The sequence below is a fragment of the Hyaena hyaena genome, unplaced genomic scaffold (genome assembly GCF_003009895.1).
Source record: "Hyaena hyaena isolate Hyena2069 unplaced genomic scaffold, ASM300989v1 scaffold_144, whole genome shotgun sequence".
Lineage (NCBI taxonomy): Eukaryota > Metazoa > Chordata > Mammalia > Carnivora > Hyaenidae > Hyaena > Hyaena hyaena.
The window spans coordinates 2,302,604-2,369,120 of record NW_024080776.1 but is presented as its reverse complement, the minus strand read 5'-3'; the positions used below and the strand labels follow the sequence as shown (position 1 = coordinate 2,369,120).

Sequence of the window (66,517 nt, the reverse complement as noted above, 5' to 3'; positions counted from 1 at the left end):
AACAAGTTCTTAATTTGATACACTTGTGCTGCAGTGTGAAGGTGAATGTAGCACTAGCTAACACTTCTATTGAGTCATATGATTAACATTTCTTCTAATGATGAGAACAATGAAGATCAAGTTTCTTAGCAATTTTAAGATTTATAATACAATTTTGTTGGTTTTGTTTTCAAAATAAAACTCCAATTCGGTGGTTCTCAAACTTTTTGGTTACAGGACCTCTTGAGAGGACACCTGGGTAGCTCAGTTAGTTAAGCCTCTGAGTCTTGATTTCCACTCAGTTCATGATCTTGTGGTTCATGCGTTCGAGCTCCACGTTGGACTCTGCATTGACTGCATGGAGTCTGCTTGGGATTCTTTCTCACCCTCTCTCTCTGCCCCTGCCCTGCTCATGCTCTCTCTCTCTCCCAAAATAAACTTAAAAAATAAAAATAACTGTGGGCCCAAAAAAGTGTAATTTAAGTGGGTTTTATCTATGGATATTCACTGTATTCAAAGTTAAAACTGAGAGAAATTTAAAATACATATTCAAAATAACAATATAAATGTATTAGAAGTTGACAGAAAAAATATGTCTATGAAAAATAGCTATGTTTTTTTTTTGTTTTGTTTTTTTGTTTTTGTTTTGTTTTGTTTTTCCAAAACAAACACTTTAGTGAGAACAGTGACATTGTTTTACATCTTTGCAAATCTCTTTAATGTCTGGCTTGATAGTAGACAGCTCAATTCTTATATCCACTTCTGTATTCAATCTGTTGCCATATGTGGGTTTGGCTGAAATATGTGAAGGAAGTGCAGCCTCACAATGTATTTAGCTGAAAGGGGAGAAGTGTTTTAATAGTCTTTTCACTTCATTATGGATGTTTTCCTTTCATACTACACCAAAACTTGAAAGGTGTGGTGGTTTCTTAGAGGTTAGTTGCCGTGTGGAATTCAAAACTGTATTAATGGACTTATCATATTCTGTTACATGTAAACCCATTAGTCTGTCTTGCACCGTGAATGGATCTTTTATCCATGCATGATTTTTAATTAATTAATTAATTTTAAAGTTTATTTACTTATTTTGAGAGAAAGAAATAGAGAAAACACGTACGACTAGGGGAGGGGCAGGGGGAGAAAATCCTAAGCAGGCTCCATACTGTCAGCCCAGAGCTCGATGCAGGTCTTGAACTCATGAACCGTTAGGTCATGACCGGAGCCAAAATTGAGTCAGACACTCAACTGACTGAGTCACCCAGGGGTCCCCGTGTGTGATTTTTATAACACTACTTAACTGGTCATTCATTTGGAAAATACTGGTTTACTGAGTTATACAGATCTTCCAATACTGACACATTTCATTATACAATACAAACAAAACAAACAAAAACACCCCACATATTCATTGGTGTCATTACCAACCTCATCAAAGTTTAAAAGATTTCAGTCACGGTAGCAGACAGATATTTTCCAAATTCTAATTTTCACTTGAAAGCTCTACTTTTATCATTGGGAACAAGCACCAAAAAGTTGTTTTCCTTGAAGTGACAGGCTCATTTGGAGAAAGTGTATGCCAAATAGCCAAGTTGGCATAATATTTTTTGTCATTTATTCTCTTAAGTAAAACCAGTGAGAAAAGTGAATTTCAGTTCATAAGTCACTTGCATAAGTGCTCTTCCCCAAGCTAACTACCATATGTCAATATGCAGAAGACATGCTTTATGTATACTTCTCATTTGTCACACAAAACATTAAAAAGGTATGTAATGGGTGGAAAGGTAAAAATATTAATAATTTTAGGGGCACCTGGGTGGTTCAGTAGGTTAAGCGTCCAACTTCGGCTCAGGTCATGATCACATGGTTTGTGGGCTCCAGCCCCGCGTCGGGCTCTGTGCTGACAGCTCAGAGCCTGGAGCTGCTTCAGATTCTGTGTCTCCCTCTCTCTCTGCCCCTCCCCTGCTCACACACTTACACACTCTCTCTCTCAAAAATAAATAAACATTAAAAACATTTTAATTAATAATTTTACTGCTTCATCAAGACATTTTAAAGTGAGCTGCCCTTTTTATTCCTTTATCTTTTTTCCTTTTATTTTATTTCATTTTATTTTTTTACTCTGCATGCACAGTGACAGACGAGACACAAAGAGTGCTGGGCCAGTCGGGAGCCACGCCCTGATTCCTCACTGGGCACCACCATTGTCCTTCCTTCACTAATGTGAATATCAATGAAATGAAAATGACAAATTATTGAGCACTGAGTGTTATGTGGAAACTAATTTGACAATAAACTATTTGTAAAAAAAAAAAAAAAGAGAAAAAAAAAAAGAAAATGACAAATTAGGAAAATTGTTTCTGTCTTGTGGACCCCCTGCAAGGGTCTTGGTGACCCCCAAGGATCTTTGAAAAACACCTTGGGAATCAGTGCTGAGAGCAACTATATTTACTTTTCTTTTTAAAGAACTTTTTTTTGGAGATATCATTCAAAGGTTTGTAAAATGCTCTCTCAAATATCCCATGGAAAAAACGAAAGCCAGTTCCATTTGTGGTACTATTTGCTTTACTTCTTGCAAAAGAAGAGGGGGGAGAGGAGAGGAATACGAAGCGGGTTGGCCCATGGGAGTGCACCAGGCATGTAAAGCCATCCATCATGTGTGTCATGGTGAGCAGACACAGTCCTGGGACTGCACAAAGGCAAATGGTGCTGGGAACTCAGGGCCCTCTGTCACCTTCCCCACACAGTCTCAATAGCCACGGAAGCCTACACACCACACACACACACACACACACACACACACACACACACACACACACCACGGGCAGACAAGCCACATGTTTTGCCATGGCTAATTTCACACAACTTAAATGACAAGCCCGACCATGGTTATACTTACACAATACAATCAGCACATCAAAGCCACACAAAAAGTCCCAATAGTCAAATACCACACCTTATTGTTCTCAAAACCTATTCACGCTATTTTATATTCATAGCTGGAGAATTTCAATGGCCACGTGCCCAATCATAGTTACACTCAAAGTAGCGGGATGGTACCAAAAAACACCTACTGGGTTGCCATGCAGCTATGTATGCATATTGTTCACAGATGAGAATGTGGACTTGGGAAACAGGACAACATGGGTTCAAGTTCAAGTTCTACCACTTACTAGTTCTGTAACCTTGGGTAAAGTATTTAACCTTCCTGAGCCTTAATTCCAGAAAATGGAGATAATTCCTACCTTGATGTGAGGACGACATAAACTAACGGGGCAAGTGCCAGCAGATGTGCTGGCCAGATGTGCCCAGGGATCCAGCTGTAACTGCTATGTATGGCTTTTGTCACCAGAGGGCACCAGGGCTCCAAGGTATCTGTAGTGGGTGCAGGGAAAGACCAGGCCCGAAAGGCCAGGATTCCTGGGAAGGAGTGCTGAGGCACACGCAGACAGGGAGGTGTGGGGACGCGTATGGGGAGGTGCAGCCTCTGAAACCCCAGATGCCAGCGAGGCCCAGGCCACCAGACTGTGCTGCCAGGTAAGATGGGCACCTCCTGGAGAGGATCCCGATCTCACCTGAGAAGGAAGATGGGCACTTATTACCAGGCCTCTTATTCCTACTTCACACACAATTAAAGCTCACAATACTATGACTGATAGTCACTACTTATAGCATTCTTGCCGAGGAATACTGCAGAAGCTGACGGCCCAGCTTACCCGGGTATGAAGTGGAAGAGCTGGGGTCTGAGTGCAGGCATCCTGGCTTCAGAATCCCCACTCTAACCACCACTCCGCACTGCTCTCCCAGGGACACCCGCCCCCCGCCCCCTGCTGGGACTCTGTCAGGACTCCTTGACCCCTGCGTCTGCTCTGGAGCTCAGCCAGACCCGGCTGACCCTTTCCCCTCTTCCAGCTTGCTCCCTGTCTGCTCACTGGGCCTGTGCGCTCACTCGTAAGAGGCTTATCAGGAATGTGGGGGGGACAGATAAGGCGGGGTCTCGAATATAGCCTTATCCAGTTCCGCCACCTCCAGCTCCTGGGAGTTTGGGGAGTTGCCAGCAGATGGAGCCCCACCCACCCAGACAGCCATGCACCACCCACACCCAGAGCCTGGTGGCCTTCCCCGTGATGTCACAGCTCCCTGTGATGTCATAATTTGCAGTGACATCATTGCTCTGTCCCTCCTTCAATTCTAAAGGGGCTCCTCAGATGGGAGTGGGGGAAGTGGAGCCAGACAGGACCCTAGCCAGGGTCCAGGTCAGCAGGAAAAGAGGGTGGTATTATAGGATCCACCTCAGGGTGGACGGCTATTTTTGGTATTGACTGCTTCACTTATAGCCAGCCCTCTTCCTGCCTTCTCAATCCAAAGAGGCTCTGGGTCCAGCAGGGGCAGGGGCAGTGGGGGAGAGGGAGTCTCTAGGCCCACTGCAGGGCTAGAGGCTCTGAACCAGCCCCCTGCTCCCTGCAGGGAGACATGATCCTGGTGAATAGGGGCCTTGCATCCCTTCCCTTGGAAAGTAGCCAGGCAGGGAGGGACTATAAGGATGGCCAGACAGATGGATATAGTCTGACCTGCCCTGACAGTCACACATGTCAACTTGTTGACACAGTTTACGTTCACAGCCCCTCACTGTCACGTGCCAACAGCCATTCTGTCCCACAGCTATGCCCTGTGTGGCCCCAGGTGGCAACATGGCAATGTGGTGACCCACATCAACACACTGGCACAGGCACGTTGTCATACGTCCCATATGGGAGAGCAGGGGCCCTTTTCTCTCGTGGTTGCATTCTTAAAGATGAGCACAATTCCCAGCACATAGTAGATGTACACTCCTATGCTATGTGGTGTACAGGACCTGTAACTGGGGGGGAGGGGGGGGAATGGGCCTGAAGGAAAGCCATCCCTCCTACAGCCCCTCTTGACCTCTCCAGATCCAAGATGGGGGCATCGAGGAAGCATTACTGCTGCTTTCAGCATCACCTGTAGCCCCAACTTCAGTGATGGCCACTCCCCAGCTAATACCAGTGGCTGAAAGGCCTTGAGCTACGCAGGGGCACTGCTCCATCCCCTCCAGGCTTTTTTCCAGTGGTTTGGGACATTGGCACTCAAAAGTGGGTATTAGGAACGTGGGGTGGTCTAGATGTTGGGTATGCCTAAGCATTAGGCTCCGTGGGTATTGGGTACCTGGGTTCTGTGTATTGAGAACTCTGGGCTTTGGATTCTCTGTGGCGTTGGGAGCACTGGCCCCCTTGGCACTGGGAATTCTGGATTTGGGGAGCTCTAAGGTCTTTCAGAATCTGGGCTTTGTATGTTCTGGACATTGGGGCTACCACCCCCTCCCCGCACCAGACAGGGCCAAAGCCAATGTTTCCAATATTAAAGGCCTAATTTTACCTGGAGCTGCCAAATCCAGTCTGGCACCCTGCTCTGAGCCCCATGGTTGGCACCTGCTGCCTCCATGGACTGGAACCCAAAACAGCCCAGCAGAATGGTCTGAGAGACACAGACCCCTGTGGAACCACACAGGCATCTCCTGGATCAGGAACCAATTTAACCTGTTCCCTTGCATTGGGGCAAGGCAAGGAAGGTGCCAGGCACTGACCACTGGACTCCAAGATCAAGGGAGAAAGAATCCGAGAAAAGAGCCCATGCAGGCCACTCCCAGCAATGCTTCCCGGTTTCTGAGGCTGGGACTCAAGGAGGTGGAGACCAATCGTCAGGCCAGGCTGCAACTCAAACAGTGTCCACCCTCCTCCAGTGTCTCAGCAGGGCCCCTCCGCACCCCTCCACCAAGTGCCTAATGCCACCAGCTCCTTCAGTGCCCTCCAGAAGTGGCCCGAGTCTGGCCTTATCCCTATTTCCACAGACATACACCTAAGCCAACTCTGTGTCCCAACACGGGCCCTAATCCTATAGGCTGATGACAACAAAGGAGGAAACCAGCCAGCACTGGGGGATCTGACTCTGGGTTCAGCCTTCGCAGGAAATAGCACTGTAACTAGAGGCTTGGGAGACACACCTTAGCCCACAGTGGGTGGGGCCCAGCCAGCTGCCTGCCCTCTTGCTGCCCTGCCCCAGGAAGAAGCAGGTCAGCAGGTCGTCTGTCCCCATTAGTCCTCCTCCTGTCTGTCCTAGGCGTGATCCCCCTATTCTCCTGATGGTGGCCCAGGCTAGCCATATTCTTCCCACCCTGTGGGCCAGCTGCCCAGGGCCAGGAGCTCACAGCCAGCAATGAAGGCCATCCCAGTTCTGACCTGGGCTGGGCCCAGACCTGCCTCCCTTGGGGCCTCATTCTAGTTGGGAGGGGAAAAAAAAAAAAAAAAAAAGAAGCTGCTCTTGTCCCTGTCTCATGGAGCCAGCTTTTCCAATCAAAATCTTTCTCAAGTTCCTCCTTGGGTCTCAACTAACTGTATGGCTGCCTGAAGTCTTTTCTAGATCAAGGGGGGTAAAATACATACATCCATGAATCTATATGCATACAAATATATTTTGTGTTATGTCATCTCATAACACAAAAACCCTCATGGGAAAATCTCTAACTTCCCCAAACATCCCAGGGAATATCTTTTCCCCGTAACCCATGGACTAAGGTGCTAAACTGCCTCCTTGCCTCTGGATTAATCTCCTATCTTCCTGATGAGTCCTTAGAGAGCTGACCCTGAGCACCCCACCCTCCCCTGCCCCCAGCTCCAGGGCCTGAGGGCCTCCTGGGGTCAGCTCTGAGTATCCCAGACATACCTCCCTTCATATGAATGCCTCAGTGTGAGCTAGGAAGCCCCAGTTTCCGTGGACCATAATAATCATCAGAAATTTCACTCGGTGCCCTCTTCCCTCAGTCTACTGCTTCAAGGGAGAAGGAAGCCATCGCCCTGCTCTCTCACACACTTCCTTGTTCCCACTCCCTACCTGGGGACCTCTTCCTGCCTTCCCTGTGTGGTGGCCCTTTTTGACAAGCCTCAGGGGAGAGGGTGGGAGAGAGAGGCCAGAAACAGAATGTATGTCCTAGGCAGGAGGGCCGAGAAGAGCTTGGCTTAGATGTGCCGAGGCCCTGGAGCTGGACACACACCTACCACTGCACAGAGCAGCGCACATACAGTCACTTCTCCTCAAACACAGATCCACCTACACAAATCCACAGGGTAAGGGGACGCAGACACAACATACTGCCGAAGTTGAGACACATTTGTGTGTGTGCGTGCACACACGCACACATGCACACATACACACACACCTGCAATTCATTCATAGGAGAATATAACTAACTCCCAAACATGCTATACCTGTTAGGTTTAGGAACAAAGTAAAAATGCAAATAATCTTATGATGAGATAAAGAGTCTCTTCAGATCTGATGACGTCTCCAATGTAAATAGGTTGTAAATTCTGAACCTAGGGCCCTGGGGAAAGTTTGTGAAATGAACTGTGTTTGGTCTGAGAGCGCTCCTGACTACAGGAAGTGTCTGTGCCTGATACCTATTATCTTGCTCAGTGTCTCTGATTGTAAATTAATAAAGTGGAATCTCACTTGTGTGACTTGGTGTGTGTGCATCAGCTTTTTGGAGGCTGACTGTCCCCAGGAAACAAATAAAACCAGTTTCCTGACCAGATAACAGTGAGGAACAGACTCGGGGTGCAGACTGCTCCAGGCTGGGCTGCTTCAGAGTAGATGTCCCACTCAGGCTGGGGCAACACCTGTTCCCTGACAGCCAGTACCAACTGGTGGCTCTCACAAGGTAAGGAAACTTTCCACCAATTGCTAGGCATTGCTGCCCAGAGGCAGCCTGGAGCAAGGTGTTCTATATATAAGGACATGCATTACCTTAGGTCATCCTCTCCATTTCACAGGGGTGGAAACTGAGCTTCAGCAGACTCCTTTTGGCAAAGTCTCCTTTACCGGGTATTGGAACCCAGGTCTGTCTCCCCAGGGAAGGAGTAAGGGGCCCAGGCTGGTGTCTGCAGCCCCCTAACACAAGCAGCAGAGTAGGGCTGACCAAACCAGCGGTCAAAGGAGTGTCCCTGGAGGAAGGATTACCCCGAGACCTCCAGTTCTAAGGATTAGGACCCAGGTCTTACCCAGCTGTGCCCACAGTCCCTGGAGGCACCGCTCCAAAGGGAATGGAATTTGCTCTGATTTCTCCCTGGGGGCAACGCAGGCGCAGAAGACCAGGGGCCTAGAGGGCCAACTCCAGCCCCAGCCCCCCAAAGTGCCCCAGGCCTCCTGGCTTCATTCCAGCCTAGCCGAAGGGGGCGACGACATCTGCTTCTTCCAAGGGCCCCAGCTGGAGGGCAGCAAGGCAAGGGCGGAGAAGGGGGCTCCTTTGTGGAGCCCACTCCCAGGGGTTCCTGGGGATCAATCATCTGAAAGCTGGAGAGACTTGTAATTTTATTCCCTGGGAGGAGGAGCCTGAGAAGTCGGCCAGTGGGGTGGGGATGAAACGGGGGATGGGGGGGTGGGGAGAGCGGCCAGGGGAGCTGTTCAGGGAGGGGAGGGACTTGGCTAGGTCTCGCAAGCCTTCTCCACTCTCCAAACTTTCACCAAACTCTTGGCCCCCGCCTCTCCGAAACCAAAACACAACAAGCTCAGGAGGAGCCGCGAGCGGCGCGGCGGGGCGGGCGGACTCGCGGCGGCACTGAGCCTCGGGAGGCTGATGCAACTTTCCCTTTAAGAAAGCCACCTGGGCGCACCGCGGTGTGGACCCAGCACGCCTGGGCCGGGGGCTGCAGCATGGTAAGGGGGCTTGGGGAAGGGGGCGCTGCGGCCCGCGCCTCTGTCCATCCTGCCGTCGGTCTGGGTTTGGTATCTCCGTGGGGCTAAGCCCCAGGACCAGAGGGCGTGAGTGAGTGAGTGAGTGAGTGTGTGTGTGTATGTGTGTGATCGCGCTTGCACGCGGGCATCGGTGGGTAAGAGTGTGGGTGCACGCACGGGGTTGTCTGTCTCGCCGCAAAGATCGGGGGTAGGTGCGCGCGTCTGGGTGTCACCGCTGTCACCAAGGAGCTGAAGCAGGCGAGAACGGGGGGGGGGGGCGCGCTCCCGAAGGGGGGGGCACTGCGTGCCGACGCCGGCTTGGTCGGGGGCGGCGGGCGCAGAGCTGTGCGGGTAGCGCCGGCACCAGAACGTGTCACGGTCCGTCTGGGGCGCCAGTGGGTCTGCGCGCCGGGGGCCTTCGGCGGCCGGGAACCCGCGGGCTGGGTCTGCGCCCCGCGTGCCGGCTGCCGCTCCATCTCCTGGCACTGCTGGCCAGCCTGGCTGCCTATCTGGCTACTCCAGCCGGCCTGCCTTCCTATCTGCCCGCCCACCCACCGGCCAGGTTTGGGTTCCCGCGCGCCCGCGGGTCCCGGGAAGCCGCACCAGGGGGTCCCGACGCCCTCGGGATCTTTGTCAGCGGCTCCTGGCCACGGCTTTGGGAAGGCACTACGGCCGTGGAGTTATTTTGGGGCTGCTACTCCGGGGAAAATCTGCGCCCTCCCTACCCCAACGTTCATTCCGGGTGCGTGTGGGGCGGGCCCGGGCGGCCACAGGTGAGGGCAGGGGCCTAGTAGCCGGGGGCGCCCACCCCTAGCCGGCGCCCCGCACCCCGTAGCCACCGCGGGGCGGTAGAAGGCGGCGGGGACGGGGCGGGACCCGAGGGGGGCTAGCCAGGAGGGCCGGGAGGGGCCGGAGCCGGCCTGGGGGCGGGGCAAGGGGGCGGGGACCTCGGCGCCCCGGTACTTTTCCACCGCTGGGGCCGGGGGCGGGGCCGCCGCCTCCACACCAGCTGAGAGGCCCACACGTGGCGGCTGATGTAACACCGCCCCCCAACACCTCGCACCCCGATTAAATCGGACGCACCCGGCTTCGAGGAATCGGGGTGCTATGGAAGGTACCGCAGTTCCAAAAGCGACCGCGCCCCTGCCTGCCGGCCGGGGGCCTCCTAGCAGTCGGCCGGCTGCTTCTTAAAGGAGCCGCGCCCCCTTTCGGGCCTGCTCTCCGCAGACCACGCCCCCTCCCTGGTCACTCTTAAAGGAGCCGCGTCCACAGCTCTCTGACAGCTCCGGCACAAAGCCTTGGGTCTATTTGCTGAAACAAGCTTGATGCTGCTGCTGCTAGAAAATAAAGGTTGGGGTGGAGGGGGCGCGAGGAATCGAAAAGGAAAGAAGGACCTCAAGAGTCCAAAGTGAGAGAGCATCAGAAGGTTTGAGAATAGTGGGTGAGGGAACTGGCTCTGGGAAGGGACTAATGGGTGGCACTGAGCATGCCCAAGTATTTCCAAGGACCGCAGAGAAAACGCCCCCTTATTCGGCCTGCACTGCGACTGTCGCGTTACCTGATCAGTGCCCAGCCCTGGGGACACAGAAGAATCACACCTTTGCCCTGGAAGATCTCTCCAGCTTATGGGAAGCCAGATTTGGACACAGTAACCGTGTCTCAACACTACATGTGGCGAACGTGTTAATCAGATGTACACAGCGTGCTTTGGGAGTACAGTGAAAAGGGGACTGCAACTGGAGGAGGGAGGAAGGCTTCTTGAACATAACGCTATTGGGACAGGTTTTGAAGGTGGGTAGGATATATGCAGACGGAAATGGGGACAAGGATGCTGGAGGAAGACGAAATCGCGTGAACAGACATGGAGACTAGAACCTTTGGGAATACTGAACCAATGAACCAATGAACCACATGGCCGCAGGTGGCTGCAAGCAGCCGACCTGGGCTCCAGGCAAAGCTAGAAGCCCCCCCTGGCTCCTACAGCCCCATCCACTCCCTCCATCACAGTGAACAGAGGTTATACTTCCTCCTCTTCCTTCTCTTTCTCCTAAACTATGAGGTCCTTGAAGGCAGAGAAAGAGCCTGTAACCTTTCCATTCCCAGAGAGGATGTGCCGGCTGGGTCAGATGCACCCTTACAATTGATTGACAGCCCTATTTGAAGAGAAGGAAATACTGAGCAGAGACTGTAAAGATAACCAGGTCCTGTGACTGCCCTCTCACTGGCAACTCACACCCAGCTCACCCTCTGCCCACTCTAAACCTGCAGGGCCCCAGCACTCCTGTCCCTGGGCCTGGCACTGGCTTCTTCCTGTTGTGGCAGCAGAAACCAGAGACCCCCTCCTTGTCCCTCACCTCCTGTCCAAATTCATCATCAAGTCCTACCAATGTTACCTTCTGTATTTTCCCAGCTCTGTGCACCTCTCCCTACCCATCACCACTTTCTTGGTCCAAGCCCCCTCACTCCCGGCCTGACCTCCTCCTGACTGTCTTCTCTTCCACTAACCCCTCCCTCCAGTCCTTTCTCCACACTGTATCTAGGGTGATGTTTTCAAAATGCACATTCTACCAATTGCTCCTGCCAGGTGGAACTCTGCCTTAAAGACTTTGGTTACTGCCATTGCTCTTGGGATAAAAACCAAAATCCGGGCCCCAAAGGCCCTGACCCTGCTTATCTGTCCACCTTCATCTTTGGCCACTTTCTCCCTTGCTATCTGAGCCCCAGCTTCAGGGTCTTTGCACATATTTATTTCATTTGCTTGACTCTCTCTTCCTTTTCTCTTCCTCATGATTGTCACCTTGCTTAAATAAGTTCCTCTGGCTCTTAAACATCGCTTCTTCAGGAAAGCCCTCTGTGACTCTCAGCCGAGGCCAGATCCCCCTGCTGTAGACTCTCATAGAAGGATCTTTCTTTGTCACACCCTTTATCTCAGTGTGTGATTGTATTTGTGTCACAAGTTTCCCTTTTTCCCCCTAGCTTGTAAGATGCAGGAAGGCAGAGACTGATGAGTTCTTACTGCCCAGCACAGGTCGGGCCCAGAGCATGCCTGAAATAAATATTTGTGGAATAAATATATTGAATTGTGGCCAGCCTTAAACGCCTGCTAAACAATCTAGGCCATATCCTGTTGGCTGTGGAGAACGATGGGCGGGAATCAGGGCTTTAGGGCTTTGGGAAGATTAATGGACTGGAGGGGAGGAAAACGTGGAGGACTTGTAGATGAATCCAAAATTAAGCAGGGCCTTCAGAACTTACAAGGGAAGTATTACTAGCCCCATCTTCCAGACTGAGAAAACCGGGGCTCAGAGAAGTTTAAGTAACTCTCTGTTACTTAACAGTCACATACATGTGTGAGTGACAGAACCAGAATTCTAGCCCAGTTCTACCAGGTCCCAGAGCCCAAGCTTTTCATCACATGCTAAACTAACTACTTGCCAGTGATGGTCCAGAAGTAGCAAAGCTTTACACCCAATTCATTCATTCTCCTGGAGGCCAGTACCAAGCAGTCTTTTTGTCACCAGTCTGTAAACACTGTGAGCACAGGGACTGTATTTGTGGTCAGTGCTCAGGAATAACCTGATTGAGAACGTTCTGTAGCCTAAGTTTCTGGGCAGAGTGTCCTCAGTTTACTTACCTCACCAGGGGCTATAATAATTACCAACCCATGAGTTGGCTTTTAATTATGCCATCTGCCATTATTACTATCGTCGTTATTACTGTCATTATTATTCGTTGGCTGAAGAGGGACAGCTTTGGGGAAGTCAGATCTAGAGTTTCTGGCTTAGGGAGGCATGCGTGAGTGAAGAAGACAAGGGTATGATCTTCTAAGGGAACACACCCCTCCCCTTCTTCTCCTCACTGCTCCCAGAAGACCAAAGTCATGAGCGGGGACCTCTTTAGGAGGTCACTGAGAGGCAGAGAGGCCAGCCTCGGTGACTGACAAAAGGGAAATGGTTACAAGTCACAACTGCGCCTGCCCTTGCCTTGGGGAGACGGCTGTGGAGTACACTGAGTGGCCAGGGCGAGGTCCTAAGGAAGCCATTGGTTGATTTTCATAGGCAAGGAGTTTCTTTCTCATCTCTTCTGGCCTTCCAAAAGATTCCTGGGCCTGTAGGCGAGAGGTGGTCCTTGACAGGTGGCTGTGGGCCCAGAGGCTGAGCCCAGTCCCTCCTGGGACAGGCCCCATAGAGGTTGAACCTCCTTGTCCACCTGACCCAGGGTTTTCTTCCTATGATAGAGTTCTTGGAGGCCCCCTGAAGGTTGATTCCTCTCCTGAGGCCTGTCAAAAACTACCTCCTCTTCCATCTGTGTCTGACATGAAACCTGTGTACACCAGCACAGCCGTGTGGCCACTCCTTCCATTTGTCTGCTGCCTCCTGCAGCTCTTCACGTTGCCTCTCAGATGCTTTCTGCTAGATCTCTGGCTGACCTGGACCATCATCCAGTGCATCAGCCTTACCCGTTGCCCTTCAATTCAATTCAACCAAGACTTGCTGCAAGCCAATCCTGGGCTAGGTGCTGACACGGGAGGTAAATGAAACACAGACCCAACCCTCGGGCGAATTCAGACTCTTGGTTGACGGACATAAGCAAATAAGTCTAATATGAGTTGATAAGACACTAGTATAAATCTGCTTAAGAAAGAAAAGACATGAGCAAATAAGTCTAATACGAGTGATAAGGACCCTAGTATAAATCTGCTTAAAAAAAGAAAGGAAGAAGCACTTTGTTCACTCTGGTTGGGGAAAGTGCCAGGGAAGGCTACAGAGAGGAGGTGACATTTAAGCATGGATTTACAGTATTTTCCCGGGTGAGCAGGAGGGAAGATGTTGCAGAGGATAGCCTGAGCGAGGGCAGGGCCGTGTGCCTGCCCGCGGTGTGCTCGGTGTTTGCAGACCTTATGGTCTAGGTTGGTGACACAGCAGCATGCCCAGCCGCCCCGGAGCCCAAGCCGACTGACACCAGGAGGAGGGACTGTCCTGGCTGTCCGGCTGGGGTGAGGTTGGCCAGTGTGTGCTGATGCAAGCTGACTCCCCTTCAGGAGAAAGGTTGAAGTCATTCACACAGACGATGAAGGAATTGGACTCTGTCCCAGTTCTGTGTTCGTTTTTTTATCTTTTATAGAATTGGGCATCTGGAGAGTTAAAAATAGACCTTTGCCCATTGGGATGGGAAGCGTGGAGACCAAGGGATCCAGGGGAAGGGCTGGAAAAAGGGCTAGGAAAGAGCAGATCCAGGGTCATCCAGAAAGAAGCGAGGCGGGAAATGGCCTGGCAGAAGGTGGGCCACCCTGGGAGGGAAGCAAGGGCCTGCCAGCTGGTGGTCTGGGCCCTGCACTACCTGTCCTGGAGAGCCCTGACAGTCAGGCTTGTCCCTGGTCCTGCCCTCATCTTCCTGGGCCAGCTTCCCACCCTATTCTCTGCTCTCTCCACAGCTCTTGCGGTCTGTGGTCTGAAAGGTGCTGGAAGCAGAGCCTGTGAGTGGGGTCTAGGACTCCACAGCCCCCCAACCTGCTGCTGCCATGGTAGGAAAAGGTGCCAAAGGGATGCTGGTGAGTACAGGGACCAGACTGCAGGGAGGAGGGGGTGGGGGCGTCGTGAGCACCGCCTGCTCTGGGAACTTTTGCCAGCTGCTTGCCATGACTGGAGGGCCTAGGAGGCTTTTTGGGGCCCTGAGTCTGGCACCGCCAAGGCTCCTGAGTACTCGGGCTATCCCAGGCTCCAAGCAGGCAGCCCCTTACCCAACAGGTTAGATGGTGGTGTGGCTCTGAGCCTGTAGTAGGGCAGATTCTGCCACAGAGCCCACACAGGCATGGCAGGAGGCAGAAGCACACTCCCCGTCCTCATCACCAGAGATGCTCTGGAGAGGCTGCAGTCTGTCCCACTGGGAGGACAGTGGGACACCCAGGACTGTCACATGGTTGGCTCCCTAGCACCCCACCCCCACTCTGTGCTCTGCCTGCCTCAGGGGATGTCCTGTATGTCCTGAAGACAGGGTCTTCAGGCCCTGTCTGGCTTTTCTCTACTCCCCCAGTTCCTTCTCACTCTGAAAAGTAACATAGAACGTTTCATTTTGAATTCTCTTCTGAGGCCTCAGAAAATTTCCCTCTCCCCCTTGAGGCCATGCCTCCCTTCCTTTGCCTACTGCCTCAGAGCACAGGAGAGGAGGTAGTGAGATGCCATGAGAAGCAGAGGGCAAGAGCAGGGCCTGGTCAGGGCTGGAAGGAGGAAGACTCAGTAATGGATGGAGGAGGTTGGCACTGGAGTCAGGAACTGGGGAAAGGATGTGCGATCCTGTCCCAAGAGCAGCGGCTGGATTTTTCCTCTCAAGATCTTGCCTCAGGGACGGGCTAGACTGGGCAGCTGTCAGGGGAGGGAGCCAGTGACTGAGCACAGCCCCTTCCCTTGGCACTCTCTTGCCCACATCAATTCCTTCTGTTGCTTTTCTCATTCTGTTAAGAACTGATTGGCCTACCTTCTCTGCTTAGCTCCCTCCACCCCCTAAATAGGCTCTGTCTCTCACCAAAGATTTTTGGGACTCAGAGTACCTGGTCCAAAGGAATGGTTTGGGAGAGGGAGATGGGTGGTTTTTCTCCAGAGTAAGGACCCTCTATCTTGACCCGTTCTGAGCTTCCAGCATTCAGCCCCAAAGCCCTGCTCTGGCCTGGCTCCTACCTGGTTGGAATAACTCTGAATGAACCAAGCGTGTGAAGGTATTCCTGCACCAGCCTGAGCTCCGGGTGCTCAGAAATGGGCAGAGAGGGAAGTCTTAGGACCTGAACGCTTGCTAGAGGTGGATGCTGTGATATGACCAGAAACGGTCTCCCTTTCCCAGAGAAGTCTTGGAATTGCCACGGGCCCGTCGTACAGAGGACATGGGGTGTGGCTCTGCCCCATCCTTCATGGAGGCTCTGAGCCCCACAAAACCGAAGAAGCCCTCTGAGTATCCCCTGGCAGCTCTTCCTTCTCTGAAGTGACCCTGAAAGGACCGTGGCAGGCAGGCAGTGGGACCATGCGGGCCACATAAGGAACATGAATCACAAAGTCCCATGATCCCTGCCAGGAGCCTAGCTTCCCGGACTCTCTCGGCTCTGCCTGCCGCTCTGCCTGCCGCTCTGCCTGCCGCTCTGCCTGCCCGGCCCGCGCCTGTCTGAGGAAGGGAATGCTGCCTTGGGACGCTGTTCCCAGCCCCAGGATGTGCCTAAAGATAGCTGGGGCTTGGTTTCCTCCATGCCCTCTGCCCTTTGGCTTCTGCCCGCTACTGCTGCGTTTGAGGCCCATAACATCTGTCCCCTGGGCTCCACCCCCACCCCCACCCCCACAGTGGCTGCTAGAGATTCTGTTCCCACCTCTTTTTCAGTTCTGCTGATGACCTTGGGCTACTCTATTCTCGGGCCCCAGTTTGGAACCGAAACCACCTCCATTCAGTGCGCGTCTCTAGGATACAGGCTCTGAGGAGCGCCATCCCTCCTGGCTAACCTAGGCAGCTGAGCCAGGGCTTTGTTAGGTGCCTGTGGTCCCCTAAAGGCAAACAGCTAAGGACAGTCCCTTCAGACATGCCCTTCTGGATGCCATGGTATGGTAGAAGAGTGGGCCTTGAGGACTGCGCGTGTCAGCTGCTGAGACAGTCCCAGCCCTGTGACTTTTACTACCTGTGCCCTGGTATTCAGGGAGCGGGTAGCTAGCCCCTGCCATGGGGTTCTCACTTCTGTCTGCTTTGCCTCAGGTTTGGGTGTGAGGACACGGGTCCCCCTGCCTCTCTTTAGTGTCAGCAGATACCCCGTGTCACCCTTGGCGCCTCTGCCCCACTCTTCATGTGGCAGGTGCCCCGTGGAGAAGCAAGCCCCTCAGCAGCACGTGCCCGGGCCCACATGCCTGCTGCACGTGTCCCTCCCCCCACTCCCAGCCCAGATGGTCTCTGCCAGGCCAGCTCAGCTGCCTCCCTCACGCCTCAGCAGCTCCTAGGACAGGGCCAGGCGAGAACCCAGCTGGCCAGGGTGCCTCCAAGCCTGGGAGCAGCTGGGATGCTCGGAGGCACCGGGGGGTGGGTGGGGTGATACCTCCGTGGAGACCTAGTGCCTCTGTCCACGTGTGGGGTTGAGCTGCCCGAGGCTCAGAGGACAGGGGGCTGGAGGACAGGGGCCCAGGACAGGAGAGTCCTGCTGGATCAGCTTCAACCACATGGCCTCACACCAAGGTCACAAGCTGGCTGACTCAGTTCCCTCCCCTCTGCCCACTCCCCATTGGCACGAGTCTTGAGCAACAGAGGCCTTGCTGAGCCTCCGTGGCCTCTCCCCATGTCTTTGAACACACTGGTCACTTCTGCCATTGGGAAACCTTGTGATAAATAAAAGTAGAGTCACCTGGGCCAGGACCCTGGGTGCCTGAGCGTCTAAATCGTCCCAGAAGGCTTTGCAAGCACCTCTGGCCACCCAGGGCTGCCCCACCCTGGCCTGTTCTGTTATGCTTTGATATGAGGGTTTGTACACCTCTTATCCACACCAGTCACTGCAGGGCTAGGCGCACAGTGGGTGCTCACCCAGCCCAGGTTCTGGCATGTGGCAAGTGCTCAGCTAGTAGAGACTTGGCACACACTGGGCACTCCCTTAGTATAGAGCCTGTCACACACTGGGCACCATCTGTCACAGTGCCAGGCGCACAGTGGGTGCTCACCCATCTCAAGGCTGGGCACTCACTGGGCCTCGCCTGGCACGGAATTTGGCATACAAGGGATACTCATCTAGTGCGGGACAGCACACCACAGGGGCTCACTGGCGCCGGGCTGACACAGGGCCGGTGTCCTCTTCAAAGAGACCTGGCACACAGGGAGTGCTTTCCAAACACAGGTGCTGGGGTGCCATGGATGCTTCCCTACCACAGGTAGGGAAGGTATTCTCCTAGCTCGGGCACTAGCACATAGTAGTGGGCACTCTCCTTATATAAAGCCTAGCACAGAGGAGGGGCTCTCTTAGCTGGGACAATGACCCAGATGGTCACCAGTCTCTGAGCAATGACCCAGATGACCAACCAGGTGATTGGAGATGTGCAACTCTACCCTCCCAGTGAACTGGACAGTATCTAGATCCAGAGGAAAAGGCCCAACATTCCTCAGGCCTCCTCTCTGAACCTGAGACCCCACCCTCCCTTCCCTTCCATCTCCTGCCCCTCCCCAGCAGCTCTAGAGCCCTCCCCTGACTCAGTCCTAGCTCAGTGGGACCTTCCCCCTGGAGTCACAGGGCACAACAAAGCAACTGGATTCCTTGCCCCTCTGGAGGCATGCCCACTCTTATTAAGAAAAGTCAGAGGCGGGGGCTGGAGGAGTCGGCCTCCCAAAGTGGGCCTGGAGCAGCTGGATCCCACTAATGAGGCCTCATTACGGCCAGGGCCCAGCTGGGCTGCTGCCGCCTCCTGTCCCCATGGCCAGGGCCAGAGAAAGCTGTCCAGCCAGGGCTGCCTGTTCTGGGCAGCCTGCCCAGGCCAGGGCAGCCAGAGCCCAGAGCCCACCCTGGGTGGAAGTGAGCATTTGGGCATCATGGGTGACTGGGCCTTCCTGAAGCCAGTGGCCCAGCCAGGGCTTTGGCCCACAGTCTGCGCCCGCAGGAAGTCAGTGGAGCGTGTCTGGGGACCTGGCTGCCTGAGGCTGGCCCAGTGAGAGGCTGAGTCAGTGGGGTCTCAGGCCATTCTTAGGAGACTTGCTTGAGCTGAAGCTGGTCTCCATTCCCCTCACCAAAATGAGCATAATAATGTATCTACATCAAGGCATTTGCGGGGGTGGGGGGAGATTAAATGAATTATTATAGGACAGTGTTTAGGACAGTGTCTGGCTCATAGTAAGCACTTAATATGTGTTATCTATTACTATTATTACTAATTCTCACAAGATTTGACGATGGGTGGATACTATCCCTATTTCACAGATGAGGAAACTAAGATTAGATGTGTTAATGACTTGCCCAAGGCGGTATATGGTGAGAAACTGGCAGCGCTGGGGTTTGAACCTGGCCTGTCTGACTCTAAAGCCTGCGTCTTAAAAAAAAAAAAAAAAAAGCCATCCTGCCCCATTCACTTTGGGGTCACCACACTTCCCAAACTCACAGAAGAGCTAGCTATTCTTTACATTCAAATTCACGCATGCTTCCATTTGGTGGATGCTTGCTAAGATCCTTCCGTGTAGCAGACCCTCTGCCAGCCTATCAATTTCTGAAGAGTGGTGCACCTTCCGGGACCAGAATACTCATGCCCACCTTCCTGACCTCTGGTTTGTGGTATCTCAGCATCAGCTGGAGACTGGCTAGCGAGGGTGGCCCCAGAGAGGTGGGACTGGATGGGTCTGAGTACACCTCGCCCCAGTTGTGGTGACACCTGCTGGACTGTACCCAGCCCACACAGCACGTGCTCCCAGAGCAACATCTTAGGTTCTGGGCAGTGCAGTAAAATCTCCAAGGGTTCCATTGCGTGGCTTCGCCTTTGCCTGAACTCTGTGGTGACCACTCTCTTGGCTATCACCAACTTTCTCAAGACAGGTGAGAGTGCAGTTCCATAGGCCAGAGCTTTCTTGCATGGCCAGTCACATTCTCAACCATCTTGGCTGGTTGAGGGTCTCTAACTCTTGTGGGGGAACAGCTTTAGGGCCCAACAGCCCCCAGCCCATACCACTCTGTGAAGTCTAAGATGCTTTGGTAGTGCTTGTGGACGATGGCCCCCCTTCTTCCTGCCCTTCACCATGTCTAGTACCCAATGGCACCCAACCACCCTACCAGGAGCCCACCAAGTGCCAGGCCTGTGAGCTCAGAAGCATCTGGGCCCTAGGGCTCACTGTCTTCCGCGCTCGCTCTGCCTCACTCTGTGGTTGTGTGTATGTGAGTGTGTGTTTTGTTCCAATAACTTGCTGGGAACAAGGGGAAAACACAACAAACCCCACGCCTCACTCGAGCTCTGGAGCACCCGCGCCGGGCTGCATGGGGACTGGCCGGAGGGGGAGGGCCAGCGGAGGGGTAGGCAGAGCTTGGGGAGGAGATGAGGTGAAAGTAATTGACGCTGCCCAGCCGGCAGTGGGAGAGTCAGGGGATGCGTCAGTGTCGCCTGGAGCTGGCAGAGGTGTGAATGAGCAACGGAGACACGCACACTCCGCTCTAAGTGCTCATCCTGGGATGGCCTCGGCTCACGGACCTCTGGCCCCCTCCTCCCCAGAACAGGTCAGTCACTTTCCAGAAGCTTGAGCCCCCTCCCTGGAGCCAGGCGGTCTGGGAGGCTGGGCTGGGGGTGGGGAGAGGGGCTGAGTGGTCTGTGCCAGGGAGGGGCAGGCACAGCCAGCCAGCGAGACAGACACCAGCAAAAGTGACCCAGAAAGTTGCAACTGTGCAAAGGAGTGCAGGAAGAGTTAGCTATGTGGTGGGGGCATGGGGGAGGAGAGTGGGGGTGTGAGGGCTCCCCCAGCCCAAGGACCTGCTGAGAATCTGCTCTGTGTATCAAAGCTGCATTGTCCTAGCTCCCGGGGAGACGGGCCGGAGGTGCCCAGGAATTGTACTAATCAATACAGCCCCATTGTCCATGCCACGGCAGTTACTCCTATGGAGAGAGTGAGTGAGGGGGCAGGGGACGTGGTACATGAACTCAGCCGTGAGGGTGGGGGGAGAGGATGGGATGGGAATCTCAGCTGGGAGGCGAGAGACCCCAGAGAATGCTCACGGTGTCCACGGCAAGCACCCGGGTCGGGTGGGCATCAGTGTGGCCTCATCCCTAGAAGCTGAGATGGGCAAGAATGTCAGGGGCAATGGGGCTGATGGCAGCAAGGGTTTGGGGACAGGGAAAGCCATCCTCCCTGCCCTGTAGAACATCCTGACTTGACCTTCAGACGGCAAGAGAAGGAATGTCCTCTGGGGAGACATGGGTTGGGTTTGGGTGAAGCATTATGCAGGGCTGCCCTCAAACCTGAGAACTGCCAGTCACAAACCAAAGCTACTTCCCTGAGTGCCAGCCTGCTGCCAACTGACTGGGGTAGAGACTGCCCACAGCTGCTGCAGGGTGAGGCAGGGCTGCTGGGCTTCTGCAGGGCAAGAGCAGGGCCCATCCAGTGCTCCCCATCGCTGCTCCCCAGGGCCTGGAGCAAAGCCTGACGTGCCTGGGGGTGCATCTTCTGTCTGCTCTCCGCAATGTCGACAGGTCTCTCTCCACCCATGAGGGATCTGGACAAAACAGCACAGGGCATACCTTTGGCTCTCTCACCTGCTTGAAGGCTTGGACTCCCAACAGGTGCCCAGAGCTTGCTCTGAAGTTTGCCTTGAGGCAGGAGGCACAAACAGCCCCTGGATGCTGCTCGGGCCTCGGGTGGATTTTCCCATGGTCCTGCTTCTCCTCTTCTGGCCCCAGACTCTTTCCCATATCTGGATAAGCCAGGCCAGATGAAGGACAGAAGGCTCTGTCATTGCAGGGCGGGTGCTACCTAAGTGCCAGCCGAGCTCCTGGACAGATGGGAGATAACTTGGGGGAGCAAGAAGCTAGGGGGGCAAGGAGGTCGTGAGGCCTTCTAAGGCAGCCACGATTTACTGTAATCGCTATTCTGCCTGAATTTCCCTCTGGGGCTCAGAGAAAGTTGCCAGTGATCTGGATTTGGCTCAAGGTCATTCTGGGATGTGGGGTCTTGTCTGTCCTCCTCCATAAAGTTTGTCTTGGATGGGACTTCATCCCATGAGCAAACCCTGAGGCTGCAGAGTCCTGAACAAGAGGCCTGCTGGATCCCAGCGGGGCCCGCCCAGCCAGGGCAGCTCCAGGATTCTTTAGTGTCCACGGAGAGCAGAAGGAGGGAGCTCACAATTCACAAAAATATCCAGGGGATGCTGATCTGGGAGGGCGGGAGTCAAGAGCCAGAGGAGAGCCGTAGCCCAGGGTAGAAGTCTAGGCTCTCTCTGAGACTGCGTGTGAAGAAAGGAGGGGGTCCACCCAGTGGTGGTGGTTACCTCTGGGGAGGTGGGCTTTGCAGCTTCGTTTCGTCTCTGCTCTTTGCTGTAGGTTCCCATTGTTGGGGTGCTAAGCTTATAATGCTTTTATAATTATAAGAATAACAATAACATTTTAGAAAAAGTCATTTAGAAAGTTAGTGGGAACTGATGGAAGATATAAGAGAGAGTCAGAAATAGGAATATTCCAGGCAAGGCAGAATCCCAGAAATGAGTAGATCTACTGAGGTTGTCTAGTCTGTCCACTGATTTCACAGTTAAGGACACTGAGCTGCAGGGAGTGGAAATGACCTGCTGGGAGTTGCTGGGGGAGCAGGCTCTAGAATGCTGGGGCTCTCACTGCCCTGCACAGGGTCCTGCCCTCCCAAGTCCAAGACATAGAGAGGCGATCTGGATTCGGCTCTCATAGCTGAACACCCCTAATTCCAAGAGTTCATCTAGAGCAGAAATAAGCCAGGCACTGGGCTATGTAAAGGACTGATATAAGTGATTGCTTGGACTCGCTCACCCAGCTGGCCAGGCACAGGGGTGGGAGGTCACAAGTCCTTGTGCGGGAATGGACATTGCTGCCTTAAGGACTGCTCTGAAGGGGAAGGGGCATCTGAGGGTCTTATGTGCATGTGTCTCTGTATGGTGGACAACGTGGTCGATGGGCAGCCAGCTCACTGCACCCAGCCAGGGCGAGAAAGCTCCAAAGCCTGCATTCTGTCCAAGTTGGGGGGGGGGGGTTGGGCACAGGGTAGGGCTGTCCATATCCTAGAGACCACCGTCAAGCCCATGGCCACAGAGTCAGGGGTGAGGGTGGGGGCTATCCAGGGAGTCTGGGGAGGAAGCACCAGGCTGCTGTGGCTTAATTCACCACCGAGGTGTGAGCAGGGGAAGAAGGGAGAGCAGCGAGGGGCAGACAGTGAAAGATGGGTGATGGGCAGGAGAAGCCTGGAGCCCAGCCAGTCAGCAGGGCTAAGCTGGGTTAGGCAGACAGGCTGCCAGTCTGGGTGAAACTGTGAGCACAAAAGCGTTCTTTCGTGGGCACCTGCAGGCCGACGTCCACTGCAGGGACAGTTCTTATCAGGGACACAGGTGTCCACCCAGCAGATGGAGAAAATGAGAGGCTTAGGATAGGGAAGATTATGCAAGGAGAACAAAACCTAGGCAGCACTGGTAAAGCTCACCAGCCATGGGCCTCGCTGCCCAGGAAGGAAGCGGCAGAGAGTCCCCAGAGGGGAATGGAGAAAGGAACTGCAGCCCCCAGAAGCCTTGAAGAGCATTTTGGAGACCCTTCCCTCCAGGGGACTTGAAGAAAGGTAGGCTTGCTCCATCCTCCACAGAGAGCCAAGCCCTCACCAGCCAAGTCGCCTGAGCATAGCTCATGCTGGAATTGAAATCGTGGCCATGGGAAGGCTCCCACGGTGACCTCCCAGCCACAGCTCAGGGAGTCAGCCCCCCAGTGCGGAGATCCAGGGCTGGGGAGCGGGATCTGGTGCTTCTTCTTCTGGGCGCTTCTCACACTGCTTGCAGGGTACCACTGACCTCTAGCTCCTTCTGCACTGCAGACCCCTAGTGCTGCCGGGAACTTCCACCAGAACCCTCTCCCCACTCCCCGCCACTCCCTGTCCCAGGCTTCTGCCCCTGGCTCCTGTCTCCCCAAGTTGTGGGTTATGGCCAGCAGGGCTGAAGTGGTTCCCTCAAGGCCCAGTGGTATGCTGCTCATTAACTAAGCACTGCTGGCTCCTGAGGGCTCAGCCAAGTGGCTGCCTGTGGCACGTGCCTGGAGGCATCACCACCCTCCCTGTGCCCCTCGATGTCAGGGAAGAAGCAGACCCCAGAAACCCAAGTCTGGTCCCATGCACTTGGTTGAGGTGCTGGGGCCTGGAGAGAGGCCCCAGGCTTCAAGCCTTGGGGACCTCGGTCTCTGCAAGGGGTCTTGCCTTTGCCCTGCCCATGAAACCATCCTGGACCCTCGGGTGTCTCTTTTACAGCTGTAACCACAGCTTCATGACCCCACCCATGTCCTCTGCAGCTGCCACAGTCTCCCATTGTGCCCCTAAGTAAACAAGCTTTGGACAGAATAAAACTGTTATTGTAGGGTCAACATATAGGAGCCCTATTGGACCGGGATTTGTTTTGGAATGCGTAAACTGCCCCCATGCAGGCCTCACAGCCTCTGAAAACCTGCCCCCTGGACTGTGCAAAATTGCTAGACCTGTCCCAAAGAAGGCCCTAGGAGGTGATGGCCACCTTAGGCAAGATTACGTAGGGGCCGGTCTCAGAGGGCACACTCAGGCTGCGAGCCTCCCTCTCCCAGAGCCAGACTGGCCCTCAGGCCCCTTCATCAGGGAAGCCTTCCTGATTTCACCCCGCTGGCCCTTCACCTGGCCTCCTTCCATATTCCCGTGACTTGAGAACTTCCACTCTGTGGTCACCTTGCGGCTACGTATGAAAATCACATATTTGTTTATTTCGTTGATGGCTTGATTCCCCACTAGACTTTGAGCCCTGAGTGCATAAGAGTGTTTACTTCACTGCTGGATTCCCGATGCCTGCCCCGGGCCTGGCACACAGTAGGTGTTAGTAAATCTCCACGGTTGCATGAATGAATGTATGTAGGCTCTTTCAGCCTGTCCGTTTGCTCTGGGTGCTCCTTGAAGGGGACCATGGTTCCTGGTGCTGTGTCCTCAAACCCCCCTGGAGTCTGTGAAGGTCAGTGTCTCCTCTAAGGGCAATGCTCAGTTGGGTGTGCAGGAGAGTGGGTCCTCAAGGGTGTCTGTGTCATGGTGCCCATGGAATGCAAGCCAAAATCTGCCCACCATGGGAACAAGGGGCACGTGGCTGGGGCCTCCACTGGCCACTGGTGCCTCCTGTGTCTACTTTCCCAAATGGGCCTTTCTGGAAAGCACACAGGTCCCAGTGAAGCCGTTCTTCCCCTCTGCATATGTCGGTCAGTGTCAGGATCCGACAGCATTTCAAAGCACCAGACCTCTTTGTTTATTGGCCAGTGTGACTGTTGTCCTTGAATATGCCTCTTTCAAGCTGAGGGTCAGTGTCACTTCAGCAACATCCCTCAGAAGCCATGCTGCTTTGTCTCTGATCCTGGTGTTCTCCAGGGGCTCCTGTTTCTCTCAAGATAATAGTCCATCTCTGAGAGGCTATCTCTGTCACTCAAGGACTGTGCTTCTCTGTTGGTGATTCTCAGGGTCCCTGTCTCCTAGGGGACATCTAGGTTCTTGCTCAAGGTGGCTTGATTTCCAGCTCACCCTGGGAAGGGGTGAAAGGGGCGTGGCATAGGGTAGGGGAGCTGTTACCCTTATAAAGGAACTTGGTGAGCCAGTTCCTATTGTAGGGTTGGGGTTTAAAAGGGGCTGTCCTCAGTGGGGCCTCAGGCCACCCAGCCCAGCCCTGCAGCTCCCCAGGAAGGCCTGACTCCCTTTCCTTGGGGCAGATCCCCTCATCAGCCCCTCCTGGGCAGCCCCCTCCTCTCAGCTCAGAGACCTTTTTCCGGAGTCCCTCCCTCGGTTTCCCCTAGCAGAGTCTGTCCTCCAAGTCTGGCATGGTGCCTACAACTCTGGTCTCCTCCCCCAGCTCTTGGCCAGCACCACCCAGCCCAGGTCAGCTTCCCCAGGGTCCCCCCCCCCCCCGAGCCATGGGCAATAGAGATGGCTCCCCTGGGCCCTCCCATCCAGGGTCCCAGAACACCCTCCCCAAGTCTGCCTGCCCAAACTCACTTGCTCCTCCAACCCCCACCTCACAGCCCTGCCTACCCTGTGCCCCCAGGAAAGCGCCTTCAGCTGGGGGAGGGGTCGGGCACCCCCTCCCCCTCACTCCCTGCCCATGGGGCAGCGTGCTCAGCCTGGTGATGTGGTAGCGGCGGGTGGGGGGGGGGCTGTCTGGACACAGGCCCCTTTGTGCCCAGCCCGACTTGGCTGCTTAGTATGAGGCTCAGCTGCTCCCAGATCCTCACCCAGAGGGGAGAGGGGAGGCTTTGGAGGGGCTGGGACTGGGGGGCCCTGGACTCGAGCTCCCTCTCCGTGTCCCACCTCTCGGATGTTGGCAGCAGCTCCTCAGGTGGGCTGGTGCCCCTGGCACGGGGTGCTGGGGGGCTGGTGAGGGACGCCCCGCTTGGCACCCTCTGGCAGCCACTCCTCCCTTCTCTCCTTCTCTGCCAGGCCTGCTAGCAGCTCCTGCCAGCAGAGGGGAAGCCCAGGGTGGGGGTGGGGGCTTGGAGGGTCCATGGTGTCCCCACTGGGAGAGGCCCAGAAGGTCAGGCACGGGAGCACAAATGGCTTTCTGATGGTAGCTTCTCTCCTGTCCCCACAGAATGGTGCTGTGCCCAGCGAGGCCACCAAGAGGGACCAGAACCTCAAACGGGGCAACTGGGGCAACCAGATCGAGTTTGTACTGACGAGCGTGGGCTATGCCGTGGGCCTGGGCAATGTCTGGCGCTTCCCATACCTCTGCTATCGCAACGGGGGAGGTACCCGGCGGGCACAGGGCAGGGACCACCCACTTGGATAGAGCCTACCCACCAAGGCCCGGGCTACCCCCTCCCTGGCACAGACCCCACTCCAGACAGGCTGGCCTCTGGCTCTCCTCTCCTTCACCCCCTCCCTGGCTTAGGTACCCTTTACTAAGGCACAAACCACTCCCCCACCCCGACCCTGGCTATCTGCTGTTTGGGCCTGACCCTGCTAGCCTGCTCCCTCGAGGTGAGGAGCGGTGGAGAAAGGCACCCCAAACTCCCAAGATTCCCAGTCTTATACCCCCTGTGTTTCAACAACCCCCTAAATGGTTCAGGGAATTTGAGGATCCCAGTGACTCATGTTTGTGAAATTGCGTGGTTAAGCCATCAAAGCCCACCCTCACATGATGGCTCTGGGGCCAGGGTTCTGCTCAGGAAGCCTGTGTCAAATTCAAAAACAGGCTGCAGGGAGGATACCTCAGACCCAGGCTCCTGCTCAGTGCGTGGCTCACCCTCCTCGGGTCTCAGCCAATCGCAAAGGTTTTGCTGTTGGGTTCTCAGCAGGAAGAGGGTGGGAGCCCCCAAGCCCACCCTGAGCCAGCTCTCTCCCTGCCTGCCAGGCGCCTTCATGTTCCCCTACTTCATCATGCTGATATTCTGTGGGATCCCTCTCTTCTTCATGGAGCTTTCCTTCGGCCAGTTTGCAAGTCAGGGCTGCCTGGGGGTCTGGCGGATCAGCCCCATGTTCAAAGGTGAGACCTGGGTGGGGTAAGCACACACACACACTCACGTGTATGTGCACACTTGCACACACACACGGGCTTCTGGGGGCCTACTCACCCATCTGTACAAACACTACCAACCCCCACGGAGCCCCTGTGCTGACCTCAAGCCCTACATCAATGGCCAAGGCCATGGATGCGTGCTGGGATCCATGTTTACTTGGCCTCCACCTTCCCCTCCTACCACGTGTATACACAAAGCCCCTTTGCCCCCCAACATGCCCCCAACAAGGCCTTGACCTATCCCTTCTGTGGCCCTCCATAACAGCCCTCCCCTTAAGCACTTCGAAATTAACCTCCTTCAGCTAGATGTGCACTGCTCCCACTCCTTCCCCTCTTCCAGGTGTGGGCTACGGCATGATGGTGGTGTCTACATATATTGGCATCTACTACAACGTGGTCATCTGCATTGCCTTCTACTACTTCTTCTCGTCCATGACTCACGTGCTGCCCTGGGCCTACTGTGGTAACCCCTGGAACACACCTGACTGTGCTGGAGTGCTGGATGCTTCCAACCTCACCAACGGCTCCCGGACTGCTGCCCTGCCTGGAAACCTTTCCCACCTGCTCAACCACTCCCTCCAGAGGACCAGCCCCAGTGAGGAGTACTGGAGGTGAGGCCCCACCGGGCCTGGGCCGGGGGGGGACACCTGGTGCCAAGCCTTGGCCCTCCCTCTCACCATAGGGCAGCTTCCTGCAGACTAGGGAGGGTGCCTGGAATGGAGCGAGGTAGAGGGGCGTGAAGAGGTGGAAGGAGTTTACAGACTAGTTCAGGAGAAGAGGCTGACACACCAGCGGGTGATGGAAGGCAAGATGTTGAGTTGAGAGTCCTTACAAAGTGCAGTGAGGGAGGCCCGGCAGTCAGGCAGGTCCTCAGAGGAGAGTCAGGGGAAAGGGAGATGGCTTCCTGGTGAGAGTAGCACAGCCGAAGCCCTAGGTCCCAGATGAGCAGAGGCTGGTCCTGAGACTGCGGGGAAGCTGTTCTGATGTAACAGGTGTGTGGAAAAGCCATGGGCCATAAAGTGGACCAGGCAGAGCTGCCAGCCTTCTTGGAGAATGTATGTGAATTAAACTTAGACTGACTGCTGCAGAGCAAAGGGAGCCATAGAAGTTTCCTGAGCACAGGGCTGTCGTCATCAAGCTGTGCATAGGGAAGAGAGCCTGGCATTCCTGTGCTCTGTGGCGACGGAGACTGGAGTCTTGGGGCTGGCTGCAGGGAAGCTGTTGCTGGAGGTGTTCTGGAACACCTTGTCCCAATGGGGTGGGTGTAAGGGCACAGTAGGACGTCCTAAAGGAAATTCCCCATGTCCCTGTGGGAAACCCATGGGAAGAGAGTGTTGGGGGCCTGTGGGTAGGCCGCGTTAATTCATTCCACATTTATAGGGTCTGCTCTGCCAGGCCCTGTGTGCCCATGGGGTCTCAATGGCCCAGAGTCCCTGCCCTGAGGAGTTCACGATCTAGGGAGGAGACAGGCAGCTGATCATATTAGGGCAGGTACCTAGAAGCCAGTATGTTCAAGGGTGTGGTAGGGGGACACAAGGCGGGTGGTCAGTTCTGAGAGGATGGGGGCAAGAGGAAGTGGTCCAGAAGGCTTCCCAAGGAGGGTGGAGGGAGGTGTAGAGGGGATTGGGAGAGACACAGGCAGCTAAGCCGCGGCCAGGAGGTGGCAAGCTGGAGACAGGTGAGACTGAGTATTGAGACAGGAGAGGCCAGAGGCATCTTAAGACACAGGACTTCCCATGCCAGGCCGAGGGTTTGAAGTTTCTCTGCCAACTGGTAGACAGACATAGGGGAGATGGCCAAGGTCCCGGGGAGACTTGAAGTCCTAGCAGGTCAATGTCTTCTAAGCCTGGTCCCAGTGCTCAGACCCTGCAGGGCCCAGCTTCCCTGTTCCAGCCTCTGTGCTGCGCCACAGACATTCAAGGACAGCTAAGATGTCACTACCCGCAGGGGCTCATGGTGTAGACAGCAGAGCTGCTGCCTCCCAGTGAGGGGCAGGCAAAATTACCTCCGGGCAGACTCAGCCATTCATTCGCTGGACAGATCATTTCTTGAGCACCTAGTAGGTACTAGACACTGCACTCAGATAGAGTAAGGAGTAAGACACAGATCCTGCCCCCATGGTGGTCACATCCTGAAAGAACTAAGCAAATAAGTGCCCAGTTAGGCATTCTACTACTATGTTTGAGGCACGGCGTGGACTGGACAACTTGATCTAGACTAGGGGTGAACCTGGGAGGACACAGCCTCACCCACACCCATGGGGCTGCCCCAGAAACTCTCACCCCAGAGGCTATCTGCCAGGGAGTCCCAGCTGGGTAGGGCCGCCCAGGGCAAAGCTCTGGAGATTTTATCCAGTGCAATTAGAGGAGAATAGCCCTCAAAGCAAACTGGTCATGGGCAGGGTGGGGGTGCCCACTGGGTGGCCCATTGAACTCTCCTCAGGGCTGGAGCCAGGCCTGCCTGACTCGCCACTGTCCCAGACAGGACTCTTTCCCTGCAGGGTGGCTCCCTGCTGCCCCCTCCTGGAGAGCCTGGGAACATGAGCCTTGAGAGGGCTGCCCAGGCTGGCTTCAGCAAGGAAGTGAGGAGAGCAAGCAACCCCATTTCCTGGGCACCTACTGTGTGCCAGGAGTGTTATTTCCGATAGTGTTATCCCTATGTTTCAGATTCGGAGACTGATACTCAGAGGTTAAGGAACTAGGCGGCAGTGCTGTGTCAGGATATATATGTTCCTCTGTGCCTGGTGCCTGGTGTGAATTAGGCCAATGATACTCTGCAGGTGTTTGTTTGTTTTTTTACTTTTTTAAAATGTTTTATTTATTTTTGAGAGAGAGGTAGAGACAGCGTGAGCAAGGGAGGGTCAGAGAGAGAGGGAGACACAGAATCTGAAGACAGGCTCCAGGCTCTGAGCTAGCTGTCAGCACAGAGCCCTACGTGGGGCTCGAACCCACAAACTGTGAGATCATGACCTGAGCTGAAGTCAGATGCCTAACCGACTGAGCCACCCAGGCGCCCCACTGCAGGTGTTTTTGATCCACAGTCTCCCACCCCCCTTTGGAAAGCTGTGTGATCCCATTTGAGCCCCACAACGACCTTGTTTGGAAGCTCAGGCACATAGTATAAAATATTCCCATTATACAAGTGAGGAAAACAAGTCAGAAGAAAGATTAAGAGACTCCTCTGAAACAAGAGAAGCTCAGAGGCAGATTTCCGAGCCCAGGTCTGCCTCTTGCTCACCCTCTGGCCCACGGTCTCCTCTCTCTCTTCATCCCTTTGGTCTTGTTTTAACGTCCTCTGTGTGCTGGTCTGATTCTAGTCTGTAGGCCCTAAGTTCATGGCCATGCCCTCGCCTCCACAGCCTGGGGTGCACAGCAGAGCACTGAAACCCAATGGGACTCGGACCCCGGCACTCCTCTCCCAGCATCTTCAGGGCAGCTCTGGAGTTGCACAGATCTCACTCAAATCGTGGCTCTGCCGCTTTATCAGCTGTCTGGCCTTGGGAGATCAGCAAACCTCTCTCAGTCATAACTATTCATCCATTAAATGGGAGGAGTCACAACACCTACCTGGTTATTATAAAGATGAAATGAGATAATGCGGCATAAATACTAAGAATAGTGATGGGTTTTCAGTAAGCATAGTGACATCCACTGCTGGAGATGCAAAGAAATAGATTAGGGTGCTTTGTTTTCAAGGAGCTTATCATCAGGTTGGGGAAATCAATAAATAATGCAGAATGTGGGGCACCTGGGTGGCTCAGTCAGTTGGGCATCTGACCCTTGATTTGGGCTCAGGTCATGATCTCACGGTTTATGGGATCAAACTGCACTGTTAGTGCAGAGCCTGCTTAGGATTCTCTCTCTTTCTCTCTCTCTCTCTCTCTCTCTCTCTCTCTCTCCCCGCCCCTCCCCCATGTTCCCTCTCAATATAAATAAACATTTAAAAAAATAATGCAGAATACCTCCGGAGATGTTATGCATCAAGAGCCAATCTATAAATATGTTGGGTTCCAAAAGTTCTTAGGTTACTTGATCTCAAAAGCACATGGTCCCAAAACAAAACAAAAAAATAAATATGGTGCCATAAAAAGAAAGGTCGAATTCATTATTTAATTTTTAACTCCCAATATTGTAAATGTTGTACCCTGGCAAATAAGATAAATAATTAAAAATAATAAATAATGTAAGACACTACCAGTTTAACATATATAATTAGACAAAGTTAAAAGAGGTCTTTGGAACAAGAAATGATGTCTTTACTTTGAATGCTGTTGCTTGAAGTAAAGGAACTCTGAGTAATGGCAGTAGAAGGACCCTTGGCTATTCTGGAGGGCAGAGCTTCCCAGCCGCAGGTGCCCTGAACGGGTGTGCCCTGTTGGCTGGGGCCAGGGCAGCCGGGAGCCCCCAGCCCGGTTGCCTTCAGCTTTGAGTGCCCTTGTCTGCTTACCCCAATGGCCCCAAAGTATTTTGTGTGTGTGTGGTATGAAGGAAAAAAGATTGGAAAGCACTGTTGAAGGGGCCCAGGTGCCTCTTCTTCATAGGGCCACAGCTCCTGAACTTCTCCCATCCCTTTGCCTTTGGTTCCCCCATTGACTAATAGCCCAGAGAAGGTCTAAGGCAGGACCTGGCTCTGATGCCTGTTCAATGTACCATCTCAGTGGTGGGAGTTGGTCAGGAAAGATATGTGTTGAACAGCGCCCTCTGTCGGTCTCAGTGTGAAGGACAGCCTCCAGGGAAGATTTGAGGCTGCGAGGAGGCCAAGCAAACAGCAAATCCCAGGTCTGGCAACATTTTCCTGTGAGGGGACAGAATAACATCGCATCACAAGGTATTAAAAATGTTGCCATGAGGTTTGAGGACTGATTTGGAAAAAAAAGTGAAAATAGCTGAGAATGATAGAGGCCAGCCTAGGAGCTATCCTAAGAAATCCTACCTGCAAGAGGGGACAGAAGGGAGCCTGTGTTTACCTAAATTCATCTACATATTATGCTAGGTTGGTGATATTATGACCATTTTGTGAGGAAACTGAGGCTCAAGAGCTTGTCTCTTGCTCTTTACTTCTAGTCTGCCTCCCTCCCCAGACCCTCTCCTTTCTACCTCCTGGTCCATTTTACCAGTGTTCACTCATTCATTCATTCATTCATTCATTTGTTCATTCATTCATTCATTCATTCAAACAGTATTTATTGAGTACTTTTCTGTTTCAGTCACTTTTCTAGGCACTGGGGGTGCTAGGTACTCCTGCCTTTGTAGAAGACGGATGACACACAAAATAAATAGATAAAATAAATAAGTTTTTAAAAAAAGGAGACATGGGCCACGGAGGAAAATATAACAAAGAAGTGGGTGAGGAGTGCTGGGCTGGGGCCGGATTGCAGTTCAAAGCAGGGTAGCCAGAAAAGGCCCCTTTGCAAAGAGAGTACCCTGAGTAAATACTTGAAGGAAATGAGAAGGGAGGAAGCCATGTTGACAAACCCAGCTGCAGAATTTGTGGGGTCCAGTGTGAAATGAACATATGGGGCCCCTTGTTCAGACATATTAGGATTTCAAGATGTCAGTGGCAGAGCATTAAACGCAGCACAAGGCCTGCTAAGCGTGGGGCCCCATATGACTGCACACGTCTCACACGCATGTGTGCGAATGGATGTTTGAGGGAAAGAGCATGCCAGATGGAGGAAAGAGCACATGCAAAGGCCCTGAAGGAGGGGTGTTCCTGGCATGATTAAGGAACTGCGAGGAGCCCAGTGCAGCCACAGCAGGCGGATCGGGTGGGAAGACAGGCGATCGGAGAGGTGGCAGGGAGGGGGCAACAAGGCACTTAGGGCCTTGCAGCCACTGTAAGGACTTAGGCTTTTCCATGGTGAGAGATGGGAGCCGCTGCAAAGTTTCGAGTCAAGGAGAGAACGTGAACATGCGCCTACAAAATCCCTTCAGAAGCTTCCCATTGCTCTCAGGATAAAATTCAAACTTCTCAGCCTTGACTTCATGGCTTCTTATAACCTGGCTTCTTCCTATCCTGCATCCTTCTCGATTGCCTTTACCGTCTGCTCCAGCCTCGCTGAGCTGCTGGCATGCCCAGGCTAGGCTGTGTTATTTCATGACTCCCTGTCCTGCTGCACACCATTGCCCCAGGTTGGCAGGCACTTCCTCTTCCCAGTTCCTCAAACCTTAGCTCTAGCCTCACCGCTTCCAGGAAGCCTTCCAGTGTGCCCCTCCCCATGGGATTGAGATGCCCTTCCTGGTGGTACCCACATGCCTGATTCAGGTCTCTATGTGGAGCACCTAGCACAGGGCCTGGCACATAAGTGTCCGGTCAGTTGAAAGGGCACTGCTGGTGTGGCATAGGGTGCCAGATAGAGCCACACGCACCTAGGGGAGGACTTCTAGTTCGAGCCTAGGCCTACACACCCCAGGGCCTCCCGTCTCTACTTAGTGCTCCACCACCTCCCTCTCTTCATCAGAGATGGAGAAGACCAGTGTGGGTGAAAAGCTCACAGAAGGCTTCCTGGAGGAGGTGACGCCTGATAGGATGTGTCCAGTCTAGGGGGAGAGGATATTACTGAAGGGAGAAGTGCATAAGCCAGGGCCTAGGATGGGCCTGAGTAGGAAGTGAGACCTCCACACCCAAGGAGCTGAGGAGGCTGGCCTCCAGGTGCCCTTGAGGGTTCTGGGGGAGGCTGCAAGCAGTGGAGCCTTAGAGCAGCAGACAGAGGGGGTAAGGCGGGGTGAGCTGGGTCTGGGGCCTTACAGTGGCACCCTTCTCATACGTGCTGGGACCTCACGGGAAAGGCAGCTGCCAGGCTGGGCCCTGAACCTTGGGAATCTGTTGCCGGGCGTCGGTGTCCGGCCCTCAACAAGAGAGTATCCTCTTCCCCAGGCTCTATGTGCTGAAGCTGTCAGACGACATCGGGAACTTTGGGGAGGTGCGACTGCCCCTTCTCGGCTGCCTCGGTGTCTCCTGGGTGGTGGTCTTCCTCTGCCTCATCCGAGGGGTCAAGTCTTCAGGAAAGGTAAGTACCCCTCCCTCAGCGGGGTCTGTGCACACCCAGAATGATCCTGCCTCCCGTGCCGGGGTTGTGAGCCGGGGGCAGGCGGTGATGAAGGGACATGAGAGGGGAAGAGGAGCCAGAGGGCCGGTGGTGGCTGCGGGGGGTGGGAGGGGGGGCGGGCTGGGGAGGGGACGGCCAGGGCAGGGAGAGCTCGGAGGGGTCCAGCGGAGCCCGTCTTGTGCGCAGGTGGTGTACTTCACAGCCACCTTTCCCTACGTGGTGCTGACCATCCTGTTTGTCCGCGGCGTGACCCTGGAAGGAGCCTACACGGGCATCATGTACTACCTGACCCCACAGTGGGACAAGATCCTGGAGGCCAAGGTGAGCTGCGGAGCGGGACCTGGAAGGGGCAGGGAGGGGCAGAGAGGCGCCTGCCTCTGACCGCAGCTGCTCTGCCCGTCGGCCCGCAGGTATGGGGAGACGCTGCCTCCCAGATATTCTATTCTCTTGGTTGCGCGTGGGGAGGCCTCATCACCATGGCTTCCTACAACAAGTTCCACAACAACTGCTACCGGTGAGACTCTCCCGGCCAGCCCGGGGCTGCCCCTCTACCCCACAGCCTTCCCCCAGGCTTCCCCGGACCCCCAGCTCCAGTGCAGCCTCCCAGACCCCCTGCTAGGGCGGGCCCTCCATTCCACTCATGGCCTTGAGGTCCTGGGAGCGCTGAGTCTGATCCAGTCACTGGAGTGCACAGAGGGTGGGGACAGTGATGCCCCAGGGGTCTGTGAAGACTCAAGAGCCTCAGCCCACTTAAAAAGGCTCAGAGCAGGGGCATCTGGGTGGCTCAGGCAGTTAAGTGTCTGACTTCAGCTCAGGTCATGATCTCACAGTTCATAAGTTCGAATCCCACATCGGGCTCACTGCTATCAGCTCAGGGCCCGCTTCAGATCCTCTGTCTCTCTGCCCCTCCGCCCGTTCTCTCTCTCTCTCTCAAAAATAAATAAGTAAACTTTAAAAAGTAAAGGCCCAGAGCAGACCAGAAAAGAGGTTGAGGGGATCTCTGTTCCTAGAACTTTCCACCTCAGTTCTCTCTGCCCTAACTGGGCAAACGGAAGCAAGTTGCACACCCTGAACCCTATTTTCCTCCCCATCAGGGATAGCATCATCATCAGCATCACTAACTGTGCCACCAGCGTCTATGCCGGCTTCGTCATCTTCTCCATCCTGGGCTTCATGGCCAATCACCTGGGTGTGGACGTGTCCCGTGTGGCTGACCACGGCCCTGGCCTGGCCTTTGTGGCTTACCCCGAGGCCCTCACACTGCTGCCCATCTCCCCACTCTGGTCCCTGCTCTTCTTCTTCATGCTCATCTTGCTGGGGCTGGGCACTCAGGTATGAGGAGTGGGACATGGCCCGTGGCTTGGGGAGGGAGGGGGCAGGGCCAGAGGCCAGGCCCCTGCTCTGACGGCCACATCCTGCAGTTCTGCCTCCTAGAGACGCTGGTCACAGCCATTGTAGACGAGGTGGGAAATGAGTGGATCCTGCAGAAGAAGACCTATGTGACCTTGGGTGTGGCTGTGGCTGGCTTCCTGCTGGGGATCCCCCTCACCAGCCAGGTAAGACCTCAGGGAAAAGCTGGGCTGGGGTTGCCAGGGTAGAGGGGCAGAGTGGGTGAGGGAGCCCAGCCTCAGGCACCCCCGACTCAGCTGCCCACTGGCCCGTAGGCAGGCATCTACTGGCTGCTGTTAATGGACAACTACGCGGCCAGCTTCTCCTTGGTTGTCATCTCCTGCATCATGTGCGTGTCCATCATGTATATCTATGGTAAGTGCCTGAGCTCCTGTGGCCTCTTCTGGGCCCAGTCTCCCCCACTCCCCAGCCCTGCTGACACCGCTCTCTCCAGGGCACCGGAACTATTTCCAGGACATCCAGATGATGCTGGGATTCCCGCCACCCTTCTTCTTCCAGATCTGCTGGCGCTTTGTCTCTCCGGCCATCATCTTTGTAAGTTCCTGGGCTGGCCCCTCCCTCCCTGCTGCCCCCTGACGAGTGTCCTTCTCTTGGGAACCAGCAGAGGGAGAACAGGAGCCCATCCATCTGGCCAGAGCTCCCCACGGGGTCTCTGCACCCACAACCTTGGCCACTGGGAGTCTGAGAGTCAAGGCGGAGACCCAGAAGCACCCAGGCACTGGCCTGGGGTGAGAAAGGGAGCAGAGAGCCCTGTATTTGACTGAGGACCATGCCCAGCCTTGGAAGGGGGAAGCCAGCTGGCAGCATCCGAGAGCTGGCCCTCCCTGCCTCCTTGGCATTCCTGCCTGGTATCCCCAGAGGGTCCTCAGGAACAATTAGTGATATTGGTGTCAGCTCCATCGGCCTTGCTGAGCTCCTGTCTCCAGTCCCTCTTAGCCGAGGTGCTTGGAGTACACGGTGTGAATGCATGCGTGTTCCAGAAGCGGGTGGTGCAAATCAGATGTCAGTTTGGGATCAGGGGCAACCTCTTAAGCCTTCCAGGCTTGGAAGAGAGAATATCTCCCCCAGCATTCAACACCTGGGAAACTCCCATCAGGGAGATGAATTGGTGGCGGGAACTTCCCCCATGGCTAGCAACCCGGCATTTTCTGCACAGTGTTCATGTATCAACTTATGTGATACAACTCTTGGGTCTCCTTATTATTCCCACTTTACAGATGAGGAAATGGAGGCACAGAGATGTTAGGTAATCGACCGAAGTTTACACCACTAATAAATGACAGAGCCTGCGTTCAAAGTAGGTAGTCCAATCTGGAGCCTGCGTGCTGGGCCAGTGGTACACTGGGAGCACCTGCAGGAAGGGGGAGTGGCCCATGGACTAAGCACTATCCGAGTTTGCCCCTTTATGCTCAGGGGTGGGAGGAAGGGGCACAAAGCGTTTGACAGTGAAGTGGTCACTCCACAAAGAGGCAGGGCCATCTCGGAGTGACAGAAGGGTCAGCCCAGTGGCAAGGACAGCATTCAGTCATGCTCCTGTCAAGCCCAGCTTCTCTGTGCCACAGGAAACTCAGCACCAGATTTCCACTTTGGCTCATGTTTCTGGGGGCGGGGTGGGGTGGGGTGGGGAAGGCCACTGAGGGCTGAGGCCTCCACCACATGGGGTGTGGGATCTTCCCCGAGGCTGGCACAGGCACCAGCTCTGGCCACTGGCCCAGCTTTGAAATAGGAGGAACGGAAGCCTCCTACAAGTGGTGGGGAGCCAGGGAGGCCAGCCACTGCTGCCAATTGCTGTGCTCTCTGGGGGTTGTTGCTGAGGCCGTGCCCAGGGCCAGCCTGTGGGGAGCTCATCTCTAGAACCCCGAGGAGGCTGCCACCCTGGGCAGAGACCTGGGGTACCGACCAAGGCAGGGAAGGAGGCAGGAAGGAGATGGGCACAAGAAGGTTCCAGAGGGGCAGCCTCGGCCTGGGTCCAGTGTCTCAGCAAGATTGTGGCAAAGTGGGCAGTGCCCTCTCTGTGCTCAGAAAGACAGGCTGGAGTTACCTGAAGGTGAGGACTCCAGGCTCTGGGGACTCATGTTTCTGGGCTGTTGTGTCTTCTCTGGGGGCTTTACTTCTTTATATTTCTGAAAAGCTCTTTTTGACAAACCATCTTTCCGTCCCCTGAATTCAGGGATCAGGATCTAGCTCCATTCAGGAAACTTGTTATAAGCTTTTACTATGTGCAGCATCCCAGGAGGGTCCCCCAATGGATGTGGGTCTTGCTCTCCTGAATTTAGTCACTGGGATGCAGCTGATGGCTCAGGAGGCCAATGCTGAGCCCTCCTGGTGAGTGGCGCACACATACCCAGGCCCTCTGGGTGGTCCATGAGCCACCTGCCCATCTTTCTGGTTTCTTAGGTTTTCGCTGTTGCTGCTGTGGCCCCAGGCTACACTTCCCACCCCACTCATTTCTTTCCACAGTGGCTCCTGGCCTCCAGCCTGACATTCACCATTTTTAGCCTTTGGGGCCTCCCCGGGCTGTCGCTGTCTCTTCGGTCATAGGGCTTCACGCTTCCCATTGCTCCCACCTCTCTGCACAAGTCAGCTCAGATCAGCAAATAAGGCTGTGCCAGGCACTGTGCTGGGCTCGAGAGACCCAGAGCGGATGCAATCCCAGGAGCTCCCAGGCTATGGGAAACATTGAACCCTTAGTAGACGGAAAACGCCATTGAGAGCCCTTTCAGAAAGAGGGATGAGAAATCTGGAGAGCTTCTTGAAGGAGGTGACATTTGCACAGCGTCTGACAAAAAGAAAATGTAGAGGATTCTCCAGAATAAATGAAGAGGGAGGAAAACGCTGGGTGCAGCTGAGACATTGAGACCAGGGTAATGTGGCCAGAAGGATGAGCTGAGGTCTCGATGTGAGTTGGTAAAAGCCCTAAGGCCAAGGATTTGGTCTTACTTCAGTAGGCAATAGGGAGCGTTGCGAGTCTTTGAGCAGAACTGACTGACTTGAAAGGGAACATCGATTGTTCCCTGGCTGGTTCAGGATTATGGTGAAGATGGACCTCTCCTCTTCCACGATGCTTACCTGCCCACCATGCCCGGACCCCTGGTTCCATCCACTTCTTCTACTACCCAAAACTTGACATTGCCCCTGCCCTTCCCAAAAATGTCTCTTTCTAGTTTGGGCAACTGGAGAGGAAAGGAAGGGGTACTGAGAGGAGGACCGAGCCCTGGGGAAGGGTGGGCGTGGGAGGTACTGGGCAGGCCTCATGTGCACTCCCATCCCTCCTCTCTGCAGTTCATTCTCATCTTCACGGTGATCCAGTACCAGCCCATCACCTACAACCACTACCAGTATCCAGGCTGGGCTGTGGCCATCGGCTTCCTTCTGGCTCTGTCCTCTGTCATTTGCATCCCTCTCTATGCCCTGTTCCAGCTCTGCCGCACAGAGGGAGACACCCTCCTCCAGGTGAGGGGGAGGGGCAGTCAGCAGCTAGCTGAACCGGGAGGGGGTGGGTGGATGGGGCTTAATGGCTTCTTTCTGAAGTGCCCTGCCCACCCCCCATGTCTACCTCTCCTGTAGCGTTTGAAAAATGCCACAAAGCCAAGCAGAGACTGGGGCCCCGCCCTCCTGGAGCACCGGACTGGGCGCTATGCCCCCACCATACCGCCCTCTCCTGAAGATGGCCTCGAGGTCCAGCCGCTGCACCCAGACAAAGCCCAGATCCCCATGGTGTGCAGTAACGGCTCGAGCCGTCTGCAGGACTCCCGGATATGAGCACAGCTGCCCGGGGAGTGTCCCACCCCCACCCATGCTCCCACCACAGAGACTGGGGAGGCAGGGGACCGGTGTCACCACCTGCCCCTGCCATGACCTGGCCAGGGCGGCTGCTGTCACCTTGGCCACCACTGGTAGCGTGGTCATTTGTGCTCATGTCCCCAGTGTTTACAAGTCCTTTGGATGCCAAGATGGCAGCTGGGGATGGGTGTGGGCATTGGGAGGATTGATGGGGGGGGGGCCCAAAGCACTTTGGAGGGGTCTCAGGCCAGGTCCCCAGAGATCTGCTGGGCTTTACATGGCCTCTGATGCCCCCACACTCTGCCCTGAGCTGAGGTTCTAGGTTGGCCCCCTACCTGTCCCCCTCCTTAGGCCTCCAGCCTCCTGACCAGTGTTCCTGCCGTCAGAGCAGACCCCAGCTCTGCCCAGGCAAATTTGGGTCTTCCTACCTGGGAGCAGGGTGAGGGGCTAAGGGGCTGTACAGTGTTACTTGTCAGGCTATGCCACCCAGCCCTGTTTGTCTGTGTAATTATTTTTGTAAAAATTGTATTATCGTGGTTGCCATCCCCATGCCCCCAGCCTTGGGCCCCCTCTGTCTTCCAGGCCTGCCTGGACCTCACTTGGCTGCTCTGGGGTCTCCACACCTCATTCCAGCCCTGGCTGTCAGGCCCAGCCAGCAGAGGCCCATGACCCAGCAGCCTCCCCAAAGCACTAGTTTCTAGGGGGTAGGGGTGGGGTGCTGCTCAGCAGGAGGTTTGAACCCAGAGCCCTGGGGAAGGGGACCTTACATGAAACCCCCTTGCCCTCCCTCCACCAGGCGAAAGGCCCAGGCTTCCCAAACTGGGCTGCCCTTGTTCACGTGCCAAATGGCCCCAGCCTGCGTGCTCCATCCCCTCTCTGGAGCCAGAGTTCCCTCCCCCAAGCCCTGCAGTGTCCGTTTGTCCGTCCTCTGTGCCCCTCTGTGCAGTGACAGCCCCAGAAGAGCCGCCTCTAATCCTCCGTAGCAATAACGGTGCACTGCCCACCCCTACCCATCCGTGCACCACTAGGATTTTAAAGTCCATAGATTTTAATGAAATTTCTATTCCTGTCTCTGAGCTGCTGCTGTGCTTTGTGTGAGTCCCCCAGGGGGACAAGAGTCGGGGCTGGGATGAGACCCCTGCCTGCCAAGAGTTTGTGGAGGGCTGGAAGACGAAAGGCCAAAGGCTATGATTGTCAGAACCAGACACTAGGGACTTGGGAGGGGGTGGGGCAAGGGTCAGACGGACAGACAGCCTTGGCGTCCTGGCAAGGGCTCATCCAACCAAGACTAGATCTGAAGCAGGCTGGGCACGGCAGCTGAGAGGTGGATGGGGTGAGTTCCACCACGAGCCGAAGCCTACTTTGTGACCAGTCACTCAGGTCGGGGCCTGGGCTGCTGTACTGGACAGTGGAGGTGAAGCTGGCCTTTTCCCGGGGCTGCACTGGAGCTTCCGTCCCCAGCGGCAGGTGGTAGTCAGGCCTTGGGGTCGGGGGCAGCGCTCCAGAGGAGGGGCAGGCAGGCAGCACCGGAGTGGCCCTGCCCAAACTCCAGAAGCCCCACGGAGGCACGGCAAGGGTCTGAGACCCTTGGAGGATCCCGCGGGCTGCTGCCTGAACAGCGAAGAGTAGCTGTGAGTGAGCAGTGGCCTGACCCTGGGCCCACCCTATCCAGCCATCCACCTGCTCTGGTTTACCTGCGGCTGGAGGAGACACAGGAAGGCCTCAGAGCCCCCTGCAGCTCCCGTTGCATGGCTGCCTTCTGTTCCCGTAGCTCTGGAAGACAGGTATATCTGAGTCACAGCATCCAGCACTTCTGGGGTGTGTACAGTGTGGGGCAGGAAGCAGGAGGCTGGGTGCACTGGAGCCTACTCGGAATCCTCACCTGCCAGGGTGGGCTCTAGGATCACCTCAGAGGGTCGGGATGCCCCTGTATACTCCTCTTCCAGGCAGCGCTGTGGAGAGAGCTGGCTCAGTGCCCCGGCCTTAGGCAGGGGTGGGGCAGGGCAGGATACAGAGGCCAAGATCCCCATGGCAGGAACCCAAAACCGGCCCAGGCAGTTCCTGGGGGGAGCAACCCCCCGCCCCCTCCCAAAAAGCCCAGCTTGGTAAGGTGGTGGCTGGCTTGGACTCAGACTTAGGGAAGGGGAGGAGCCAAAGACCAGGGGCAAATTCAGCCAGTTAATCTAAAAGTGCTGACCTTGGACTTAGGGGCTCAACTAGAATCTTCTGGATTCACACACACACACACACACACACACACACACAGGGAACATGCACGTGCGAGAAAGGGACACAGGACTCAGACACATTTACATGCACATACACACATGGACATACACGTACGTGGGTCCCACACACCAGGTGAGAGGCAGATGTGTCTACACTCAACAGAAGGGCTCTGGGCAAGGAAGCCCAGGGCTGCAGCTCACCTGTAGGATGGGGATCATCCTCTCCAACGTGTGACACTCCTCCTCCAGGAGCCTCCTGGGACACATGGGAGTATGGCAGACAGGACGGTCTCAGCTAAGCCCTCCACACGGCCCTAACCTCCAGCTTTCACCTCCGCCAGGCCCTCCTTCCTCAGCCCATCTGCTCTCTGTGGCCGCTGATGGCCCAGCCTTCCAGCCCCCCACCGGCCTCTCCCTGCAGGATGTGTCTGCCCCTTGCCTACCTCACGGTGCCCACCATCCTCTCTATTGCACAGGCCTGGGCCTGCCTCCATTCTTCCCTGCATCGTGGCCATTCCCCTGCCCAAAACCCTTCCGTGGTTCCCTGCCTCAGGATAAAAATCCTCGGGGCTCAGCACCTGCTGGCATCCATCGTTAAGCATGTCCTGGCAGTGACTGCACAGGCCCTGCAGCGACCTGCCCTTTCCACCTCTCAGCCTTCCCCTTCTGGTCTCCCCCCCAGGTGTGCGGCCTCCTCCTCTCTCACAGGCCAGTCCCAGTACTTCAAGACCAGTCCCAGGCCCATCCTCCCTGTCTCCACCCTCACCAAGCACACTCAGGGGCCTCACCGCAGGTGTCCGGCAACCTGGTCGATGCTGTACACGTTCAGCTGGTCCTTGATGACGCTGAGGTCCCTCTGACTGCTGCTGGCATTTGAGGCCAATATCACCCTCCCCATGTTGCCTCACCCCAGGCCTTCAGGACATGAATGCCCCTTCTCCTAGACAATTCTGTGTCTTTTCTCACAAAGGCAACATAACGTAGTACAAAAGGGGAGGAGCTCTGGAGCCTGGGTTTGCAAATGGGCTCTGCCACCCTTCAGTGTGTGTGACCTTAATGCAAGTCGGTTATCCCTTCTGAATTTTAGTTTCCTTGTCTGCAAAAGGGGCCACTGCTCCCCATGGAGTTGCGTGAGAACTAGAAATAAGTGGCTGCTTCCACTTGTGAATGTGCTCCTTTCTCCCTTATCTCATTTGGTCCCCAGTGCTCTCTAGCCCAGCCCTCACTGGTCCATACACGTGGTTGTAGGTCCAGCTCCAGGCCAGGAACTTGCCCGTGGAGCCATGTGGAACCCACCATCTGGCTGGGGCCCTCTGCTAAGCAGGGACAGATCCCTCCTCTCCTACCACCACTTTACCTGGATTCACCAGTTCTCATCTGGAATATCTCCTGTTCTGGCAAATTACACCCAGGCTCCTCCAGGGCAAAGCGCAGGACCCTGGGGCTATACTGGATCCAAGCCTGGGTCTGGTCTCTGCAGAAGGTCACAGAAGGAAACTCAGAGTGTCCTTCCAGGGAACCCTAGGAAGGCGACCCTGGCCCCTTATGAGGCACAGGGCTAGCCCCTCTTAGTTTTGCTGTGAGGCTTAGCTCTAGGTCTGAGGTTCCCACCTGCCCTCGCAGATGGCTTTCCGGCGGAGTCCTCGGAGCAGCTGCCTCAGTTCCTGGCGCACGAGGTCTCTTAGGAGGGGTGGTGGTGCCAGAAGGGAGGAGGGGTCAGAGGTGGGGCGGGAGCCAGAGGCTTGGGAGGATCGAGCCTCACGGAGCAGTGACTGTAGCATCCCCACCTGCAAGGAGAGCTGGGACACCTTGAGACTGGGGAGAGAAGTGAAGGGCGTGAAGGGGGCTGGGGGACTGAGGGGCAGAGAGGAGTCAGAGGGCTGGGCGGACAGTGAGATGAAGCAAGATCTCAGGAGTAATCGGGGCAGGGCCAGGGATCTGGAAGAGGTGGGGAAAATCACCAGAGTCGTGGGACAGGCCTAGAATGTGGCCCATCTGCCCACTCCCCACCTCTGCCCGCAGTTCCAGGCTCAGGTCCACCGTCGTCTCCCCCAGAATCCTCTTCACTTCGGGCTGCTCCGGGTGCGGAACGTGCTCCTCTACCAGCTCCCACAGCGACGGGGAGTCCCAAGGCATGGCCCGTCCGCGCCGCCCCTTGGCGACGAGCGGCCCCAGGCTCCGACCTGCAGAAGAGCAGGTCGGAGTGCGGCATTACTACCCGGCTGGTAGTCCAAGGCTGGGCCCGGCGCCCGAGCCCGTAGCGTTCGCCGGCCTCTCCCAAGCCGCACCCTTGTCCTGCCGCCAGTCAGCGACTGGAATTACTGGGTTGGGAGCATCGGTCTCTGGCGCTGTCCTTTCTGTCCCGCTTCTGGCCGACTCTCGGGGGCCGCGATTCCCGGTTACCGCCCCCCGGAGCCGGGTAGTGGGGACCAGGGCCCTAGCCCCGCCTCTTCCGCGCGGCCGTCACCCGGGAAACCGCGCCGCCACCCAGGCCCCGCCCCCAGCCATTCCCGGCGGGGAGGGCGGCGCCAGCTCGCGGGGAGTCGGACCCACAGCGGAGGTAGGTGTTTGGGAGTCGGACCATCCACAGAGCTCTGACGCCAAGCACTCTGGGCTCATCTCTGGGCAGCATTCGGCTTCGGGGCAGGTGGGAAGAACCCAGAAACAGGAATCCCCCGGGGATTATTACTTCGTTGCCTCTCCTAGCACCGAGGCAGCGGCAGGGTAAACCTTTCCTCTTAGGGCCGGCGGAAGTCTCGAGAGCGGCTGCGCTTGGAGGCGCTTGGGGGACCAGGACGGCTCCGGCTGGACAGACGGATTGGGCCAGGAGCCCTCCCACAGCACACACAGAGATCTAGATCCCCAGCCCCAAGCGGACACAGGGGCTGCTCCATTCACGTTTTTTACTAAAGCACCCACACAAGTTTCTGTGCAATGTACAAACAACGAGCCGGCCCTGGGGCTACTGCCTTCTCTCTGAGACAGGGAGGCGGGACCCTGACTGACTGATCTAAGCCCCGCCTGCCCCGCATGCAAAGCCCAATCCCAAGATCCCAGGCAGCGACACAGCACCCCCTCTGGTCCCCTCCTGGGGCTGCTCCTCAGCAGGGGGCGCACCAGAGTTTGCCCCTACAATGTTGAATGAAAAAGGTTTCCCCTCCCCTGGGAGTACGGGGGATCCCCAGATCTGAGAAATCCCCCTGGAAGCCACACTGCCCCCTAGTCGTACCTCCCACTCTTCCAGGCCCTAGGGGACTCAAGGGGGGAGAAACTGAGGCACAGAGAGGTGGAGTGACCTAGCCCAGGCCACTCGGTGAGGCAGTGCAGGGGCTGGCCCGACCCTGACAGTGAGGGAGGGCTGGGCTGGGGAGGAAGGGGCAGGAAGAAGGGTTGACCCCAGAGAGGGCCACACTTGAGGGGCTTGCCCAGGTTGGAAGTCCCCCAACGTAGGTTCTGAAACTTTCAGGTGCAGCTGCAGGGGGGGGCCTATTGAAGACCCTCCGAAAACAGAGCCCACAGTCTCAGTCCTGGGGGATCCCCCACAGAGCAACCACCAGCCAGGCTATATAGGTCAGTCCTCTGGCAGGCAATCCTTGGCACTGGGAGCCTTTGTCCATTAGTATCAGCCCCGAGGGGGCCATGATGGGGGCCGCCCAATGTCCACTGTGATATTGGTGAAGAGCGGTTGCCGAGACACCTCCAAGACCTGGTACCGCACTGACCCGATGCCATCCCGCTTCATGGTCAGCTTCGTGTTTTGAATCTTGGTAAACCTAGACAGGATGGAAGTGGGTCCAGATCAGGGCTACCCAGTAAACCCAGTCTGAGATCTCTGGGGCTAAGGCTCAAACCACCCTGGCTTCTTCCAGGGATGACTCCATTCTCTCACCACCCCCCTCTGCCCGACAACTGCTTGGAGCCCTTTTGCTCTAGCATCTGCCTTCAAAACAAAGATCTTAACCCCTTGCATTCAGAACTGTGACACCTTCACAAATCTCTCATCGCAGACTTTTCTTCTAAGCCTTAGACCCAGACATGAATATCCCATAGGCACCTCAAATGTGATGTGTCTTGTGCTGGGGCATCATCTTCACTCCCCAAGCCCTTCTCTGTGCTATCTGTCCCCAGGTGCCAGGCTCTGCTCTAAGTACCAGAGACACAGCCATGAACAGGAAAGTAAGGTCCTTCCTCTCATGGCAAGTCTATTCCACTAGGGGAGACACGTAACAGACAAGGAACACATCGGGGTGCTAAAGGGAACAGGAGAGGAAGACCAAAATGGCTGCCTTGGAAGGGGTGAGCATGTGACACGAAGCTGACAGCAGGGGGAAGAGCATTCAGGCAGAGGTAAGCATATGCTGACCCTAAACTGGAAATGAGAATTTGCACAGAGAGTGGTTAGAGCTTAATGGGCCAACGGCTTAAGAATAGCCTGGAGGCTAGAGCATGTAGGGGCGGGGCTCTTTAAGTCAGAGGAAGCTGTTTTTTTTTTTTATCCTGTGAGAGAACAGGGATTTTTAGCCCAGTGGTGGGGTGGGGGGCAGAGGACATGAACTACAGAAGGGTAAGGGGAAACAGGGAAGCTAGTGAGAGGCCACTGCCGTAGTCCAGGCAAGATGACAGAGGCGGTGGAGGGAAAGGTGGATGGGCCCAGATATGCTTTGGGAATGGCATGCACACCACTTGCCGATGGCTTATTTATTTTTGGCTGATGGTTTGGACGTGTAGGGTGAGTGAAAGAACTGGATCTGAGGCAAAAGCAACTAGGTGGACGGAACCACCATCCACAGAGTTCCTTAAGCCAGAAATGCCTTGCTGTCTTGCCACGTCCTCACCCAAGGCAGACATCACGAACTGATGATGACACCTAGACCTGAAACAGGACCTAGGCTCTTGGCATGCGCTTCTAGAGCTCTGCTCCCACCTTCATCCCAACTGTTTGGACCCTCCTGGTTCTTCTGAGCTCGGCTTGGATCCCTCTCTGGAGCCATCCCAACACCAAGCCCTCTCCCTCAGATGCCCTGCAGCCCCTCTTCTCCCTCCCCTGCTCACCACAGTTGTTACCTGAACTGCTTTTCCATCAGCTCCCTGGATGCCCTGTGCTTCACGTTCCCGCCAAATGTCAACCCCCCACCAGTGCTGCAACCTACCTCCCCACCCCCACATCCTGGGTTCAGAGCACAACAAGCCTACTGCTCCATCTGGGGGCAGGGCAGGGGCGAGGCAGGTGCACACCCGTCCCACCCCTGGGCCCCACCCATCCCTTCAGGCCCAGTCAGCTCCCTTCCTGGTCCACCAGAAGCTCTGCCAGCCCTTCACCTTTTTCAGACTCAAAGGGTGATCCTTTCAAACCCAAATCTCATCTTGCCCCTTCCCTGCTTAAAGCCCTTCTGTGACTCCCCAGTGGCCCTGGGACAAAAGTGAAACTCCCAGCTTGGGATATGAGACCCCAAACACCCGGCACTGACCCTTCTACTGTCACTCCCAGCCTTCAGAGATCGTAATACCAGGCTTTCAGACTCTCAGCATATACCACGCATGTTCACATTCCAGACTCCTGCAAATACTCTTCCTTTTCAACAAACTGACCACCTCCACTAGCCTGGTGAATACAGCAGTGTGCCCAAGGCAGGCGTGTGACAAATAGCTGTTGAATGAATAACCTTTCCAATTCGAGTTTACCATCACCTCCTCCAGGAGGCCTCCCACCATCACTCCCTCTTTCTGCCAGGACAGCACATGCCCTGATCCTTGTGCTGCAACTACCTGTCTCCTTCCCTAGAATGAACTTCCTGTGGGATGTCCAGCTGGGACTGGCTCTGGGGCCCCCTCCCACCAAGGTTCAAGCCGTGCCAGGAAGCACTGGTCCACACTGCACATGCCCTCAGGTGCTCCTCCGAGCCAGCGCCGGACACCAAATGTTGCTGCATCCTCAGGGATGGAGTGGCCCGCTCCTGTCTCAGTGAAGCCAGCACTCTCTTTCCACACCCTGCCCCACATCGCTCAGGCCTCCTTTATTGGGTCCCCAGGTCCAGGAGCTGTGCCCGGTGCCTGCTCTTGCCCTATCTGCTCTGGCACAAGGGAGGTCTGTGAGGGCATCAATGGGAATGTCATATACTTGGTGATGACGTGAACCCTGCCTTTACATTCCTGTCATGTCTCAGAATTAGGTTGACAGAAGTCTGGGGTGAGGCTGAGCTAGGAGCTCGGGAACAGGGATCAGGGATGTGGGAGTCATCTCTAGGAATTAAGGGTCAGGGGCCTTGGGGTCATATCTGGGGATCAGTGGCACTGGGGAGTCACTTCTAGGGAGGAAGGGATTAGGGGCGCTTGGGGTCACCTCTGCGGGTTGGGCTCGTTATGCTTGTCCCGGTCGTGCTTGATCATGCGGTAGCGGCCTATGCGGATGTCTGGGCGCGAGATCTTCATCCCAGTCAGGGAGATCCTGGGGATGGGGACAGACGGGCTGGAGCAGGCACCAGGAAGGGCAAGGAGCCTCGCCCAGTCTGCGCTGCACCTTCTGTACCCAGTCTACTCCCCACCCCGCCCCTACTCACCGGTTGAAGATGTCGTCATCCTCGCCACCCCAGCCCCAGTACTCGTTGGGGAAGCCATTGATTCTCAGAAACTGGGCTTTACTCAGGCCCGACACACCTCCAAAGTACCCAGCATAAGGCAGCCTGTGGCGTGGAAGGGCAGGTGTCAGTGAGAGGCCTGGGGGGGATTTCAGAGGGAGGGCCAGAGGTGGGGTGGGGACAGTGTGCTACAAGGGCCAGAAGCAGGGGGGCGCTGGGTATGGTGAAGACAGTTGGGCGGGGAGTCTGGGTCCACCTGAGAAAGGAGCCCTCACCGGAAACCAAACTTGTCCATGGCAATGGCAAAGTGGCGGGGCTGGTCACCACAGCGGTACAGGTTTCGGTCATCCATGGGGACCAGGTCCACGTCACTGAAGATGAAGCAGTCATAGGTGGCATCCTCCTTCAGCGCCTCTAGGAAGCCCACGTTGAGCAGCTTGGCCCGATTGAAGGTGTCCTCGCCATGCTGGGGTTGGTGCAGGGGACAGGTCAGTTCTGGGCCTGTGACTGGCAGGCACCTGCCACGTTACCACTGTCCAGAGCAGTCCCCAAGGGCCTACTACTCCCGCCCCTCCCCCCCGCCCCCCAGTGGATCCCCTAAGTCCAGCTGTTGTCTTGGACCTGACTTCCAAGGCCTTCCGTGACCTGACTCCAGTCTCCGCTCTGGCTATTGCCCTCAGACCCCAAGGCCCAGCTGTACTCATGTTCCTCAGCAGCCCCAGAACATGCCAGACTCTTTACTGCCTCGAGGCCTTGGTGTTAGCTCTGGAGTGCTCCACTTCTCTGTTTATCAGGCTTGTCTGGAAAGGCCTCTCTGATCAAACCTCCCCTCCTCAGCATAATTATTCCTTCCTTCCTGCGAGCCTCACTTATGCCAGTGTCTGGGCAAACTGGGATTCAGAGCTCTCATTTCACTCCTTTCACCCCTACATTCCAGCATGCCTTATAGCTCTGTCCTTGTTGCCAGGCGTCATCTTTGTGCTGGTGGGTACCTTAGAGAAGGGGCAGCCCTGTATCCCTGCTGAGTACAGTCACAAAATGAGATGAACAGTGAATGTACCAAATGACGGGTGTCTCAGGTAAAGAAACAATGGGGACTGAGCCCCTGAGCCTCGGCCACCTGCCCTCTCTGGATCCACATCCAACTCCCTGGGCAGCCTCTAGGACTGGCTAGGTTCACTGGTCTCCCCAGCAAAATGATAAGCACAGGGTACACGGGCAGCCATGGCCCAGTGAGTCTGGAGGTCCCCTGAGAAATGGGGCTGTGAGGCTGGCCAGGCCTCCTTGAGGCTGGATCCCTGGCCATGCAGGCCCAAGCTCCAAATTCCGGCCAGAGCAGGGGAGATCCCATGGAAGGAGCTGACTCCGGAGGCCCCTGTCCCAACTCCTGAACTACAGACAGGAGCTAGACAGGCCCCTGGAGAGGGGCTTCAGGTGGGCCCTGCTGGAAGGAGAAGAGGAATCCTGGCCCCTCTTTCCCATCTCCTTCCCAGCCAACCTGGGACTGACGGGGCGGGAGCTGCTCCCCTAAGCCGCCTAGCCCCACTTGCTCTTTTCTCCTGGTCCTTCACTTCTCTCCCACCAGCCCTTGCCGCAACTCTGTGTTTTCTCCTGGCTCACCAGCTGTCTTTTCTGACCTCTCTCACCGGCCAGGAGCCCTGGGTTTCTCCCACGCAACTCATAGGCATGCTCAATTTTACCCCAGCTGAAAAATAAACCTCTCTCTAGCCACCGCCCTACCTTTGCCTTCCCTTCTCAGCAGAGTAGCTTTTTTAAAGAGTTGTCTCCAATTGGCTATTTCCATTTTGTCAAATCTGATTCCTTCTTCAACCCACTGCAATCTGCTTCCGCCCCCACCATGCCCCTGAAATGGCTCTCGCTGGGCCCACCTTGTTGCTAAATCCACTGGACGCTTCTCAGTCCACATCCTCACTCCCCCGGCAGTACTCACATAGCTGCCCTGCTTCCTTCTGGACACTTACTCCCCGGCCTCGGGGACACTGCACTCTCCAGGGGCTCCTTGAACCTTTCTGGCCAACCTTCACAGCCTCTGTGGCACTGTCCCTTTCTCCACCCATCCCTTACATGCTGGTTTTCTCCACTCGGGTCCCATGCTCCCTAGGCAGGTTGGATGTTGTTGGGTTTTAAGGACCATGTGCATGCTGGTGGCTCCCAGATCCCTCTCTGCAACTCAGACCTCACTCCTGGTCCAACTTGTCCCACACCATTTTCCTGGAGTTTACAGAGATCCAAGTCCAAGTATAGGAGTCCCAAGTATGGGAAGGAGGACCTAATCGGATCCTCTCCAGACCCCAGCAGCCAGCCCTAGCCAGGCCCATGGCAAGGCTTAGACACTAAGCTGAGTTCCCAGGGCCTCTGCTGTGACCTTGGCCCTAACGCAGACTTCATCTCTCTTTCGGGGTCTAACTCTCCCACTCCTGGGATTCCTCCACATCTCCTCACAGCCAGTGGATCCTACATCTCCACCTCCATGGGGCGGGGCCTACCAACAGAGACAATGGGGCCCATCCCCATTGAGGCTATGCACACACTTGTCAGTGTGCACGCCAACATTCGCATGCGCATGCTCCTCTTCACGCACCGGCAAATCTTCCTGTGTGTGCATGGCCGTACACGTACCGCCGTGAGTACGTTCACATCTCCACACAACCATAGGCAGATGAGAACCCATGAGTGCCCCCAACCCCATGTATACACCAACAGGCACATGGGTCCCCACACCTACAGGTGTTCATGGGTCCCCTGGTGGCTAGTGCCCAGCCTGGGGCCACAGGCAGCACACCTGGTTGATGACGTAGACACCATAACGCAGCCGCTGCCGCCTCAGGATGGGGTGCAGATAGTGGAGCCAGTAGCGTAGGTGGTGCTCCCGGTGTCGAAAGGGGATGATGACTGCCACTGTCTGGGCAGGCGTGCAGTCAGGTGGCGTATAGCGGCCGCCCAGGAGCACGCCTGGGTTCTCCCTCTGCACCCGCTCCAGTGGCATGGGTGAGGTGAACTCAATCAGCAGTCGGCCCACTGCAGGCAGGATGGTAGCAGGAATCAGGCCCTCATCAGAATCCAGGGACACCAGCCCTCTCCCTCAGCCCAGGGGTGGGCAAGGAGACCCCAGGAACAGCCCTCTCACAACAGACCTGGAGCCCCAGCACTCCCATGGGTCATTCCCCCAAATCAAAGCAGTCAGGTCTCCTGCCCACCCCGATAGGCAGGCCCTACCCTGCAGGCTCACCGAGACCAGGCGGCGAGTCAGGACAGGGAGGCAGGACGGGAGCCGTGGGGCCGGGCCGGGCACTCGGAGCCTCAGGGAGCCCCGAGCTGGGGGTGGTGGCGTTGGGCCGAGAGAAGTTGGTGCTGCTGCTGGCAGCTGGGTGGAGGGCCCGGGCAGGGCCCCGAGCACTGAAGCGGCTGAAGAAGGCCAGGTGCTGGGCGTAGACGTCAAAGTAGAGGATGACGGCCACGAGAAAGTGCAGCAGGCAGAGAAGGAGCACAGCCTTGCACACGCGCTCCAGCGTCCCCCCCAGCAGTCTGCTCATCCCGCAGGCGGCCGCCGGCCCGCCCGATGGGCCCGGGCATCCGGCTGCCGGCCTGCACAGGGGGAAGAGAGAAACAGATCCCACAGGTCAGGGCCAGGTAGGCATGGCTACCCACCCCTCTCCTGTCCCACTGCTCACACTTACAGATCCACATCCTCACACTTACCTGCTCATACCCTGTGATACAGGCTCACATTCTACCTGCAGACACACAGACACAGTCCCTGGCAACTCACTACTCACACATCCTCACACACCTGAGAACTAACCCACATAGGTATACATTCGCTGTCCTTGCTGACACACACACACACACAAACACAGCCTCATGCACTCTCACACTCAGGTGCACGCCCTTACTGTGTGTCTTGACATACAACCCCATGTGTTCTCAGAAACATGAACACATGACCTCCGGTCACATTGGGTCATACCTCAACATGGAAACATGCTTATCTGCAGACCCAGATGTGTACCTGCGCCCCCAGAGGACAGACACCCCACAGGGCAGCATCCTCTACCCAGGACTCATGTGGTCTGGGGAAGGGAGACCATTTATTGAGTACCCACCATGCAAGGAGCTTGATACTCATGACTTCAGTTAGTCTTCCTGGGAGCATGGTGGCCAGCGGTTTGGTTGGACAGGTACCAGTGGCACGTCGGCCAGGCCAACTAGAACCAGGCTGGGAAGTGGGCCTCAGCATCCAGGAGGCCCAAATACGAATAAGATGTTTACCGGCTCCCTTCCCTCCAGAGCAAGTGGTCAAAATACAGGGTGGGGCATTTGACACCCATCCTCTAAGACCTCAAGGGTTGGGATGAACTTTCTGGGGCCTGCGCAGCACTGCTGGTTCCGATTCCGGGAAGAAGGCACACATGGGCCCCAGGGATGGCTCCGGCACCAGCATGGCAGGAAAGGGTCTGCCTGGGCCACAGCTCCAGCCAAGGTTCCGAAAGAGCACCGACACTTCTGGCATTGCTTCAGGAAGCAGGCTGATACCCAGATACTCACAGATACCCAGATACTCACAGATACCCAGCACCACACAACCACGGACACCTGGAGTCCCAGCTAAAGTCACCTGCACTCAGGACACCCAGAGAACTACATACAGAGTCACAGACACACCCCAGTGACAGGCACAGTAACGCAGAGTCACACACTCACAAACAAAGCCGCTGCTCCTCGATGTACACAGCCATGCACGCAGGCTCCCGGGCAGCTCGGACGCCCGGCCCCACGTGCAAACATTCCCACCCCTCCCTCCCGGGCAGGGGTTCTGGGTCAGGCTGGCGGCCAGGCTTCGAGGTGCGCTTGGGCGGGGCTGGAAGACCGAGCGGCCTGAACACGTGGCTCCCCGGGACGGGGGAGGCTGCGAAGACCGGGTGGGTGTGGAGCCGGGGCGGGGGGCGGGGGGGCGTGGATTGGGGGAGTGGATGTGGGGCGGGGGCCGAGGTAAGGGGGAAACGTGAGTGGAGCGCCTCCCCGAGCCACGAGGCCGGGGCGAGCGAGGACAATAAGGGAGGCTGGCAGGGGGCGGGCAGAGGAGTCCGGGGAGGGGGGAGGGAGCCATAGGGGGAGGGCTGGGGGTGGGGTGGGGAAACGCCAGGCCGGGGTCTGACCGCCGGCGCCTCTCACCGGCTCCTGGGCGGGGATCGCGGGGCCGCGCTCGGGGCGCTCCTGGCGGGGCCGGGTCTGGAATGTCAGGGCCCTGGGCTGGGGGCCGCGCGCGCACCCCTCTCACCCGGCGCTCGGGGCTCAGCAGGGGGTGCCGCTCCTGCTCGGGCTGGGTTCCCGGCTCCCGCGGCTGCGGACGGCTCCGTCCCCCATGGCCCGGCCCCGCCGCCTCCCGCCGCCCGGTCAGCGGCCCCCGCGGCCCCCGGGCCGCCTCCCGCCGCCGCCGCGGGCCATGGAGCCGAGCCGCCCCGGGGGGCAGGGCGGGGCCGGGCGGCCGGGCAGACCCACGGAGCCGCGGACCGATGGACCACAGCGCCGCCGCCTCCCTCCCGCGCTACGGCGCCTCGGAGGGGCAGGCCCGGCCGGCGCGCCCGCGCGCGCGCCCCCGCGGCCCCCGCCTCCAGCGCGCCCGCACCCGCCGCGCGTCTCCGCCGCCAGCCCCTCCCGCCGGCGGCCAAGCGCGGCGGAGCGAAGGGACAGGGGTGGCAAGGGACCGGAGAGGGACGGAAGAAATCGGTAAGGTCACTCCAGAGGTTGGATTGGGGCCTGGCTGGGGAAGGGTGGGTGCGCCGAACCCATTTCGGGGTTGGTGTGGGTTGGAGCTCGAACTCCGCCAAAGAAGGGGCCTGGAAGTTAGGCGACTCAAACAGGGAGGTTAGGGATTTGTCAATTCCATCAATGGGAACAGGATTAAAGCTCCGCCAGCAGTCAGCGGAGGGGCTGCCCCTTGGGCAGGACCCTTAAAGGCGTGGACAGTCGTGTGTGGCAGGGGCTTCTAGGGTTAACAGAAGGTTGGTGAGAGACTGCACAGAGGTGGGAGGAACTGGACAGGGCCCTGGGAACAAGGGATCAAATCTGTTACTGGCAGGGGATGGCACTGGGTTAGGCAGAGGCAAACAAATGGGCTCCAAGCTCCGTAGGGGTAGAGGGTGACAGGTGCCGGAGGGTAGAGCAAGTAGACGGCCCATCTGGGCCTAGCAGACAAAACCTTGAAGACATGGGGCCAGGAGGACAGACCCTTCCCTTGCACAGACACCGGGGTCCATATCCCCAGACTCCCTTGTTCCTTTCAATAAAGATGTTCAGGGCTAGCGTCCTCAGCCCAGTACCATACCTCCCCACCCAGGAGCTAGTTCTGTTCAGAAACTATGTATGAACCAGAAAAGTGCCAAGACGCTGGCATGGTAGGTTGAGGCCTACACAGGCCTGTTTACCCTCCCTCCCTGAAAGAGTAGCGAAGGAAGGCAACAGAGGCGGCACTGACCCAGACAAATACCACGTTTATTTCACAAACACTGGGCAGATGGGTTAGGGGCGGAGGTGGGACGCAGGTGCACAGCTGCACATGGTCGTCAGCAACCCACTTCCCACACTGAGGCTCCCGCCAGGCAGTGCCTCCAAGTTGGCAAACAGTGAGGAGTGAGTGCAGGGAGGGCCCTTGAACACTAAGCCCCCTGAAGACCAAGGGTGACAGCTCCAGCTGTCCCAGGAAAACCACAAATAAATAAGAGCGGGACACGGCCCCACCCATACAGATCATCTAGTCACCCATCTTCACTCTGGAGGTCTGCAAAAGAAGAAAAGGAGAAATCAGGCAGAGACAGAGCAATAGATAAAACAGTGGCAAATTGACAGATCAGGCCTAGCAAACCCATGGCAGGATGGACAGACTGCAACAGATGGATGCCTAGACCATAGGCACGCTGTGACAGACGCAGATGAACAAGGACAGTCAGACAACCACACAGTGACGCTATGGGACAGAGAGATGGAAAGAAGTGGCATATGGACAGGACCAGTCACCAAGAGTCAACCCAGCTAAGTGCTTATGCACTGTCAAAGACAAGATGCACACAATTCAAATATGTGCAGACCTACACACAAGCCCTGAGAAACACAGTCAAGCACACCAAGACAGACTGATACACAGCCAAGATCGCAATCCAGTCTAGGCTACAAATAAACAGACAAAAAATAATAGAACAGAGTCAATGACAGACAAAGACACAAAGCAGCAGGGAAATAAACATTACAGTTATCAATGATACCAGATTGGAAACCTTCAAAAAGAAAACCCAAAAACTGGGAATGAAGTGGTGGGAGGTATTCAGGGGTTCTATGGTTATAGATAGAAAAGGGAGCACTGTGGCTCTTCTGGAAGGAGAGTGAATCTGGGCTGGGGACAAGGACACAGGTTCTCTGGGTGATTCATCACCTGAAGGATTGCAACGATGACCCCAAAGAGGCCAATGGCGCTGCCAAAGATCTCCACGATGAGAATCTTTACAAAGAGGCTGGGGTTCTGTGCATCAGCCAGGGCAGCTCCACTGCCCACGATGCCCACGCAGACTCCACAGAAGAGGTTAGACAGGCCCACTGTGAGGCCAGCCCCAAACATGGAGTAGCCTGTGCAGATGGAAACAGAGTATTGAGGTCAAGCCAGGTGCAAGGGGAGAGGAGGACAAGCGCCCAAGATGGACTAATGGGGCCAGTCACCACCCCAACTCGGCAAAGCAGGCCAAACAAAGTGAGACACTATCAAAATGAGGAGTCTAAGCTGGGCCATGGAAGGCGGGGAAACAGACATGAAGCCTCAGCTTTTTTCTTTCACACATCCACCTACCTGCATGGTAGTTTCGATGTCCAATGGCCTGAGGGTCAGTGGCACTGAAAGGCTGTGGGAAGCAGAGAAGTAATCAGAAACCACTCTTTAGGCCACTCCCCTCCTTCAATATCACTAAGCACTGTACAGTACACACTGAAATACATGCCCACCCTACCCTGGTTCTCCATACCTCGGCCATGTTGCTAATCACAATTGCCATGATGATGCCATAGATGGCCACAGCCTCACAGAAGATGATGCTGGTAGTGGTAGTGGTGAGCATGGGGATGGAGAGGAGAAAGATAAGAAAGAAACCAACCTTCCTCCCCCAGAGAGACCCCAGCCACCATTTCCCCCACTGACACCCCACCCCATCAGGAGGCTGGTCAGGAGCAACATGTCAGAACAAATATGCAGCTCACAAAGCAGCTGGTTCTGACAACCATCTGAAGGCCCTACACTTACCTGACCAGGTTCTTGGTCTTGATCCTGGGGGCCTTCACCCCTCCCCCAATAATGGAAGAGCCAGTAATATAGATGCCCCTGGTGGAAGGATAAGAAACTGAGGAGCAGAGCCCTAGCTTGTCACTGCCCCCAGGATGACTAAGGACCCACTGACACCACCTGCTATGACTCAGCCCTCCCCTCAGTCCCACCACCACAGCACTCACCATGCTGCCCCAACCACAGACAGGGAGATTGCTAGACCGATGCCCAAGTTTGACCACATGAAGGGGGAAGTCTCAGTCAGGAACCTGGTGTGAAAACAGGCAGGAAAGCAACTTCAGCCCTGGTGAAGAAATGGGCACAAAATCCTGCCCACCAGTCCTGGCTGTTGGGACAAAACACTTCTTATCTCCCAAAGGTCCATATATATCCAAGGTTGCTGGGGTTGGGGTGGAGTAGAGGTCTCAAGTCAGAGAGGAAAGGCTGTAGAAAAGCTGCTAGGGGAATCCTCTCCCTTACCATGCCACATCAAAGCGGAAACCCAAGTCAAAAATGGTGTAGCAGATTCCTGCAGCAGTGAGGGGAAAAAAAAAAAAAAAAAAAAAGGAGGGGGGTTAGAGGCGGCTCTCTAAAGAGAAACTTCTCAACTTAGACAAGAAAGTGCTGCCCAGCTGATGTGCCACCTCCCCGAAGGTCTGCCTACACCTAGGTCAAGGGAGAGTCCTCAGGCTGGCCCTCGTGTGAAAGCACGGCTGTCTCTTCAAATCCCTCTGCTCAGACCTCCATTTTCTGCCACTCCCTCAGTACCATATCCCCCCGCCCCGTGACTCCACCTCCCAGACCAAGTCCCTCCACCCGCAGCTCCTGGCGGGCCTGAACACTGGAGAAAAGAAGGGAGCAAGAGCTCTGGCCGGGAACACTGGATCCCACCAGTCCAGTCTGAGTCGCTGTTTACCCAACAGGCTATGGATGGGGGGAGGGCAAAACGACCAGGAAAAGAGGAACTGGAACAGTGGGCTCGTGACCCAAGCAGGCCCATCAGGAGCAAGCGACGGATGGCAGCAGTGAGACGGGGGAGGAGGCGGGGTGACCGAGAAGGACCGGGGCTGCTCTCGCGGCCCCTACCTCCCACCGCCCGCGCCCCTCCTCAAGAAGCTGGAGATCTGGGTCTCCTCTGTCAGGGTCAGAAGCCCCAACAGGCGTGACGCAAGTCCTCGAGCCCCAGGCACAGGGCCAGCGCTGGGGCCCAACATTCCTGGGACCCCACTTCTCCCCACCAGCTCGGACGGGATGGCGGCCCCGCCCGCCAGGGCCCGACCTCACCCACGACGAGCATGCAGGCCCAAAAGGCCACGAAGACCCCGGAGTAGAGCAGCGCCAGCCCCGTCATGGCGGCAACGACGGCGGGACTCGGGTTCGTGGGGCCGCAGCTAAACCCGCGTCCCTGCGTCCGCCGTCCGCCCCGCAGTCTGTCCGCCCGCCCCGCGGGATCACCTGACTTACACACGTGACGCGCCTGCACCACGTGACCCTGTGCCGCGTTGCCGTCTGTCCAGAACCTGGCGACGCCGGAACTGCAAGCGCTGAGGATTGTGGTTGCTGTAGTCTTGAGCTTCGGAAGAGGCTCTGGTGTCATTAGCACCTCCACCTCTAGGTGGTCCCCGTCGAGTCTCTCCAACTCCGCTCCTCCTCAGCCCTGACAGTCAGCCCCAGTTTGGCCCACCAGTCCTGCAATACACTGGAGCCTGCTCTTGGGCCTCCCAAGCCATTGCTGGTCTCCTGGGTCCCCTCCCTTGCCCTCCTACCCAGTTCCGTGAGAGAGTCATGCTTTCTCACTTTGCTCATGCTCTTTCCTCTGCCTGAAGCACTCTTCTTCGTGCACATCCCGTTGCCCAGCTAACACCTACTGGTCCCCAGAAAGCAGCCTTTAGGGAAGCCTTCCCTAACCCGTGGGCAGAATGATAACCTGCTCTGGGCTTCCCAGTTGCCCTGGTGATCCTTATGAAACTTCAGATCAAGTCACTCCGGCTTACAATGCCATTTCACTCGGAATAAAAGTCACAGTCCTTATAATGGCCCACTAGGCCTCTCCCAATGCGGCTTCCCATGCCCTTTACCAGACTTCTTCTACTATTCTCCCACTAACTGCACTGGCCTCCTTGCTATTTCTTGAATATACCAGCCATACCCCCAGTACATCACTCTTGCACTTGTTCCCTCTGTTCTACTTATCCACGTGGCCCACTCCATAACTTCCTTTCAGTCTTTGTCACAGTTTTCAAAAGGCCTTCCCTAACTACCTTGTTGAATATTGCAACCCACTCTCCCTTGCACTCCTTCCCAGCTTGACAGTTCTCCATAGTACTTATCACCATTTGGGATGCCAATTACTTTACTTTGTCCATCTCCCCCCACCCCCATGAGAATGTAAGCAGCATGAAAGGGTTTTTGAGCTTCCTGCTCTTATTTCCAGTGCCTAGCACACTCTGTACATTATCTGTAGAATACACGATTGGTGCCCACCTTGTCTGTTGCCATGGTCCTTTTACAGCTCTGCCTCTACGAGTAGACCAGGCACTCCGAGAGCAGGCTTCTGCTCTCCCTGTTCACCTGCTTCTTTAACACTTTTGGCCAAGCTTCTCTGCAAATGTGGGGAATGAAGAAGTGCCCATGGGGGCTTCCCTCCTTACACGGTTTCACTGTGTAGTAACTGCTTACTCTTCCCAATTCCACTATGAGGACAGAAATCCAGTCAAATACAATTCAGACCTTCAGGACCTGTAGTGTTTGACAAATAAAAAGGAACAGGAGAAAAAGTATCTAGTTTATTCAAGTTTCTATGATTTCCCTGAGAAACAAACTAGAGTCACTGTAGGCCAGCACTGTCCAAAAGAACTTCCTGCAATAACAGAAATGTCCTATAGCTGCACTGTCCTCTCATGTGACTAAACAAGCACTGAAATGTGCTTGTTTTTATATACTGCTTTTTAAAAAATATTTTTAAATGTTTATTCATTTTTAAGAGAAACAGAATGCGAATGGGGAAGGGGCAGAGAGAGAGAGAGAGAGAGAGAGACACACACAGATTCAAAAGCAGGCTTCAGGCTCTGAGCTGCTAGCTCAGAGCCTGATGCGGGACTCGAACCCACAAGCCATGAGATCATGACCTGAGCCAAAGTTGGACGCTTACCTGACTGAGCCACCCAGGTGCCCCTATGTAATGTTTTATGATACACTTGTTATAAATAAATAAAAACTGTTTTTATTTATTTTACTTATTTTTAAAGTTTATTTTTAGTAATCTCTACATTGAACACAAGGCTCAAACTCACGACCCTGAGAGATCAAGAGTCGCATGCTCTTCTGACTGAGCCAGCCAGGCACCCTAAAAAATTGAGTTTTTTAACTAGTTTAAATTCATGTTTAAATAGCCGTATGTGTCTAGTGGTTGCTCTATTGGACACCACAAGTCTAGACCAGTGGTTTTGCCCCACAGGAGACATCTGTCAATGTCTGGAGGCATTTTTGGCTATCACAGTTGAAGAGGGGTATGTTAGGGGCATCTAGTGGGCAGAAGCCAGAGATAATGCTAAATATCCTATAATGCAAGGATAGCCCCTCACAGCAAAGAATTATCTGACCCAAATCTGTCAACAGTACCAAAGTGAGAAATCCTGGTCTAGACCATCTGGAACCTTTGATAAGGGCAGACCCTCAACTGCACACCAGAAATGGACTGGCCAGAGGTCCTGGGCTGTTCCAAGGAGGATAGATGGACCCATAAGACTTCAGGAAAGCCCCAAATCAGTCCCCATCAGTCCAATAGACATTTATTAAACCACTATATGCTAAGCCTTGTGCCAGTGCCAAGACAGGACAGAGCCGAATCTCTTCTTCAGTGAGGGGCTGTCTCTCCTCCCCTGCATTAAGTATCCAGGCAGAGGAGTGGGGTTGATGCGGGGAGTATTCAAGGTCTTTGCAGCAGTTCTTAAGTCCATCTGTGTCTCTGGCCCCACATGGTATCAGCTGCCTCCCTCATCCTCATAGGCGATGGCAATCCCTCGTCTTCCACTCACAGCTGCTGTCACCAGTGTCTGACCCAGACGGGGCTGCAGCCCCTGCCAGCTCCGGGAACTAAGGAATGAGGCTGCAGAGAGAGGGGACTGAGGCCAAGTGGGCTAAATCTGGGGAAAGAGTTCAGTTGGGAGCAGAGACTTGGCACACTTACCTGCAGGGCTGCTCTCAGCCAGCTCCAGCTGGGGCCGTGAGGTCAGGGTCAAGCATCCAGAATCATCTGATGGCTTCCAGGCAGGTGGGGTTCGGAGTTCCCCAGTAATGAGTGACACATCTGGGGTGTCCCACAGTTCTGAGTCAGGCGGTGGGAGGGGCACGTGGAAGGCAGAGCCTGAGAGGGAGAAAGAGGGTCCATACTGGCCCAATTCCATGCCCCAAGTGTTTCCAGCTCAGGCAGTGCCCCACCACTCACCAGGCAATAAATCCGCGTAATGGGTGAGGTGGGGAGCCAGGCCTGAAGGTGGCCAGGCAGGGTTGCAGGCAGCCTCCAGCTCACACGGCGTCAATACAGGCCGGAAGAAGCCACCAGAAGGCTGTGGAGCTAGAGCACCAAGAGGGCAGGCCAATAGCACAAAGACGTCCATTTCAGGGAAGTTGGCGAGCTTGGGAGGTGTGGGCCGCCCCAGGGCCAACACATAGCTACGCTTGCCTGCGGCCTGAGCCAGGTTCCGCAAGTGTGCCAGTGCTTCACGGTGTCGGGCCACACCCAGCGTGCCTGCCAACAGCCCTACCACCCGGGCATCTCTGGCCCTCTCTACCAGGTAGCGTCTACGTGCCCTTAGCCGCCCAGCCCGGACACCTTCATCCTGAGTCCGCCCTGTGTCCGGGCAGCAGGTGAAGAAGGGCTGCCCTGGTGCCCAGCCCAAGAGCAGCCGGCTCAGGTCTGGGTCAAGGTCAAGGTCAGTGCTGGCTTCAGAGCCCCCCACATAAAAGGCACCATATTCTTCCAGACACCTCCCTGGAGCCAGGGGAAAGCGACGCCCAAAACGCTCCAGGGGTTCAGGTTCTGGACTGCAGGAACCCACTGGCAAGGGAAGAGCTGGGCTGGAGACAAGCAGGTCTGGGTACCGCGGGCGCAGGAGAGTGGCCAAGGCCTCTGGAAGAAAGAGATGGTGTCAGGAACCCCTTCATCCCCAAGAGACTGAATGTGACCCGAATGCAAAGAATGGGATCAAGCCCATATCGAGAGCTCTATAGGAGTGTACTAAATTGGGGCTACCTAGGCACCAAGCAGGTGGTCCACCCTTCCTGCACGCACAGGCCAAAACACTCACCCAAGGCATGGGAACAGGCCGGCTCACTTAGCAGCACCACAGGCGCTTTAGGGTCTGGGTTCTGGGCCTCAAAGGCCTTGGTGCAGAGCTCCAAGTGCACAGGACGTTGACCAAGGACGAAGGCCACAGGCAGTGGGCGGGCTGGAGGGCTTAAGCAGGCAGGGCCAAAATGTACAAGGGCCTGAGCTCCAGCTTGCTCAGCACCCAGTACATCCACACAGCAGCTGCAGGAAAGACACCATTAGTGAGAAGCGTTCTCATCAGGAAAAGTTGTCCTTCATGGGAAATGTGGTCACTGAAGAAAATAATGTTATGAAAAGAAGACGCTGTCATTGAGGGGAGAAGGTATCAGGAGAGGAGGAATCATCATCAGAGAAAAACACAGCCGCTGGGGGCAGACACCGTCCTAGGGGGGAAACACGGTAAGCCTTGGATCAGTAGACCTACCCCTCCCGCCCCGGGCCGTCTTGAAGCTCAAATTCACACCTGCCATAAGCCGTGTCGCCCAGAATAAACATCTTCGACCCTGTGGTCTCCTCCAGTCGTGCAGCCACGGCCCCAGCATCTCCCAATAGCTGGTCAGGGAACTGCAAGGCCACCTGTAAGCATAAGCCATGGAGTCATGAAGAACCTCTCCTCCAGGGAGGGCCTCTTAAGGAAGACCTTCCAAGAGTCCCCACCTAACCTTCTAAGCCCCTCCTCCCAGAGGAGCAACTCCTCCCGCACCTCCATCTTCGCAAAATTACCCCAAGGTCCCGATCTTCTGGGCGACCCATCCCGAGGTGAGCCACCCCTCCCTAACCTGCCCTCACCCGCTGACACCCTAGGTCAAGGACAAATCCAGCGACTCGCTCCAGCTCGTACACGCGGTCCAGGTCCGCGAGAGGAGTAAGCACTCCGGCAGCGCCCGCCTCTCGCTGCAGCGCTGCCTCGGCGGGGCTGCTGAACGCAGACTCCATGAGGTCTCCCTCGGTCAGCTTCAGGCCCCGTCCTCAAAAGCAGCCCCCAAAGAGTCAGAGTCACTTAGCGGGGGCAGTGGGGTTGGGAAGTTAGTGCGCAGCGCTTGGACCATCCCTCTACCCACCCAGACTCGCGTTTCTTCGCTACACCACTACACATGCGCCTGCAAGGGGATTACTTCCGGGTTCTTGAGGCGGGGCTGGCAGTACTTTTACCAATGAAACTAGCACGGCTCCCGCCCTCCAATCCTCGCCAGGCCACCCACAGGAACCAATAGTCAGCCGCAGAGCCCCGTCATTCGGGACTACCTCAGAAGGCGCGGGGCCTTGTGGATGTTGTAGTTCCCCTGGACCTCCGTTCCAGGCATTCGTTTTCCGTTCAAACCTCCAGAGAGCTCAGAAAAACCGACCTCTAAGGGCGCCTAGTTGGCTCAGTCGGTGCAGCATGCGACCCCTGATCTCAGGGTCGTGAGTTTGAGCCCCACGTTGTGTAGAGATTAAATAAACTTAAAAAAAAAAAAAAAAGGCAACTCCCTGAAAATCACTTCAGTTTGAGCAGCTCCTATCTGCTCTACACTGTCAAGCACTTCATTGCATTCTACAATTTGGAAGGTAGCATTGCCTAATTTGCAATTCAGGTGCCAGACTGGGTGTGAATATTGTGCTCTGCCATTACTTCTTACTCAACGTGTCTATGACTGTCTCCTCATCCCCAAGACAAGGGTTGTAACAATAGCACTCCTGATAGGATTGCTGGATCAAGTTAATTTATATATAAAACTTTATGAAGTAGTCCTTCTGCATATCATATATACTGAAAGCATTCGCTGTTATCCTCACAGCAGTCTGTCAATCAGGCAAACATTGAGCACTTATTGTTCACCAGGCACTACCTTCCTAGCGTTTCTAGTCTTTGGGAGTAAGAATTGTCCCAGGAGTGCTTGGCTGGCTCATTTGGTAGAGTGTGCAACTATTGATCTCAGGGTTGTGAGTTTGAGCCCCATGGTGGGTGTAGAGTACTTAAAAAAAAATTGTTCCAATTTACAGATGAGGAAACTGAGGTTCTGGTAAAACACAGCAAGTCAGTGGCAGCCAGTATCAAACCCAGGTATGAGTTCAGAAACTATGCTTTAGCCCCCTCAATCTCTTAGCTTATATATGCTACATTTGATCATGGGGGATGGGGGAGGAAGAAGACACCTAGACAACATATAGTAGGAGAAAAGGACTAAAAGCAACATCCCCACATACTCCAGAAGTGAGAAATCAATAAGGTGAAAATGGGACTGAGGAGGGATAGGGGAAGAGGGACAGAGTGGCCTCAGGGGATGGTACATGTAAGGGGGATGGATGCTGGCTGGCATGGGGAGAGACTGAACAGGGATGTAGAATGGAGGACACAGAATTTGTACAAAGATTGGGAAAAGAACAGGGAAGGAGATAAACATGAGAGTAACCAGTTCTCTTCTTCTAAGGATACTCAAGGTTCAGGAAATGGAAATGGGGAGATCCCAGTCCTGCTCTTCAGATCTGACCAAGGGGAAGCCTGAGGTGTCTAAGAGGCAGCAAGGGTAGAACTATGGCTGAGGCGACAGAAAGTAAGTGTCATCTACCTAGGGAGCAGAGCAATAGCTGCTCGGGAGCTGTCCCTGGTACTGACTGAGCCCTGACCATCAAGAGCTGGTCAGATAGCACAGAGAGCTCTGGGTGTGAAGGCAGCTTGAGGCCCTGCATTCCTTTTCCCCAGGGGCCTGCCCTGCCTCCTCCTACACATGCTCAGCTCCATTTTCTATACCTTTCCTTAACCATGTGCAAGTGTGGCCTCCATAACCCCACAGAAGAAATCTATACTGGGACTTAAGACCAGTCTCCATTTCTTCCTTCCTAGCTGGACACCACCCCACCTCATTTGCAGCTAAAGGCCCCAAGTCCTCTACCTGGGAAACCTTCCATTCCCATCAGAAATGAAAGTTCCTTCGAGCAGCCTTACCTCACTGGTCCCAGTCTCCCAGCTTAACATGGTAGCTATGGACCAGACCAGTGCTTGTTCAGATAGAACAAAGCAAGGCAGAACTAGAGAGCCAGTACTCATCATTGGTGATTAAATAAATGTATGCATGCATGAATGCTGGGACTAATTTAATGGGCAGCAGTGGGGCATGGGGAGGTTGCTGATACTACTGCAGCCCCCCTCCCCCCAACCCAAAGGCAATGGCAGTATTATGAATGGCTCTGACCTAGGGGGCTTGGCTACAGCAGAGTGCTTCCACTCTCAGGGCTAGAAGTTGGTCCCACAGCTCCCTAATAAAGGCCTGGATCCAAACATCTCCCATCCTTCCCCAGGCCTTCACCAAGTTAGGTGGTGGTGGCAGAAAAAAGGAAGCAGAGACAGCAGTGCAGTGAAGATCCAGGTTTACTCTTTGGGGATAGGGAAGGGTGAGGAGGAGGTGTGGATGGGACGCGGGTGCCCCTCAGTAGTCAGCTGTATAATCTGTGCCATGTAGCCCCCGGCACAGCAGTGTGAATTCTTTCACCATCTCCTTCACCCGCCTCTTGTTCACTCGCTCACTGAAGGGAAAGGACAGCAGGTTAGTATTATCCACTACCACCGCTCCCTCCTTTGGACCCGAGCCCAAGTGCCGCCGGCTCTGCTCACCGAAGGATCTGCTGGCTGAAGGTGTCCTTCTGTTCAGGGCTGAGGCGGGCGGAGGGAAAACCAGGTGGCTGCAGTGCCTCCTTGATCCACAGGCTCAGGAGGCTGAAGCAGTGTTTGTTCAGGGCAAATAGGATGTCGGCAAAGCAGTCCATGAGGCTGCGGGAGGCCTGGCCCCCAATGGCCTGAGGGAGACGGGTTCTCAGCACACCAGGACCTTGCCCCTTTTGCAGCAAGGATGCCTAGCCACGCCCCACCCATCCCCAGTTTCTCAGCCAAGCTGCACATGATAAGTACTGCTTTCTGAGAGCCAGATGATTCGCACAGCAACCCCAACAGCTGTCAGCCATTTAACTGATTAAGAAACAGAGTCAGCTGAGGGAACCAAAGGCTCAAGCTTCCCAGAGGGCAGCTGCCTCAGCAGTGAGGGCCACCCCACCCCCACCAAAGCCCCATCAAACACTGGCTGCATCTCACCTCCAGCACTGCTACAAGCAGCATACGGCCATCCTCCTGTACCACTTTCCCCACAGGTTCTACTTCCCCACACCGAGGCAGCAGCTCCGTCTACAGAGGATGGAGAGGCCTGTCAGCCTTGGCTCTTTCCCCATTCTTCCTGGGGACAAGACTTGCACACCACACGCCTACCCTCTAGAGTCCAGGGCAGGGCTTGGAATAGGGGTTGGGGTGTGGGGGAGCCAGGACTCAGCATGGGACTCACAAAGAAGCCACAGGAGGCCTTGACAGTAGGTGCCTCGGGGAACTTGAGGGCCAGCACAGCTGTGGGAGAGGCAGAGGCAGATCAGATGGGACCTAAGGATCCTCCCGAGGGGGACCCAGGCCCTCCTGTCCACCTGGCCCCACTTACCACACTGGAACACAGCTTTGACATCCAATCGTTCACACAGGAACAAATCTGGCTTCCGCTTCAGAGCCTGTAGGACGTGGAGCTGGTAAGCCCAGCCCCAACCAGCTCCAAGGACCATCCCCCCTCCCCACCACTCACCTGCCACCCCAGGCCCCAACTGCACACACCACAGGTACAGGCTGCCAAAATCAGCCACCCAGCCATCTCTGGAGAACCCAAACCACCCCACAGTTCAGTCAGGAGGGGAGTGGCCAGGGGAGGCTATGTGCATGTATGTGTACATGAATGCACGGGTGTGTGTGAGAGGTTAGGGGAGTGGTCACAATACAGAAAGCTTGGGTCCCAAGTCACTCCCTGAGCAAACGCTTTTATTCTCCCCTCCATCAAGGCTAGACCTCCTGCAGGCTCCAGGTAGCCAGCAGCGACTGCTTTGATTCAGAGGCA

At 55.6% G+C, this 66,517-nt stretch overlaps 6 protein-coding genes and 1 long non-coding RNA gene across 16 annotated transcripts in view; 2 read left to right on the top strand and 5 right to left on the bottom strand.

The window, feature by feature from the left end:
- Positions 1-8,655: 8,655 nt before the first annotated feature.
- On the top strand, positions 8,656-40,234 carry SLC6A9 (solute carrier family 6 member 9). Of its 6 annotated transcripts, none has more exons than XM_039238702.1 (14): positions 8,656-8,703; positions 14,156-14,272; positions 25,991-26,064; positions 26,753-26,884; positions 27,258-27,528; positions 33,794-33,926; positions 34,152-34,286; positions 34,376-34,479; positions 35,060-35,297; positions 35,387-35,521; positions 35,630-35,729; positions 35,809-35,909; positions 38,658-38,828; positions 38,943-39,917. In XM_039238702.1, the coding sequence occupies exons 3-14, from the start codon at positions 25,992-25,994 to the stop codon at positions 39,135-39,137; spliced, it is 1,788 nt and encodes a 595-aa protein (XP_039094633.1). In that variant the 5' UTR covers positions 8,656-8,703; positions 14,156-14,272; position 25,991; the 3' UTR covers positions 39,138-39,917. The 6 variants fall into 6 exon arrangements, with proteins under 6 accessions (XP_039094633.1, XP_039094631.1, XP_039094635.1 ...); XM_039238700.1 differs by having other exon boundaries at positions 25,991-26,147; XM_039238704.1 differs by lacking the exons at positions 8,656-8,703; positions 14,156-14,272; positions 38,943-39,917 and adding exons at positions 19,786-19,915; positions 39,955-40,234 and having other exon boundaries at positions 25,991-26,147; positions 38,658-38,713.
- On the bottom strand, positions 40,158-43,823 carry CCDC24 (coiled-coil domain containing 24). Of its 3 annotated transcripts, none has more exons than XM_039238707.1 (9): positions 43,709-43,823; positions 43,397-43,569; positions 42,998-43,173; positions 42,744-42,860; positions 42,175-42,249; positions 41,588-41,642; positions 41,041-41,110; positions 40,853-40,931; positions 40,158-40,321 (listed from the first exon to the last, which is right to left on the bottom strand). In XM_039238707.1, the coding sequence occupies exons 2-9, from the start codon at positions 43,520-43,522 to the stop codon at positions 40,219-40,221; spliced, it is 801 nt and encodes a 266-aa protein (XP_039094638.1). In that variant the 5' UTR covers positions 43,523-43,569; positions 43,709-43,823; the 3' UTR covers positions 40,158-40,218. The 3 variants fall into 3 exon arrangements, with proteins under 3 accessions (XP_039094638.1, XP_039094636.1, XP_039094637.1); XM_039238705.1 differs by having other exon boundaries at positions 40,230-40,769; XM_039238706.1 differs by lacking the exon at positions 42,175-42,249 and having other exon boundaries at positions 40,230-40,769.
- A 64-nt stretch (positions 43,824-43,887) lies between these two features.
- Positions 43,888-46,302, top strand: LOC120236083. The gene is made up of 3 exons (XR_005529569.1): positions 43,888-43,946; positions 45,515-45,733; positions 46,115-46,302. It is a non-coding gene; the product is annotated as an uncharacterized LOC120236083 (long non-coding RNA).
- Positions 44,276-53,519, bottom strand: B4GALT2 (beta-1,4-galactosyltransferase 2). 2 transcript variants are annotated; one of them, XM_039238714.1, is made up of 7 exons: positions 53,261-53,519; positions 51,212-51,567; positions 50,765-51,000; positions 48,237-48,427; positions 47,944-48,066; positions 47,727-47,831; positions 44,276-45,159 (listed from the first exon to the last, which is right to left on the bottom strand). In XM_039238714.1, exons 2-7 carry the CDS (start codon positions 51,513-51,515, stop codon positions 45,009-45,011), a joined length of 1,110 nt encoding a protein of 369 aa, XP_039094645.1. In that variant the 5' UTR covers positions 51,516-51,567; positions 53,261-53,519; the 3' UTR covers positions 44,276-45,008. The 2 variants fall into 2 exon arrangements, with proteins under 2 accessions (XP_039094645.1, XP_039094644.1); XM_039238713.1 differs by lacking the exon at positions 53,261-53,519 and adding an exon at positions 52,684-53,038.
- Positions 53,520-54,453: 934 nt separating this feature from the next.
- ATP6V0B (ATPase H+ transporting V0 subunit b) lies at positions 54,454-57,740 on the bottom strand. Its single transcript, XM_039238728.1, has 8 exons — positions 57,569-57,740; positions 56,765-56,813; positions 56,470-56,553; positions 56,264-56,341; positions 55,989-56,058; positions 55,817-55,868; positions 55,409-55,599; positions 54,454-54,760 (listed from the first exon to the last, which is right to left on the bottom strand). Exons 1-8 carry the CDS (start codon positions 57,633-57,635, stop codon positions 54,734-54,736), a joined length of 618 nt encoding a protein of 205 aa, XP_039094659.1. The 5' UTR covers positions 57,636-57,740; the 3' UTR covers positions 54,454-54,733.
- A 2,317-nt stretch (positions 57,741-60,057) lies between these two features.
- Positions 60,058-62,721, bottom strand: DPH2 (diphthamide biosynthesis 2). 2 transcript variants are annotated; one of them, XM_039238737.1, is made up of 6 exons: positions 62,406-62,721; positions 62,080-62,192; positions 61,594-61,817; positions 60,732-61,415; positions 60,474-60,650; positions 60,058-60,392 (listed from the first exon to the last, which is right to left on the bottom strand). In XM_039238737.1, exons 1-6 carry the CDS (start codon positions 62,550-62,552, stop codon positions 60,268-60,270), a joined length of 1,470 nt encoding a protein of 489 aa, XP_039094668.1. In that variant the 5' UTR covers positions 62,553-62,721; the 3' UTR covers positions 60,058-60,267. The 2 variants fall into 2 exon arrangements, with proteins under 2 accessions (XP_039094668.1, XP_039094669.1); XM_039238738.1 differs by lacking the exons at positions 61,594-61,817; positions 62,406-62,721 and having other exon boundaries at positions 62,080-62,158.
- A 2,226-nt stretch (positions 62,722-64,947) lies between these two features.
- IPO13 (importin 13) overlaps positions 64,948-66,517 on the bottom strand; it is a 19,927-nt gene continuing 18,357 nt past the window's right edge. Inside the window, exons 16-20 of the mRNA XM_039238668.1 lie at positions 66,074-66,140; positions 65,927-65,985; positions 65,683-65,772; positions 65,209-65,390; positions 64,948-65,120 (exon numbers count right to left, since the gene is read on the bottom strand). Coding sequence (XP_039094599.1) covers positions 65,024-65,120; positions 65,209-65,390; positions 65,683-65,772; positions 65,927-65,985; positions 66,074-66,140 — 495 coding nt within the window. The 3' untranslated portion in view covers positions 64,948-65,023. The remainder of the gene's footprint in view (positions 65,121-65,208; positions 65,391-65,682; positions 65,773-65,926; positions 65,986-66,073; positions 66,141-66,517) is intronic.

Coding starts and splice junctions, on each gene's coding strand:
- SLC6A9 (XM_039238699.1), top strand. CDS start 19,871: ATGGCCTCGGCTCACGGACCTCTGGCCCCCTCCTCCCCAGAACAG. Junction 19,916..25,990: donor CCCCCTCCTCCCCAGAACAG/GTCAGTCACTTT, acceptor CTGTCCCCACAG/AATGGTGCTGTGCCCAGCGA. Junction 35,298..35,386: donor TGCTGGGGCTGGGCACTCAG/GTATGAGGAGTG, acceptor CACATCCTGCAG/TTCTGCCTCCTAGAGACGCT.
- ATP6V0B (XM_039238728.1), bottom strand. CDS start 57,635: ATGACGGGGCTGGCGCTGCTCTACTCCGGGGTCTTCGTGGCCTTTTGG. Junction 56,554..56,764: donor TTCCGCTTTGATGTGGCATG/GTAAGGGAGAGG, acceptor TTTTCACACCAG/GTTCCTGACTGAGACTTCCC. Junction 55,600..55,816: donor ACATCGAAACTACCATGCAG/GTAGGTGGATGT, acceptor CCATCTGCACAG/GCTACTCCATGTTTGGGGCT.
- B4GALT2 (XM_039238713.1), bottom strand. CDS start 52,718: ATGGCTGTGTACATCGAGGAGCAGCGGCTTTGTTT. Junction 51,001..51,211: donor TGACTCGCCGCCTGGTCTCG/GTGAGCCTGCAG, acceptor TCCTGCCTGCAG/TGGGCCGACTGCTGATTGAG. Junction 47,832..47,943: donor GATGACGACATCTTCAACCG/GTGAGTAGGGGC, acceptor CCCCATCCCCAG/GATCTCCCTGACTGGGATGA.
- CCDC24 (XM_039238705.1), bottom strand. CDS start 43,522: ATGCCTTGGGACTCCCCGTCGCTGTGGGAGCTGGTAGAGGAGCACGTT. Junction 41,643..42,174: donor CAGGTTGCCGGACACCTGCG/GTGAGGCCCCTG, acceptor CATGTGTCCCAG/GAGGCTCCTGGAGGAGGAGT. Junction 40,770..40,852: donor TGTGTCTCCTCCAGCCGCAG/GTAAACCAGAGC, acceptor TTCGCTGTTCAG/GCAGCAGCCCGCGGGATCCT.
- DPH2 (XM_039238737.1), bottom strand. CDS start 62,552: ATGGAGTCTGCGTTCAGCAGCCCCGCCGAGGCAGCGCTGCAGCGAGAG. Junction 61,818..62,079: donor GGCGACACGGCTTATGGCAG/GTGTGAATTTGA, acceptor TCTTTCCTGCAG/CTGCTGTGTGGATGTACTGG. Junction 61,416..61,593: donor GGCCTGTTCCCATGCCTTGG/GTGAGTGTTTTG, acceptor TCTTTCTTCCAG/AGGCCTTGGCCACTCTCCTG.